The 72,089-nt window shown below is 37.8% G+C and overlaps 1 protein-coding gene and 1 long non-coding RNA gene across 3 annotated transcripts; one reads left to right on the top strand and one right to left on the bottom strand.

The window, feature by feature from the left end:
• Positions 1-12,060: 12,060 nt before the first annotated feature.
• LOC119619622 (uncharacterized) lies at positions 12,061-41,726 on the bottom strand. 2 transcript variants are annotated; one of them, XR_005236119.2, is made up of 4 exons: positions 41,641-41,726; positions 37,758-37,926; positions 34,820-34,950; positions 12,061-12,199 (listed from the first exon to the last, which is right to left on the bottom strand). It is a non-coding gene; the product is annotated as an uncharacterized lncRNA (long non-coding RNA). The 2 variants fall into 2 exon arrangements; XR_012091136.1 differs by lacking the exon at positions 12,061-12,199 and adding an exon at positions 14,433-14,548.
• An 11,997-nt stretch (positions 41,727-53,723) lies between these two features.
• On the top strand, positions 53,724-56,995 carry RGS2 (regulator of G protein signaling 2). Its single transcript, XM_007989127.3, has 5 exons — positions 53,724-53,879; positions 54,876-54,977; positions 55,080-55,141; positions 55,708-55,874; positions 56,130-56,995. Exons 1-5 carry the CDS (start codon positions 53,770-53,772, stop codon positions 56,322-56,324), a joined length of 636 nt encoding a protein of 211 aa, XP_007987318.2. The 5' UTR covers positions 53,724-53,769; the 3' UTR covers positions 56,325-56,995.
• Positions 56,996-72,089: the final 15,094 nt, after the last annotated feature.

Here is a 72,089-nt window from a genome sequence, read left to right as displayed (position 1 = left end):
GTTTTTGGACAGGTAAAATGAGGCAATTGTAAAGAGAGTTTATAGACTTTAAAAGGCCATGCTGTAACAGGCGAGTCATAACAGGCTTTAATCCTTTTAAAGCGTGCTGCGGGGTGGGATACTGGCGTTGAGTGGGGTAAGGGTGATTAAGTTTTAATGGGATGGTAAGGGGTGCATCATTTGTTGCCAAGGAGGGAGTAGAGGTATCCTATACTTGTGGATTAAGGTGGGGAGATACAGGACAGGATGCAAAGGAGGCTTTGAACTGGGGGAAAAGGCAGTGATGAGGTGTGGCTGTAGCCCAGGAATAGTCAGGGAAGCAGCTAATTTAGTTTAAATATCTCGACCTAATAAGGGAGCTAGGCAGGTGGGGATAACTGAAAAGCAGTGTGTAAAAGAATATTGTCCAAGTTGGCACCAGAGTTGGGGAGTTTTAAGAGGTGTAGAAGCCTGGCCGTCAATACCCACAATAGTTATGGAGGCAAGGAAACAGGCCCTTGAAAAGAAGGTAATGTGGAGTTGGCAGCCTCCGTATCGATTAAGAAGGGTAGGGACTTACCCTCCACTGTAAGAGTTACCTAAAGCATCTGTGATGGTCCAGGAGGCTTCCGAGGCAATGGGGCAGCGTCAGTCTTCAGCCACTAAGCCGAGAAGATCTGCGAAGGAGTCAGAGAGTCTTGGGCCAGAGTTCCAGGGGCTCTGGGAGTGGCTGCCAGGTGAGTTGGACAGTCTGATTTCCAGTGGGGTCCTGCACAGATGGGACACGGCTTAGGAGGAATCCCGGGCTGCAGGCATTCCTTGGCCCAGTGGCCAGATTTTCGGCACTTGCAGCAAGCTCCTGGGGGACGCGGTTCTGGAGGAACACCTGGCCACTGCGGTTCAGGCATTTGGATGTTCTTGTGTGCTGGAGATGTGGCTGGGGTTTCTCTCACAGTGGAGGCAAGTAATTGCAACTCAGAAATACGGTGTCTCTACTCTATTATTGTACACCTTGAAGGCAAGGTTAATTGAGTCCTATTGTGGGGTTTGAGGGCCGCAATCTAATTTTTGGAGCTTTTTCTAATGCCAGGAGGGGACTGGGTAATAAAATGCATATTGAAAGTAAGACGGCCTTCAGGCCCCTCTGGGTCTAGGGCAGTAAAGTGTCTAATGGTTGTCGCTAAGCGGGCCATGAACTGGGCTGGGTTCTTTACCTTGGGTAGTTTCTTTAAGTTTGTCATAATTAACAGCTTTGTAAGCTGCCTTTTTAAGCCCTTCAACTAGGCAGGAAACCAAGTAATTTCGCCTAGCTATACCTGGGGAATCGGCCAGATAGTTCTACTGGAGATCTTCTCGGGAAACTACTCTAATGCCTTCCTGGAGGTCTGGCTCATGAAGCCGGTGGTTATCAGCGTGAGATTGGGCTAGAGAAAAAACTCTTTCCCGTTCATCTGTGGAGAGGGTAGAAGTTAGGATGACATTTAAGTCACTCCAGGTTAAATTGTAGGACAGAGTTAGATACTGGAATTCCTGTATATATTTAGTGGGGTCTGATGAGAAAGAGCCTAAACACTGGCTGATTTGGGAGAGGTCTGATAGAGAAAAAGGCAAATATACCTTGACTATGCCTTCAGCTCCAGCCACCTCTTTAAGAGGAAATTGCTGGGCAGGTGGGGGAGTGCTAGTCACGGAATGAAACTGTAAGCCAGACCAGGTGTGAGGAGGGGAGATGATAGAAAGATTTATAGGGTTAGGGAGCACAGGCTGAGGAAGAATTGGGACCTGGCTTGGCCTGGCGAGGAGCAGCCTGGGGAGAAGGGGAGAGGTCAGATGAGTCCCTAGAAAAGAAGGATTCAAAGGACTCAGAGCTTGGGGTGGAGACTGAAGGAACAGACAGGAGAGAAAGAAGAAAGATTTGGGATGAGTCTCACTGGGAGCAGAGACTAGGGAGGGACCAATGTGTGAAAGAATGCCTGGACATCAGGCACTTCAGACCATTTGCCCATTTTTTGACAAAAATTATCTAGATCTTGTAGGACAGACAAATTGAAACTGCCATTCTCTGGCCACTTAGAACTACTGTCGAGTCTGTACTGGGGCCAAGCAGTATTGCAGAAGAAAATAAACGCTTAGATTTTAGGTCAGGCGAGAATTGAAGAGGTTTTAAGTTCCTGAGAACACAAGCTAAGGGAGAAGAAGAAGGAATGGAGGGTGGAAGGTTACCCATAGTGAAGGAGGCAAGTTTAAAGAGAAGGGTAGAGGCATGGAGAAGGGGGTGGGGAGCAGCCCTAGGCTGCAACGTGGGTGAGCAGCCAAAGCAGGTGTCCCCGCAATTGACTTGCGACCAAGGGAACATGGGTGAATGATCAAGGCAGGCGCCCCCATGGAGATCACACACCAATGGAACGTGGGTGAATAATCAGAGAGGCGTCCCTGCAGTGATTAAACACCAAGGGAAGGCTGCCTTCCTGAGTCCGTGACTGACGCCTGAGTTTTGGGTCCACAGATAAAACATGTCTCCTTTATCTCTACTAGAAAATGAAAGAAATTGAAATTAAGAAAAGGGAGAGATTGAAGTGTGGCACCAAGATTGAAAGGAGAAAGAGGTTGAGGGATAGTGAGAGAGGTTGGAGAAGAGAGTGCAGTTGATCTGCACCATCTTATCTGCTTCTTACTGTATAGGTGGCTGACAAAGAGAAGGGAAGATGGAGCCGCCGTCTTGAACATGTCTAGCCCTTAGTTTCTGCCTGGCATTCACCTGTGAAAGCTCCCAGCTTGCTTGCCTTATGTCTACAGCCTGACTTTACATGCTGCTCTTTGTTAGAAAATGATTTTGAGCTGCTTTTCATTAAAAAGGAAAGCCTTATCGAGGACTCCCATACCCTTACTATCTGCCTAAGTGATTTCTTCTTAACTCCTATATCAACACTAGGTACCACTGAACTTAAGAAAGTTTATATACATTTTTATTATTTTCAATTGCTTGGAAATCTCTGCATAGTTACCATCTTCTTCCTGCTTCCTTTGTCCTGGCTGTAGTAATGCATATTGCTGCAAACCTCTTTAACATCTATTCAGCTAAGTAGAGCTTGGTCTGGCACCTGTAGTACTCTTGAGACTTGAGGCTGCTCTGCTGTAGGGCTGAGGTCAGAGTCTGAATGCTGGGCAGGCTACCAGGAACCGTTTTGTCTGCCTTTTCAGAAAACAAGCATTGACTTTCTGAGCCCACTTGAATTTCAATATAGACTTGTAATAGAAAACCCTTTTTGCCCAAGGGTTGTGTCCTAAATCGTACCTCAGGTCTTTTCTTCTCGTATTCTCACAAGAGAAAAAGAATAAAACCTAAGTAAGCTGGAAGGCTCCCCTGGTGACAAAGCTTTAGCTTTCTCTTCTCCCTTTAATTTTGAAATTAGAATCTATTTTGAAAACAAGTTTGTGCCGAAAGCTAAAGATTATGTTTTGCTCTAATACTGAGATTTGTAGTAACATTTTGATGACTAGTATTAATGACTTTCTTTTCATAAAAAAACAAGTCCTAATTCACCCTACACAATTTAAAACAATGATTTACATATAGTAAAACAAATTTTAAGGAGACATATGCAATTATTTCTTCACAGAATGTTAACATTTTAAACCTAGTCAGTTTGTATGAGAAGCCTCTCTCAAGCACTTTCTTTTGAGCAAGATAAATGTGCCTTTATAGAAAAACTTCTATAAAGTTTTCTATAAACTTTATAGAAAAACTTCTCCATTGGAAGCTTTAACAATATTTTCCAAATGGTTTTCCTAATCATCAGTTTAATTTTATGGACTGGCCTTTTATGGGACATTGCCAGACACGGTTAGAGTTTTCACCAAATTACACTGAATTCGTCTTAAAGCTGAAGTCAGGGAGTCAATAATCTTTTTTCTTTTACTAGACTCTCTCTTCTGGAAAAGTTTCAGATGCATAGCAAAATTGCATCGAAGGTACAGAGATTTCCCATATACACCCTACCTCCACAGCCTCCCCCTTCATTTGGTACAAGTGATGAACCTACATTGACACATCATTACCACTCGGAGTCCATAGCTAACATTAGGGCTTATTCTTGGTGTTGTACATTCTGTGAGTTTAAATACATGCATAATGACATGTATTTGAAGTTTTACAGCTTCATACAGAATATTTTCACTGCCCTAAGAATCCTCTGTGCCCTGCCTAGTCTTTCCTGCTTCACCCCTAAACCTTAGCAATCACTGATCTTTTTACTGTCTCCGTATATTTGTCTTTTCCAGAATGTTATATTGTAGTTGGAATCATACAGTGTGTAGCCTTTTCAGATTAGCTTCCTTCACTTAGTAATACGAATTTAAGTTTTCTCCATGTCTTTTCATGGCTGGACAGTTCTTTTCATTTTAGCAATGAATAATATTCCATTGTCCGGATGTAGCACAGCTTATTTATCCATTCACCTACTGAATGACATCTTGCTTGCTTCCAAGTTTTGGCAATTATGAAAAGAGGTACCACAAACACTCATGTGCAGATTTTCGTGTGGATACACATTTTCAGCTTTTTGGGGTAAATACCAAGGAGCGATGATTGTGGGTTTTATGGTAAGAGTATGTTTAGTTTTGTAGGAAACTGTCCAACTCATAATAGAAAACCCTTTTCCAAAGTGACTATACCATTTTGCAGCAATGAATAAGAGTTCCTGTTTCTCCACATCCTCTCCAGCATTTGGTGTTGTCAGTGTTCTGGATTTCAGCCACTGTAACAGGTGTGTAAAGGTAACTCATTGTTGTTCTAATTTGAATTCCCCGATGACATATGATGTGGAGCATCTTTTCACATGCTTACTTGCCATCTGTATATCTTCTTTAGTGAGGTATCTGTTAAGGTCTTTGGACCATTCATTAGTTGGGTTGTTAGTTTTCTTGTTGTTGAGTTTTAAGGGTTCTCTGTGTTTTGGATAACAGTCTTTTATGAGATATATCTTTTGCAAATATTTTCTCCCAGCCTGTGGCTTGTCTTTTCATTCCCTTGATATTGTCTCTCACAGAGAAGAGGCTTTTCATTTTAATGAATTTCAGTTTTATCAATTCTTTCTTTCATGGATCATGTCTTTGGTGTTATAGATAAGAAGTCATCACCATATCCAAGGTCATCTAGATTTTCTCCTACATTATATTCTAGGAGTTTATAGTTTTGCATTTTACATTTAGGTCTGTAATCCATTTTGATTTCATGTTTGTGTAAGGTATGTGTCTAGACTCACTTGTTTAATGTGGCTGTCCAGTTGCTTGCTCACCATTTGTTGAAAAGCCTGTCTTTGCTCCATCATATTGCCTTTGCTCCTGTGTGAAAGATCGGTTGGTTTTATTTACGTACGTCTATTTCTAGGATCTCCATCTGCTGCATTGATCTATTTGCCTGTTCTTTTGTCACTATCACACTGTCTTGATTATTGTATCTTTACAGTAAATCTTAAAGTCAGGTAGTGTGAGACTTTGAACTTTCTTCTTCTCCCTCAATATTGTGTTCATATTCTGGGTCTTTTGCCTCTCTAAATAAACTTTAGAATAACTTGCTGGGATTGTGATTTAAAGTGAATTGAATTTATGTATCAAAGTTAGGGAGAACTGACATGTTGATGGTATTAAGTCTTCCTATCCAAGAACAAGGAATGGTGTTCCATTTATTTAGTTCCTCTTTGATTTTTTTCATCATATTTTTAGTTTTCTTCATATAGATTTTGTGCTTTTTTTTATATTTAGATATATACCTAAGTATTTTTTAGATGCTATTTTAAATGATATTGCATTTTTATTTCAACCTCCACTTACTAATTGCTGGTAAGTAGGAAAGCAGTTAATTTTCATATATTAACATTGTATCCCACAACCTTGCTGTAATCCTTTGTTAGTTCCAGGAGGATTTTTGTTGATTCTTTTGAATTTTCCTCATAGACAATCATATCATCTTCAAACAAATAGTTTTATTTCTTCCTTCCCAGTAAGTATACTTTTATTTCCTTTTCTTTTCTAATTTCATTAGTTAGCATTTCTAGTATGATGCCGAAAAGGAGTGTTAAGAGGGGACATCCTTGTTTAGTTCCTGGTCTTAGTGGTCAGCCTTTTAGTTTCTCACTATTAAGTATGATTTTAGTTGTAGAGTTTTTTGTAAATATTCTTTATGTATCAAATTGAGGAAGTTCCCCTCGATTTCTAATTTAATTGCCAGTTTTTATCACGAAAGGGTGTTGGATTTCATCAAGTGCTTTTTTGGCATCTATTGATATTATTATGTCATTTTTCTTCTTTGGCTTGCTGATGTGATGAATTACATAAACTGATTTTTAAATGCTGAACCAGTTTTTCATACCTTGAATAAATCCCACTGGATCATGGTATATAATTCTTTTTATACATTGTTGGATTTGACTTGCTAATATTTTGTTGAGCCAGTGATTTTTCTGCATATATATATTAGTTTCATCAAAGGGGAACTTTTAAGATAATTTAAATTCACTTATTTCCTAACATGCAGCATATTCAAATATCTATGAAAAGCTATTTACATCATTTTTTATTTTCTCTCAGCTACTGATTTTTTGAATAGGAAATAATATGAGTTATTCATGAATTAAAAATTAATATTAGGTAATATTTACTGAGTCCTTACTATGCCATGCACTATGCTAAATTAAATCATTTAATCCTTAAAAAAATACTATAGGTATGCATTACTATCACTAGACCTTGTTCTACAGATGAGGAAATTGACGCTCAGAGAGGTTAAGTAACTCACCCAAGGTTATATACAGCCAGTCATTTGCATCCAGGCAATATAGTCCCAGAGAGTCTACATTTAACTCTATGATTTACAGTTCAACAAAATCATCCACCACTCATTCGCAACTCAACAAGATAGTTTCCTGACAGATAAATCAAATAACAAATTTGAAAGGCACAAAGTATCCATGTGTTGCTTTCATCTTTTCATCAGCATTTCAAATTATTTCCTGGATGACCCTCATGTACCAGGCACTGTTTTAGCGACTGACAAGATTCCTGTGCTAACTTCTTTCTAGTAGCACCAGGAAACAGAATGGTCAGGAAAGATTTCTTTGAGGAAATAGCATTTGAGCTGAGGAAAAAAAAATATCTTTGGAAGACTATTGGAAGAAACTAGCTATGCAAAGAGGAGAGAGATTAGGATTTGTGCAAAGGAAATATAGTTATGAAGTCCTTGAGACAGGAATGCACTTAATTTGTACAAAATATTGAAAGAAAAAAAAATAAAAGATGACCTGTATGGCTAAAATCTAGTAAACGACGCATATGTGGGACACGCTGAAGTTAGCAGGCAGAAAAGCAAGCTCAGACATGGCCACGTGGGCAAAGTACAGATTTTATTCTAAGCACAATGGGAAACCACTGGAGGGCAATAAACAAACAGGGTGACATGGACCACTCTGCCTTGTTTGTGGCTTGTAGCAGAGCCACAAGTAGAAGCACAGAGATCAGTTAGGAGTTTATGGTAATCTAAGTGGAGTGGTTTGAGTCATGGTAACATAAGTGAGAATGAAAGGAAGGAAGAGTTTTTGAGAAATAATTTGAATGCATATTGACAGGTGTTTTGGCTAAAGCAACTGAATGAATGGTAGTAACATTTGCTGAGATTGAGGAGCTTCAAAACGAGACGGGAGAGGAGGCGGGAAGGCTGGAGGATGAGGAAAACAGATGAAAGAGTTCTGTTTTGGATGTGTTTAGTTGGAAATGTTTAATTCATATCCAAATAGAAATTATTTACATCAAGTATTTCTTAGTCTTTGACCTTGAAGACAAGGCCTGGTGCCCACTGCAATGCATGAGCTCTAACTATATTTCTAGTTCTAGTACAGATCAAACGTATACTTTAACACAAGTGATAAAATTGATAGAAATTTAGTCTCAGTAGAGCATTGCTGTTTCAAGACTTATAATTATTTGAAAGCTCTTTAGATGATGTGGAAGGCTGAAATGTTTACATAAATTAAAAGAACTAATCCTCTGTGCATTCTAAGCACTACCTGGAGAGGGCCTTTAGAGCTGCCCAGCAACGATATCGTATTTTCCTAATTATTCACTCTCCTACTCTCCTAACTGCTTTTCTCTTTTCAATTTTTTTTTTTTTTTTTCCCTGAGACAGAGTCTTGCTCTGTCGCCCAGGCTGGAGCACAGTGGTGCAATCTCAGCTCACTGCAACCTCCATCTCCTAGGTTCAAGCAATTCTCCTGCCTCAGCCTCCCAAATAGCTGGGATTACAGGCATGTGCCACCACACCTGGCTAATTTTTGTATTTTTAGTAGAGACGAGGTTTCACCATGTTGGCCAGGCTGGTCTAGAACTCCTGACCTCATGATCTGCCTGCCTCGGCCTCCCAAAGGTCTGGGATTGCAGGCGTGAGCCACTGCACCCAGCCCTCTTTTCAAATTTCTAACAGCTCTTTCTCACTCTTACTCTTAGATGATTCTCTTAAAAGAGAATGTCCCCCACCACAACAATCCACCTAATTCTGTCTGTGCCCACATTGCCTTCTTTCTCTCCAGTTAAAAATCTAGAAATGTCTCTATTCCTAGCAGAACTAAATGAGATCCCCCTCCTGTGTGGCTGCCCAAGGACTTTTCCCAGCATTTCTCCATTTCCTGTCCTCTATCACTGATCCTTCCTTTCATGCTGGATATGTATATCCTATCATACTAGAATTGTAGATCACAACATTAAAAGCATGCTGTCTGGAGCCATACTGCCTGGATGCAAAAACCTTTGAAATGTTTTTATCCGCTCCCCAATATTGCTATTTTTCACAGCCAAAAACAAAACAAAAAAGTTGCCTGCCCCTTTTACTGCCGGCAACAGCCCCATTTCTTTGCTCTGTTTGCAGCAAACTCCTAAAATGTATATTCAACATCTCCAATTCTTTTTCCTTTCACCTCTCATTGTCTTAAATACACTCCAAATTTTGTCCCTACCACTTCTTTATAGATTCCTCTTTTGGTCTCCAATGTCTTATCCTCAGAATGCTTCTTTTCTACCTGCACTCAGTCTCTTAGTGATGGCTTTGATTACTATCCATATGCTGTCAACTCCCAAATATTTATCTCTCTCCCAACCTCTTTCTAAACTTATCCAGCTGCCTACTTAACCTCTTCATTTGGCTGTCTTCTAGACATCTTACATCTAATATAGCCAACACTGAGCACCAACCCCAAACATTTCCAAGCCTCAGACAATTACCTCTATGAATGGCAACTTTATCCTTCCAGTTGCTCAAGTCAAAAAACTGGTATCATTCTTGATATCTATGTCTGTCTTACACACAACACTCAACCCACTCTTGTCTTTCTCTGATAGCTGAGGCCTAGAGAAGCTAACTGACTTGCCCACAATTCCTCAGCTAGCAAGTTACTGCCAAGATTCGTTCCAGTGGTAAAGTTCTCTCCAGTGCTAAAGTCTGTGCCAACTAGTGAGCAGCTCACCTTCAGTCTAGGTTGGACGCTAGCCTAAAAATGAGTCATCCAGCCAATCATAAAAATAGAAAAGAAATAGGTATAGTGTTTATATATTCCAAAGAGTCTCTGAAATGACTGAATCGTAACTAAACTAATATATGGCCTCTCATATATTACATTTGCACAGCTGGTAAAAGAAATATGTTCCGCAATTTGTGAACACACTGACAGGACAATTTATCAAAGATTTAGTAGGGGCTTCTTTTCCTTCCTGACTTCAGATAAAATTGTCAGGCACAAAACCTTCTGTATCACATTGTCTAGACTTCAGATGAACAGATTTCCCAGAGCTCTTACCAGAAGTGACTGTCAAAGATATCCTCTGATCTTTCTTACTCTGCCCATCTGTTTTCACTTGACTTTCCAAATTTGGCAATTGTCAGCAGATTTATGAAGTTGTGGGAAGACACCAATGGCCCATCTCATCTTCCCTCCCTCTGTAATTCTCAAATGCAAGCAATATCAGCTTGTCTCAAAGATGTTATCTGTCCAAATTGTTTTGATTCTTTGCCCTCAGTGTTTTTGTTACACATATTTTACATGATGTCAGAACATAACATTCAGAAAAGAAACAGCTTAGGGAATCCACAAAGTTCACTGAGCATAAACATGGTTTATTAGCATCATACTAGGTCAGTTCCTTTAAAAGAGGCTACCTAGAATATTTAGTGGCCTCTCTAAAGTTTTTTTTTTTTTTTTTTTTTTTTTTTTGCAGCATTTTGTTTTAAAATTCCAGTGTTTAGCTTCATGATCCTTTGGGCTTTTAAAGAATAGTTGCCTTCATCTTTTAAGGATTGCAGTGGTATACTGGGAGAATATATTTTGAGAACAGTCATTTTCATGGCTCAGAATCCTTCTTATGTGGTGTTACAAAGAGTGGTGATATTTTTGTTATGATTTTTAGTAATTCTAACAATGTCTTCATTCCCTTACTAAAAGAATCTGCCATCTCCATTCTTTCCTCACCATGTTTCGAATTTGCTCATTCACCCTTAGAAACAATACTTCTCTGTTAAAGTCACAATGTGTGACAGTGAGGTTTCAAGAGTTCTGGTTAGGCATTTTGTAGAATGGCCTTCATTTTGCATTTGCCTCACAATTTCTTATTATTACACTGAGGTTATGAATTTCTACAAAGAACCCCACTAGGTGAAACATCTTTCTCATTGCATCATGTCAGAGGACAGATGATATTAATGTGATTTATCTCTGATTTTAACTTTGATCACTTGGTTAAGGCCGTATCTGTCAGGCTTTATTCTTATGCTTTTCCCATATTAAATAACAATTGCAAAGCTTACCTATGCTAGACAGTGCCTCCTGAGTATGTTCTGTCTGATGATTTACATTCACTTCACACGAGTACCTACCTGTGGCTATCAGTCTTCTCCATGAGCTTGAATGTGCCTGCCTCCTCCTCAAAGCTACATGTACGTTACTTCAACATTATTTTAAGGGGAAAGAAAAAGTGGTTCTTTTACAAAGTTTGTGTGAATTGTCATCAATATTTGACACACACGTCTGCCCAGCAGCCTCAAGCTAGACAGCATGTGTGTGGGAAGGAGCATGGCATATAGTTGGAAGTACTTTGTGTTGGCAAGTTATATTGATGCTACTGAATCTAAACATTGAGACCTGGACCAACAAACTAAGAACCATTCCATGCAATTCCCAGTGCAGATAGCTGCTGCATATTAATTATTGAGCATTTACAGCACCCCTAATTAGAAAGTTCTGTGACTTTTTATAGCTAGTACTTGGCCAGGTGGTGGTAACACTTAATGTTATAAGGGATCTTGTAACCAAAGTGAAAAGTCCCAAATCCAGGGAGTCTCCCACTTTGAACAAGCCTTCTCAGAGACTAATAAGGATATAGAAATCAATAAATTTCATGCCCAATGTTTAGCTTAGTTAGTAATGCCTTAGAAGTTATCCTTTCTTTCACCCAGTGAAGAAAATTACTACTCCTTAGTATTTTTTCTACATAAAGAAGTTGAGTTATGATTTGATTTTTATATGTTGTCTACAAATTAACATATGATCATGAGGATGGGCATGGTGGCTCATACCTGTAATACCAATCCTTTGGGAGGCCAAAGCAGGCCAATCACTTGAGACCAGGAGTTTGAGACCAGCCTGGCCAATGTGATGAAACCCTGTCTCTGCCAAAAAATACTAAAATTAGTCGGGCGTGGTGGTGCGTGCCTGTAGCCCCAGCTACTTGGGAGACTGAGATGGCAGAATCACTTGAACTTGGGAGGTGGAGCCTGCAGTGAGCTGAGATTGTGCCACTGCAATCCAGCTTGGGCAACAAAGACTCTATCTCGAAAGAAAATTTATATATATATATATATATATATAGTCATGAGAACAGGCACAAAAAATCATATTTGTAGATAACAATTATCCTTCCATTTGACTTTTCATTTAGGAAATTTATCCTTGTGCTATTAGCATAAATGATAGTTTTTCTAATAAGAAGAAATTAATTTTTGAGGTTTTATTATAAGAGGAATTATTACCTTTTCTTTCTAGAATTGGAGATTCCAGCTACTATTATGGAAGCATGGTTGCAGTGGGTTTCCAGTGACTTATGGTTCAACACAGAAATGATACTGTTGTAATCGGTTTAGAGTTTCTCTTCTTGCAGAAGGCGCTGTCACTGCCGTATGGTGCTGCTGTGAAAACAGGAAGATTATATGCTGACCTTATTCACTGCAATAGTGATATCTCTTCTGATCAGATGGTAGCTTCTCAGAGTGTACAGGGAAAAGCAAAGTCTCAGGTCCCAGGGTTAGTCTCAGCTATGTTTGTCCCAAGTTACTGTAGCTGTGGCCTCCCAGTGTTACAGCTTTTTATTTTATATTTAAAGTCTTGGTCATTAATCCCAAGGTATGTACACAATGCTATAGTGGCTGAGTCAGACTTATACAATGCCTAGAGCCAACCCTGCCCCAGCAGAGGCTGTCACCAGTTCAAACTCCTGAATTCCTCATCTCTCATTTCGGTGATGAGAGATATTCTAACAATGTTGAACATCAAAATAAAAAGTAGTTGGGGTCTTAAGCTCTGTGTAAATTCGAACTGACCTTTCTCCAATAGATTTTGTGTCCCATATTCTAAAGGATGTGGTGTTGGGATGACTTTTATCAAAGTCTAAACTTTTTGTTACACCATGAAATTAATTTAGACTTTCTATTTTATTTTCTAAAATACTTTTCTTTAAGAATTTTCCTTATTTTGCTGTATGTTATAAAATGAAATCTTCATAGTCATCAGTCTATAGATTAAGCAAAACTTTCTCCCTTTTTCTTCATTATCCTTAGACATTATGTTTACCATGTTCAATTTAAAACACCATAAGGAAAACTACCTCAGTGTATAATGGACTGAAGTGAAAAATATACTACAGAGAAATTCTCAAAGACCATCTCAGAAATTTAAGGAAAAATGGAAAAGGAGATTGTAGGGGGAGGGGGATTGGGTTGTCATGTGTTTAAAGGTACAGAACAAGGAAGGTGAGAGGCAGTTAATGGTCTCTGTGTGGCCTCCAGTAGGGTCACAGAACAATGGCAGTTCTGCTGGGATGGTTCAGAGGAAGTTCTTTGCCTGGCCTCAAGTTTTAGTGTCAACAGCGCATGAAAACAAGCCTCGGGAGAGGAACAAATGACCGAGATGCTTCTAGTAAGGACCTTAATGAGGATGGAAGAGAAGACAAAAAAGGGAAGCTATGAGACTTGAAATATGATGCACCATTCCACAGTTTTGAATGTGGTCCTGTGGGAGAATAAAGATTGTTGTTTATTTACATTAATTTGACAGTCACAGATTATTTAAGAGTTCTGATTGCCTACATGCTTAATATTTGATAAACACACCCTGAGATACTTGGGCTAATTCACCTTCTTAATCCAAGTTTGTGGTAAAAGTTTATCCTGTATTTTAGATATCCTTAATAACTGAGAAAGACTGATTATGGCAAGACGTATTATTCAGTGCAACTAATGATCAAGGAGTTTAAGAAGAGTGTGCTAATAGAGGTTCTTTACATTAACTTGTAGCAGTAGCTTTAAGGAATTGGTAAAGTGACTTCTTTCACAAATAGGAAAGGAAAGGACAGCACCTAAAGGTCTAAATGTCATTTGTTCATTTGAGAACAATATACAAAAAGTATCAGAAATCAGTTTCTTTGCATTAAGAAGTATATGTGATAAGGTGAAAGTATCAGATTTGCATATTAAAAGCAATGGCACTCAGTGTCAAAAAGGACTGTGTATAAGGCAGAATCTTATCAATTACAATAAATAGAATGAAAAAAAAATGTAAGCATAACTCCAGGTGGCATCAAAATCTACTAGACTAAGTCTATAAGTGCAAATGTGTATGTTAATTGCTAATATGTCTCACTTAGCTGAATGAGCCGGTATGTTCAGAATCCAAGTCATTCAGCTCTGCACTACTTCAGTGAAGCTGAAGTGGTTGCAGTGGAAGCACACACTTAGGTCTCCCAGGACAACCAAAAACACATGCACTTGCCCATCATCTCGATGTATTCCTAAAGAAATATAAACCCTATTTAAAACAGCTCTTAGGTCTAATAAAAATCTATGATATATATATCCAGATATATGTAAGGCTACATTTTTCAGCCCAGCACCTTTTCCCAACATAAATTCCTAAAGATTTTAACTGCATTCCTTTTTCAGCATAGAAGAGTTATGTTGTTAACTACTGGCATGGGAAGAGTGATTTTTCAGGAGGGAGTAGGGAGTGATAGTGCAAGGTGAAAGAAGGCATATTAGAATTACCAAGGGAGAATTTTCAAACTACCTCACATCCCCACTTCCTGACTTTGGGAGTCTGATGTGTGCCTCAGGAGTCTTAGGACCTAGTGGGGTGTGCAGAGGGGGATGCAGCTTGTTGGAGCCTCTGTGATCCAGTTCTGTTCCCACACATTCCCTCATGTAGAATTCCCGAAGTGAAGGAAAAAACACTTCTTCTCTGAAATATTTTTTAAAGGCGGACTCCTGAGGGAACAAATAAAACAAAGTAATCAGCGGAACAGTCTCAGTGTTCCTGACTGAGATTGAACCAAATGTTCCTGAGCATTCTTCTTCACACCTTTATTATCTTAGGAAAAAAACAAGCTGTTCCAACTTTCTCACTTGACTGTCACATTCTAGGTAACAGAATGTCTCAGAATGCTCAATGGTACTGGAGGGATTATGCTGAATGCCTCTTACTGAGGGCTTCATCAAGTATTAATGCAAATAAAAAATTTAATATTATTATCTAAATATAATGCCCTAAATCTCACCCCCAGGGTTTCTCTTCTTCAGATAATTTTACTTATTCATGGAAATAAGTTAATACATGCCTATGGCACACTTTATAGTATCAACCTTTGTCAGAAATATTTAATTAATTGTATTTCATTCAATTGTGTAATTTGACTCCCAGGCCTCAGTATTGATTCAACCTCCAAAATATTTTGAATTATACCTTTCCTCAAGAAACAATAGAGGAAGTAACTTAAGTTTCTATCAACACAGTGGAGAAAATGTGGTACATATACACAGTGGAGTATTACTCAGCCATAATAGCAGAATGAGATCCTGTCATCTGCAACAACATGGATGGAAATGGAGGACAATGTGTTAAGTGAAAGAAGTCAGGTGCTGAAGACAACGTTCACGTGTCCTCATTCATTTGTGGGAACTAAAAATGAAAACAATTTAACTCATGGAGATAGAGAGTAGAATGATGGTTACCAGAGGCTGGGGAGGGTAGTGGGGGATGGTGTGGAAGGAAAGAGTGGATTGTTAATGGGACAAAAATACAGTTAGAGAGAATAAATAAGATCTACTATTTAAAGGCTGAGCATGGTGGCTCACACTTGTGATTCCAGTGCTTTGGAAAGCCAAGGAGGGAGGATCAATTGAGGTCAGGAGTTTGATACCTATGCCTAGGCAACATAGCAAGTCACATATCTACAAAACAAACTTTAAAAATTAGCCAGGAGTGGTGACATGTGCCTGTAGTCCCAGCTACTCAGGAGGCTGTGGCAGGAGGATTTTTCGAGCCCAGGACCTAGAGGGTGCAGTAAGCCATATTCCTGCCACTGCCCTCTAGCCTGAGTGACAGAGCAAGACCCTTTCTCTGAAAAAATTAAAAATCAATCAATCCATCAATAAACCTAGTATTTGATTGCACAATAGGGTGACTAAAGTTGAAAGTAACTTATTGTACATTTTAAGATGCTAAAAGAATACAACTAGATTGTTCACAACACAGAAAAGGTCAAATGCTTGAGGTAATGGATATCCCATTAACCCTTATGTGATGATTACACATTACATACCACTATCAAAATATCTCATGTACTTCATAAATATTTATACCTACTATGTATCCATAAAAATAATAATTTTTTGTAAAGATACAATAGCGCCCAGGCTGCCGTCTAGAGTGAATCATAGATACAGGATCTAGGAAACGACCTAACTATAAATAAATATATACACACACATAAATACTAATCTTTTTAGATATAAAGAAATATGTAACATATAAATAGAGGCATCAATTTACATAAAACAAATTAGAATAGAAATGTTTATATATACAACAATAGAGGGCTGTATGCCATTCTGTAATGATATTTTGCCATATAGGAAGGAATCAAAGAACACTATTCAATAAATAATGCAGGCACGCATGCACAGACGCGCACACACACACTCACACAAGGTCCCTACCTTAAACCATACACAAAAGTAAATTCCAGGTAGATTTTTAAACTAAATATAAAAACATCAAATTTTACAGACTTTAGAAGAAAATATTTTAAAATTCCTTGATAACTTCAAGGTAAAAAATATTTTCTTAAATAAGACCCAAAAATCTACAACTGTAAAATTTTATTTTACATTCAATTACTTAAAATATTAAGTCAATATTAAAATAATAAAATGATAAGGCTCAGAGTAGAAGAAATAATTTATAACTCATAAAGCTGACAAAGACAGTACAGAATATATAAAGAACATCTATAAAATCAGTATGAAAAAAGACAACACAAAGGATATAAAGTTTCACTCATGCAGCATGAATAAGTTCTGGCGATCTAATGTAAAGCATGCTAACTATAGTTAACAATACTATATTGTGTACTTGAAATTTGTTAAGAAGGTAATCTTGTGTCTTCATCAAAAAAAGGGGGTAACTCTGAAGTGACAGGTATGTTAATCAGCTTGATTGTGATGATCATTTCATAATGTATACTTAACCAAAACATTAAGCTGTATACCTTAAATATATAGAAATATTTTTATCAATTATACCTAAATAAAGCTTTTTAAAAAGACAAAAAACAAAATGTAAAAATGAGAAAATGACCAGATCTTTCATAGAAACAAAAACCTAAATTGGTAACAAATGTATGAAAACATGTTCAACTTTGCGAATATTTATGTAAAGATGTATTAAAGCTACAGTAACATACCATTTAAAACCCATAAGGTTAAGGGAAAAATTAAGAAGACTGATAATACCAAGTGTCTGTGAAAATGTAGAGGAATGGGAACTCTAACAAACTACTGATGGGAGTTTAAGTTGACACAAGCACTTTGGAAAAGTTTGGAAGTGTGTGATGTACTCACTATAATTAGGGGAGTTAGAGATCACCTCTAACCATCTTTAAGCTCTTACGTGGGCCCTTCAGCTGAATCTATAAACCAAATTGACACCGGGCAGATTAACAAAACAAAAGCATATACATTTTATTAGTTTTGCATGTACATGGGGACTTCACAAAAGAGTAAAGTCCAAAGAAGTGGCAAAAAAAAAAAAAAAAAAAAAAAAAAAAAAAGATGCTTCTATACTTTTTAGACAAATCATGATAAATTTGAGAAGAAATGACAGGACAAAGAAAATCTGACTAGGGACAGTAAGTATATGAAGGCTCATTGTAGCCCCCAGTTCCCAGTCTCTGGTGATGAGGGTTATTTTCTAGCCCTGGTACTGGGAAGGTACTCCTCTCAGAGGAGTCTTTATGGCTTGCTGCCTGCAGGAAGAGATAGGTCCGCTAGACCTTTCTGAAACTATCATTTCTGCCATGTTTTCAATTCAACGTAGTCAATATATCAACCCAGCATATTTCGGGATGGTATATCATTCAGTCCTTCACATACAACCACAAAATTCCACTCAGTATGTATCTTAGAGCAGTGGTTCTAGGATATATGTGTGGCCTGAAGAACCCTAGAGGCTCCCTAAGATTCTTCTTTCAGGGAATCTACAAGATCAAAACTATTTGCATAATACTAAGATATTTTTTGCTTTTCCACATTCATTGCTTCACAAGTGTACAATGAAGTTTTGCAGATGCTACCTGCTACACACACATACACACACACACACACACACACATGCTAAACACCGTCTCTTAGGGGGAAGGAGGTGAAATGGCTTATCAGAGAGGGCCACATAGAACTGATTATCTTGTAACCCTGAGTAGATGTAAAATGTTCATCATCAGCTTTACAAAATTCTATTTTCTGGATCACATATTAAAGAGATAAAGTCTCCTATTGTGTATTTATATAAATAAACTATATTTACCAGCCTTACATTCTTTTATTTAACCAACAATCCTGATAGTAATCATAAATTCTCCTATGATAGCCTGTGGCTTTTTTACATGAGAAAAATGAAAGGACTTCCTCTGCTGAGGTAAGGTACCTCGGTGGAGAGAAAAGCACAAAAGCCATGGATGAAAAGAATCTAGATTTTTACAACCATGCCTATTGCTCATCCACTGGCCTGAGCAATTTACACATCTGTGAACCTCCTCCATTCCTTATTTGTAAAATGGAGATAACATTTCTTAGATAGGATTATAAGTATGAGGGGTACCTAATGTGAAAGGATTTTTTTAAAATTAAGGAATAGCCTTTGGAGGTAGATTTATTCATCTCTTTGGATTCCATGTTAGTCAGCATAATCCTCATTTCCATTCTCTGTAAATATTCGTAACTCCCTTATAGTGGCCCAGGGAGGGTTCATAGTGGGAGTCATCCTTCTCAGGTGAAGCCAATAAAGGCTATATTACCTAAAGAGAATCTTAAAACAATAATAAAACCAACTAAAAGTCCAAATGCTGTTTATTATTACCACATGCTGCTGATTCTAAATATTGCCAAGGCTGAAAAACTTTGCTCCGTGGCAGACCACCCCTACTGCCCACACTTCCGTTACGCCACTGCTCTTATACACCTTCTTCTCTCTGTAGGACTCAGCAAAAATACTGGCCTTTTTTTTTTTTTTTTTTTTTTTTTTTTCTGAGACAGAGTCTCACTCTGTTGCCCAGGCTGCAGGCTGGAATGCAATGGTGCGATTTCAGCTCACTGCAAGCTCTGCCTCCTGGGTTCAAGCACGTCTCCTGCCTCAGCCTCCCAAGTAGTTGGGATTACAGGTGCCCACCACCACGCCTGGCTCATTTTTGTATTTTTAGTAGAGACAGGGTTTCACCATGTTGACCAGACTGGTCTCAAACTCCTGATCCCTGGTGATCCACCCACCTTGGCCTCCCAAAGTGCTGGTATTATAGGCGTGAGCCACGGCGCCCAGCCCTGGCCCTATTTAAATACAGCATCTTGCATATTCTGCATCTAACTCAGAAATGAAGAAAACACACAATAAAGCTAAAAAATTCCATTGTTACATTCATAATCTCAAATCTTAAATGGACATTCAACACTGGTGGGCATTGCACTACACTTTTCTGGTATATTTGTTCCCCTACTATCCAAATTACTATTTCACGCATTTTTCTTCCTTCTCAAATACAGGACACTCCTGACCATCCCTCTCATTATTTGCTAATGACCTCATACCTCATTAAGCAAGAAGAAAGAATGCAATGGGAACGCCCTCATTTTCCTACCATTAAATACACCTTTCCTACTAGTAAATTCTACCTTTTCTCCTCCTCTCCCAATAGATAAGGTATTCCTGCTCATAGATGACTGTCCCCTTGTGCTCTGGATCCCCTATGACTTTTTCAAGGACTTGATATATATAATTACTGCCTGTCAATTGGATTATTATGCATAATGGAAGAATGGATGGATAAATAGATGAATGGATAGATGGATGGAGAAAGAGATGTTCCCTTGTTCACACCTCCTTTGCAGCTACAACCTAATTTCTCTGCTTCCTTTCCAAGAGAAACATCCAAAGTGATGTCTAAAGTCATTTTCTCCATTTTCTCACTTCCTATTCTCTCTTCAATTTGATCTAACTGGACTTTGTCCCCACCATTCCACAGAAATTGTTCTAAGCAAGATCATCAATAATCTCCATCACATCCAATCCAATGTCACTTCTCTGCCCTTAAGCCCTCAGCAGCACACAGCTACTGTAATACTCCCTTCCCTTTGAAGCATTTTCTTCTTTTGTAGCATTACATTGTTCTGGTGTTCTTGCCTAACTAATTGCTCGTTGAGTTCATTCTTCAAATCTTTAGATACAACCTTTATATTCATTCTCAAAAATCTATTTTTACAGCTCCAGCCTCTCCCTTGAATTCTCTGTCTAAAAATGGCATTCATTTCTATTTTAACATGTCCAAAACAGAATTTTTGCTTCCCCACCATATATGTTCTTCCACCATCTTCCCTTCATCAGCAAATGACACAATAGCTCACCCAGTTGCTCAAGCTGGAAACCTAATGGTTACCTTTTTTCTCACACCCCAAATTAATCTCATCAGCAGCCCCAAAATGTATCTTAGATCTAACCATTTCTTTCCATTCTTTATCATGGTAGTCTAAGCCATTATCATCTTTACCTTGGGCTGCTGAAATTTCCTTCTATTTGCCCATCCATCATTCTTTTACCAAAAATGCTATATTCTACATGAAAGCAAGAATCAGTTAGCTTTCATGTAGAATATATAACTTTATAAGCAAGCTGATTTGCTTACAAAATGCAAATTAGATCATGTTGCTTCCCTGGTGAACATCTTCCCATTACTTTCCATTATACCTAGAATAAAATCCAAAACCATTACCATGGCCTAGAAGCCCCTGCACTATCTGGCTCATCTCCACCTCTGTGATCTCATCTCCTGCTGCTGTAGTCATTGCTCAACACATTTTTGCAATATTGACCCTCTTTTTCTTTCCTGGATATGACAGGACCCCTTTCCTTAGAGTGAGTTTACATCCTAGTTTCCCTGAGTGGTCCAGGTTTATGCCTATTGTTCTGATGTCCTATTCACTTTTGCATTTGCACTTGAGCATTTGTCTCAGGCTCATCTTTTGTTTTAAAACCAAGGCTTATTCATAGTTGCATTAAAATAAGCCAGAATGGGTTTGGTAGATCTTCCATTTGTACTTCCAGTGGCTACCCTGCTGTTGTCTAATAGTGTGTGAAACGTGCAGCAAACTGAGTTCTCACTCTAACAAACTGATTAAATCTGAAAGGTGACGATCAATAAGCATTCTCTTTTTTCAGATGCTTTCAAAGGAAAAGTAACAATCAAGTTAGACTCTTCCTAAAGTAATGCACTGGGACAGAAGAGGGCAGGAAGAGTCAAGTGTTCCAGGTCTCTGGGGGTGGTCGGAGATGTAGTAAATCTCTCTATCTCTGGTATACTAGCCAGTGGGGCAAGATGTTGGAAAATATCCTGTGGCTTACTGGACTTGTCTGAATGTTGGAGTCTCCTTTAGCAGTGCTTTTAGGGTGAGATTGTGTTCCTGTTTGTAGAAATCTAGTAAGAAACATCTGGTTCTAAACACAGACTGTGGCTGATGACTTTTCACCCTGATGCAGCCCTCTGAGGAACTACTGTGTGGATTGACTGCAATCTCAGTGAAAGGACGTTTGCTCTAGTCTGCCCAGACTCACCTGGGTTTCAGATGTAACACCAAGAGCAGTAACATTTGCAATAGCAACTCAGAATGATGCCATTCAGCCAATTCTCTCAATTTTCTGGAGATAGAAACTTGGGACAGTCTTATTAGACTAAGTAAATAACCCTGGGGGTCCAAAGGGAAATCTGGAGATAGGAGAAGAAAAGGAAAAAAAAAAAAAAAATAGGCTGCTGCAGATTGTGAGATATAGATGGAGTCATATTCATTTTATATAAAATACTATAAGCATTTTTTTAAAACTCTAATCTGAATCATTTCACTCATATGCAGATCTCCGAAACACATAATAAATCTGAACACATTCAATGCTAGTGAGAGAATTTCTACAAAGCACTTGATGCCCGGTAGATGCTGAGTAAACAGTAGCCAATTTCACTGAGTACCTAGGTGGTACCCAGTATAAAGAAAGTCCTAGAAGTTCACAAGAAATTACAAACCCTGTTTTGTGCACTCTTGAAGTTGACATTCCACTTTGATTGTAACTTAAATACATACAAATTTGAATAGCAACAAAAACCAGAATGTGATTAAGTCTAAAAGTAAATATCCCAACACTAAATGCTGCAGGTATTAGAGGGAAAAAAGGCATTATTTTGAGCTGGGTAATACCTTTTTATATAAACATTATTGAGCTCATGATTGCAATAAGCTATACAAATCTCAATCATCAAAAAATTAATGTTAACAACATGCCTAAAAGGAAGTATGTAAGTACTAAGAAGTTTAATGTTTTAATCTATTTTTATTTTCCTCTTAAGAATAAATAATTTACTGTTAGAAGTTCAATTAAAGAACATGCTGAGAAAGAGTAGGACCTTAGAAAAAAATAAGATTGCCATTCACGGAGGCCCACATACCACATGTACCTCAGAAAATTGCTCACTATCTGGGGTCGCTGGCACACAACCATGTAGGACCAGAAACTGGATCTCACCAATATCTCAGAGTGATAAAACTCAGGAATGCTAATTCATACAAAACAAACCTATATGACAATAATGCTAATGGATTACTTCACACAGATAAATGTAATTGTCAGTCGAATAGGGGCATTGGCCTAAATAGTACAATCTTTTTTTGGACACATGCTTCACGGAAACAAAATTTTCAAAGAAGCTTGGTAAACCTAGGCTCAGAATGGGAAGCAGATGCAGTTAATTTTATTATTTGAATGTTTGATAATAGCAAGTCTAATGGGCTTATGGGTCCATCTCCTTAATAAGGAAGAAGACATGCAATAATGCCATAACTCATGTTGAACTCCTAGAATGTAGCATGGCTCACAGTAAGCATTCAATAATATTTGCTGAAGGAATGAAAGTTCCCCCTGAACACTGCCTGGATAGGTATTGCCAAAGTTTATCTTTTAAAAACATTTTAAATTCATTATTCTAATCAGGACAATTTTCATGATATATTAATACCTTCAATCCCTTATAGTCAAGACTCACTAATTTCAAAGCCAGTTGGTCTTTTTAAAGCAAAGTTTCTCAAACTTAGCACTATTGACATTTTCTACTAAATAATTCTTTGTTATGGCAGGCTGTCTTGTGCCTTGTAGAATGTTTAACTGCATCACTGGCCTGTATGCCCCAATGCCAGTAGCACATACCTACCCTCTCCTGTGTGTCCTGTTAACATTTACCTTTGAAATGCATGATTGTATTTTGTTTCATGATTTTGACATAGTTCACTTCAATAAGACTAAATGAAAATAGGATTGGCTTGGGTAGAGTAGAAGGAGGAATTTGAGAAGGAAGAATGAGTAAGAACATGTAAGTCAATAAAAATATCTTCAGGCATTGCCAAATATCTTCTACGGACAAAATCCACCTTGTTGAGAACCAGTTCTTTAAAGTGATATCTCTGCTCTGATCTTTCAAGTACTAATTTCAGAACTCAACCATCAAAGACAAAGTCCATGAGTTCTTACAGTCATCACTGTTCTTTCTCCTAAGCTCCACTTTAACCCTTATTGTCAAACATTATTGTCAATGTTACCAGATAGATGCTATATTACCAGTAGTAGTCTCAAGGGAAAGAGAAAATAAAATAATTAGGAAAAAGTGCAAGTTTCTCACTTCCAGTCACCCCCACTCAAATACCACCAAGAGTCCTTGGACATACAGTGAAGGCAGGTAGTTATTTTGTGAGTGTGTCTTACCAGCACACTTGGTGACCTTTCATCCGGAGGATAAGCAGCAGCAAAGGAAAGCAAGCAGAAACCAAATTTCGAAAAGAAGCAACATAAAGAATTTTGACTGTATGGCCATTCCTTCATTACAAAGATTGATATGATCAATGGGTTTTCTTTAACACCCATCATGCTTCTCTTACTTACACCACACTCTTCTCCCCAACCCCTTTTCCCATTTAGCATTTTTTTTGAAACAGAGTCTTGCTCTTTTGCCCAAGCTGGGGTGCAGTGGCCTGAACTCGGCTTACTATGGCCTCCGTTTCCCATTCAAGCAATTCTTCTGCCTCAGCCTCCGAGTAGCTGGGATTACAGACATACATCACCATGCCCAGCTAATTTTTTCTATTTTTAGTACAGATGGGGTTTCATTATGTTGGTCAGTCTTCTCTTGAACTCCTGACCTCAAGTGATCTGCCCACCTCGGCCTCCCAAAGTGCTGGGCTTCCAGGCGTAAGCCACCATGCCCGGCCCATTTAATCTTTTTGGTTTTATTGCAGTGAACTATATTTCTTTTCCTTTAGTCTTATTGCAGTGAACTATGTCAAACCCAAGAAACAAAACATAATCATGCATTGCAAAGGTAAATGTTAACAGGAAACACATGGTGCATTTTTCATAGAATTGGTCCTTCTGCCTGAGTCTTTGAGCTGCTCTCTGTGAAAGTATTTAGAAACTTATCTGACCTTGCAACTCTTTTATGATCATAAATTCATTTATTTCTTATTTTTATATTTTATTTTTTCATAAGTTATTGGGGTACAGTGGTATCTGGTGACATGAGTAAGTTCTTTAGTGGTGATTTGTGTGCATATATATACACACACACACACACACATATATATATATATATCTCACACTCTTTTTATCCACTTGTTGATTGATGGACATTTGGTTTGGTTCCATGATTTTGCAATTGTAAATTGTGCTGCTATAAACACGCATGTGCAAGTATCTTTTTCGGAAAATGACTTCTTTTCCTCTGGGTAGAAACCGAGTAGTGGGATTGCTGGATCAAACAGTAGTTCTCCTTTAGGTCTTTAAGGAATCTCCACACTGTTTTTCATAGTTGTTGTACTAGTTTACATTCTCACCAGCAGTATAGCATTCCCTGATCATCGCATCCACACCAACATCTACTGTTTTTTGATTTTTTGATTATGGCCATTCTTGTAGGAGTTAGGTGGTATCGCATCATGGTTTTGATTTGCATTTCCCTGATCATTAGTGACGTTGAGCATTTATTCATGTTTGTTAGCCATTTGTATATCTTCTTTTGAAAATTCTCTATTCATGTCCTTTGCCCACTTTTCGATGGAATTGATTGTTTTTTTCCTTACTGATTGTTTGAGTTCATTGTGGATTCTGGATATTAGTCCTCTGTCAGATGTATAGATTGTGCAGATTTTCTCCCACTCTGTGGGCTGTCTGTTTACTCTGCAGACTGTTCCTTGTGCAATGCAAACGCTCTTTAATTTAATTAAGTCCCAACTATTTATCTTTGTTTTTATTGTATTTGCTTTTGGTTCTTGGTCATGAAATCCTTGCTAAGCCAATGTCTAGAAGGGTTTTTCCAACATTTTCTTCTAGAATTTTTACAGTTTCAGATCTTAGTTTTAAGTCCTTAATCCATCTTGAGTTGAGATTTGCATAAGGTGAGAGATGAGGATCCAGTTTCATTCTCCTACATGTGGCTAACCAATTATCCCAGCACCATTTGTTGAATAGGGTGTGCTTTCCCCACTTTATGTTTTTGTTTGCCTTGTCAAAGATCAGTTGGCTTAAGTATTGGGCTTATTTCTGGGTTCTCTATTCTGTTCCATTGGTCTATGTGCCTATTTTTATACCAGTACCATGCTGTTTTGGTGACCACGGCTTTATAGTATAGTTTGAAATCCAATAGTGTGATGCCTCCACATTTATTCTTTTTGCTTAGTCTTGCTTTGGCTATGTGGGTTCTTTTTTGGTTCCATAGGGATTTTAGAATTGTTTTTTCTAATTCTGTGAATAATGATGGTGGTGGAGATTGCATTAAAATGAATTTGTAGATTGCTTTTGGCAGTATAGCCATTTTCACAATATTGATTCTACCCATCCATGAGAATGGGATGTGTTTCTATTTGTTTGTGTCATCTATGATTTCTTTCAGCAGTGTTTTGTAGTTTTCCTTGTAGAGGTCGTTTGCCTCCTTGGTTAGGTATATTCCTAAGTAATTTTATTTTATTTTATTTTATTTATTTTATTTTTATTTTATTTTATTTTTCAGCTATTGTAAAAGGGGTTGAGTTCTTGATTTGATTCTCTGCTTGGTCACTGTTGGTGTATAGAAGAGCTACTGATTCTTATACATTAATTTTGTATCTGGAAACTTTGCTGAATTCTTTTATCAGTTCTAGGAGCTTTTGGAGGAGTCTTTAGGGTTTTCTAGTATACAATCATATCATCAGCAAACAATAACAGTTTGACTTCCTTTTTACTGATTTGGATGCCGTTTATTTCTTTCTCTTGTCTGATTGCTCTGACTAGGACTTCCAGTACAATGTTGAAGATGAGTGGTGAGAGAACTGGAACTGTCTTGTTCCAGTTCTCAGAGGGAATCTTTCAACTTTTCCCCATTCATTATTATGTTGGTTGTGAGTATGTCATAGATGGCTTTTATTACATTGAGGTATGTCCCTTGTATGCTTATTTTGCTGAGAGTTTTAATCATAAAGGGATGCTGGATTTTGTCAAATGCTTCTTCTGCATCTATTGAGATGATCATGTGATTTTTGCTTTTAATTCTGTTTATGTAGTGTATCACATTTATTGACTCCCATATGTTAAGCTATCCCTGCATCCCTGATATAAAACCCACTTGATCTTGGTGGATTATCTTTTTGATATGTTGTTGGATTCACTTAGCTAGTATTTTGTTAAGGATTTTAGCATCTATGTTCATCAAGGATATTGGTCTGTAATTTTCTATTTTGGTTATGTCTTTTCCTGGTTTTGGTATTAGGGTGATGCTGGCTTCATAGAATGAGTTAGGGAGGGTTCCTTCTTTCTGTATCTTGTGGAATAGTCTCAAAAGGATTGGCACCAATTCTTCTTTCAATGTCTGGTAGAATTCTGCTGTGAATCCATCTAACCCTGGACTTTTTTTGTTGGTAATTTTTAAATTACCATTTCAATCTCACAGCTTGTTATTAGTCTGTTCAGGGTATCTAATTCTTCCTGATTTAAGCTAGGAGGGTTGTATTTTTCCAGGAATTTATCCATCTCTTCTAGGTTTACTAGTTTATCTGCATAAACGTGTTCATAGTAGCCTTGAATGATCTTTTCAGTGGTGCCAGTTGTAATATCTCATGTTGCATTTCTTAATGAGGTTATTTGAATTTTCTGTCTTCTTTTCTTGGTTAATCTTGCTAAGGGTCTATTAATTTTCTCTTTTCAAAGAACCAGCTTTTTGTTTCATTTCTCTTTTGTATTTTTTTGTTATTGTTGTTTCCATTTCATTTAGTTCTGCTCTGATCTTGGTCATCTCCTTTCTTCTGCTGGGTTTGTGTTTGGTTTGTTGTTTCCCTAGTTCCTTGAGATGTGACCTTAGAATGTCATTTATGCTCTTTCAGTTTTTTTGATGTAGGTCTTTAGGGCTATGAACTTTCCTCTTAGCACCACCTTTACTGTATCCCAGAGGTTTTTGATATGTTGTGTCATTATTGTCATTCAGTTTGAATAATTTTTAAATTTCCATCTTGACTTCGTTTTTGACCCAAGGATCATTCAGGAGCAGATTATTTAATGTCCATGTATTTGCATGATTTTGAAGGGTCCTTTTGGAGTTGATTGCCAGTTTTATTCCACTGTGGTCTAAGAAAGTGCTTGATATAATTTCAATTTTCTTAAATTTATTGGGGCTCAGTTTATGGCCTATCATATGGTCTATCTTGGAGAAAGTTCCATGTGCTGTTGAATAGAATGTATATTCTGCAGTTGTTGGATGAAATGTTCTGTATATATCTATAAAGTTCATTTGTTTAAATTCATTGTTTCTTTGATGACTTGCAGACTTGACAACCCGTCAAGTGGAGCACTTAGGCTCCAATGTTAGTACTGAGATGTGAGGTACCGTTGCATTCATTGTACTGTCTATTGCCTGTGTACTTTGGTTTTTCTGTAGTTTGTTTTTGCTTTTTAACTTGTTTTTGTTTTATAGGTCCTGTGCGATTTATGCTTTAAAGAGGTTCTGTTTTGGTGCGTTTCCAAAATTTGTTTCAAGATTTAGAGCTCCTTACCAGTTCTTGTAGTGGTGGTTTGGTAGTGGCAAATTATCTCAGCATTTGTTTATCTGAAAAAAACTGTATCTTTCCTTCATATATGTTGCTTAGTTTCGCTGGATACAAAATTCTTGGCTAATAATTGTTTTGTTTGAGGAAGCTGAAGATAGGGCCCCAATCCCTTCTAGCTTGTAGGGTTTCTGCTGAGAAATCTGCTGTTAATCTGATAGATTTTCCTTTATAGGTTGCCTGGTGCTTATGTCTCACAGCTCTTAAGATTCTTTCCTTCATCTTAACTGTGGATAACCTGATGACAATGTGCCTAGGTGATGATCTTTTTGTGATGAATTTCCCAGATGTTGTTTGTGCTTCTTGTATTTGGATGTCTAGGTCTCTAGCAAGGCTGGGAAAGTTTTTTTGATTATTCCCCCAAATATGTTTTCCAAACCTTTAGATTTATCTTCTTCTTCAGAAACACCGATTATTCTTAAGTTTGGTCATTTAACATAATCCCAGACTTCTTGGAGGCTTTGTTCATATTTTCTTATTATTTTTTCTTTGTCTTTGTTGGATTGGGTTAATTCAAAGACCTTGTCTTCAAGCTCTGAATTTATATCTTCTACTTGTTCAATTCTATTGCTGAGACTTTCCAGAGCATTTTGTATTTCTATAAGTATGTCCAGTGTCTCCTGAAGTTTTGGTTGTTTTATTCTTTAACCTATCTATTTCCTTGAATATTTCTTGTATTATTTTTTGGATTTCCTTACATTGGGCTTCACCTTTCTCTGGTGCCGCCCTGATTAGCTTAATAACTAACCTCCTGAATTATTTTTCAGGTAAATCAGGGATTTCTTGTTGGTTTGGATCCACTGCTGATGAACTGGTTTGATTTGGGGGGGTAGGGGGTGGTGGGTGTTAAAGAGCCTTGTTTTGTTATATTGCCAGAGTTGGTTTTCTGGTTCCTTCTCATTTGGGTAGGCTCTGTCAGTGGGAAGGTCTAGGGTTGAAGGCTGTTGTTCAGATTCTTTTGTCCCACAGGGCGTTCCCTTGATGTAGTGTTCTCCCCCTTTTCCTATGGATGTGGCTTCCTGAGAGCCAAGCTGTAGTGATTGTTACCTCTCTTCTGGGTCTAGCCATCCAGCAAGTCTACCTGCTCCAGGCTGGTACTGGGAAGGGATTGTCTGCACAGAGTCCTATGATGTGAACCATCTGTGGGTCTCTCAGCCATGGATACCAGCACCTTCAGCTTCACCAGTGGGCATGTGTGTTCAGGAGAAGAGGATCTCCCTTTCCCACTTCCGCAGTTGGGGCATTCACAGTATTTGGGGTGTCTGCGCGTACTGCAAGAGCAGTCCGTTCCTTGAGAGGGTCTGTGGGTCCTCTCAGGATTGCTGGTTTGTTCTTGCAGTTAATCTGGAGCTAAAATTCATGATGTGAGCCTCTGCACGCTGCTCTGTCTGTCCAAGTCAGAGCTGCAATCTCCACACCTTCATTTAAATTCAGAAGCTACGCGTCTTCCAACTAGTCTTATCGTGTGTAGACTTGGCCCGCCCGTTCAGGATGTTCCACACTCCGCACCTGGTGTACAAAATGTGTGGCATGTACACGCATGTATTTTAGCAGGATACATAGCTAATAAGCACTGCTAGTCTAGAATATGAATCCGTATGTGTAGTATGAATACAAAGTTAACTGGTAACAGTGAAAAAAAAGAGTTTTTAAAGAGAGGATTTTTGACCAATTGACCCTAAAAACAAATTTATGAAACAACTATAATATGAAAAATATGTATAACTTTTAGGAATTTAAAAAGGCCATAAATTCATATAATCACATTTTTAAAAAATAAAATATCACATATATTAAATACACGAGAAGACAGAAATTAATATTTGTGGGACATCCAGCATATGCCTTGGCACCATGTGCAATAAAGATTATTTTACAGTTGAGGGAACATGGACCCAGACTAAGTAAATTATTGCCTCAGATAGCAAAGATAGTAAATAATACAATAAGAATGTAAACCTCACTTTTTTCCCCAATCTTACGGCACCTCCCACTTAAACAAACTGCATGATTTTTTCTTTGATGTCATAAATACTGTTACACCTAAATTGCTGATATAGCAAACACGATTTTATATATTTAAAAATAAAATATAAACCTTAAAGGTAAATATTCTCAATGTTTTTCAGTTGGTTAAATTTTGTTAAATATAAGATTTTGGTGGTCTTAACAAAAAATTATGTGCAAGAGTGATAAAAGTTGAAAACTTAGCCAGAAATTCTATTTAATCTATGTTAGGAGGATTTAGCTATATAAAGTTAAATAAATCAAATATATGACCAAAACTTAATATTTTGATAAAATAAATGATAAATGAAATATTATGTATAAGATATTAATACAGTTGAGTCATGTTTGAGTCCTATTCAGTGGAATGAAATGTTTTGTTGCATGTGTTCTGCTTGACAAAATGCCTACTTAAATCCCAAGCAAACTCTCTGCCTGTCAGTCAGTCTCAGAAAGTCTCAAGTAATTTCTGTTTTAAATTCAGACATGGTATTTCCACAGCCTTTCTTTATATCTTAGAATTAAATACAACTGCCTTCAGAGTCATTTTTTTCTTTATCCTCAATGTTTTCTTAATTTGTCCTCAAATGACCAGTCAGGAAAATCAGAAAGTTTAATGTGCCAAGAGTCACAAAAATGTCATTCCGATAAGCACTCATGGCAAGGACATGTGTCTAAAAAAAGCCTTGATTTATTTCAGGAGCTTGTTAAAAGGGGTTCATAAGCTAAATTTTTCAGTCAATAAACTCGGTTTCAATATGATATGGGTAATAGGACAACATTAGTCCAAATTTCAGGAATTTTCCACCTCAAATAATTGCCTATAATAAAACTATGAGTTATAATTATTACCATAATCAACCATTCTACAGAAACCACTCTTCTCTGAATACATGCATGTAAAGAAAAATAAAGAGCATGAGTCAGAAATGCAGAGACTCACAGTTTTTTTATTATTGTTCTCTCCATAGCACCCCAGAGAAAAAAAGTCCTGGAGTCTGAACTATGATTAAATGTAATATACTGCATGCCAGTGATTTTGAACATAAGATGCAATTAGTGTGTGATAAGCTACCAATCACCCCAAGGGTCAGTGTTCTCCAGCTGGTGTTATTTTGTTTTGTTTTTAACTTTTTAAAAAGTATTACTATTAAATGCTTAGGACAAAGTATTATTTTTCCCAATAAGAGCAGTGTAAAAACTGTTCTGACCTATGTGATTTACCATAATTAATAAGCCAATTTTAACGAAGAAAAAATTAAAATAAAACCGATTGCTGAAGCAAGATGAGAAAATCTGACAAGATTCTAACAGCTGCCCTGGGTAAAAGACACAGCTAATTAGTCTGGGTAAATCCCCTGTTGTTAATTATTTTAATAATTACCTGATGATAAACACATAACTAAATTAATAATTTTTAAATTATTTAAAAATTTTAAATTAATAATTAAAAATTAATAAACAATTAATTCTAATTAATTTCCCAACTGATTTTCCTCATGTGTCTACATTGTTTAATATTCTACAATTTCTTCACTTACAAAGTAGATATGATATTGATCTTGCTGATTCAGAGAAAAGAATTTAAAGCATGTATTCTGCAACTATAATATGCAAAATAATTGAAAATTAACTTTCTTAAATAGTGTATTAAGCACATGGTTGGTATTTAACAATTATTAGGTATCTTTCTTCTTTTCTTCATTATCGTCTTATTCTCCTTCTTTATTATGGGGAGTGGAAAAAGCACTGAATCAGGAATTGAGGGAATTATTCTAGTGTTGGACTGTCACTGCTAGACATCAGAACAACCTCAGTATCCTCACCATAAAAACAGAGTAATGCCATTTCCCTTTTCTACATCATATAGCTTTGTGACCATGAATGAGATAATAAATGTAAGAAAATTCTCAAGTCGTAATATCCTATATAAAAGTAAGGTGTTATTAGCAGGACTTTAGAGTGAAAGCTAAAGAGATTATTTGGGCCTATTAATAATTTGTCACAGCCTTTATCGTTTACAAGTCTTAGATGACTTTCAGTTTCTAAGGGCTCCAAGTAGCTATTCATGTTTCTCTAACCCCATGAACATATATCACTCAAAAATCACCAAGGGCCTAATTCTTATTTCATAAAAAGGTTGGGGACCCGAAAAAGATAAAAGTCTGGCCTATGTTAATGCCTACATTCAATCATATAATACTGAACACACCAAAGATTTCTAAAATGTATTTCAGAAGAGCAAAATAGCAAAATCAGTTTTCAAGTAGCACAATTAACATAGTCCTTGAGAGTGAGAGACAGACTGTGTCGAACAGTGGGTAGAATAATGATGTCTTCTGTTTATACTTATTCCTGTGAAGTCTTAGTGCCGACATTCTTATTCCAGTTCTCTGAGTTACCAACAAAGGAGGTAAAGCTATGAGCAAACCTTCCATTTAGATAGCATATTCAAAAAACGTAGAAATTAAATAGGCCATGCCAGGAGCCTGTGTATTATTTGTCCCTTTTTTTGAGATGTAAAATGAGTGCCACAACCAAAGTATCTTTCCAAATGATTAAAGACAATTCCTTGAGAGTAAGTAGCCATGCATTATGTAACCTTGCCACTAAGTTAGTGGCAACTGATTGAACCAGAGATTTGGGCATTAATTTCAGAAGAGCTATTTGGAAACTGACAGCAGCATAAGGATGTTCTGGAACCAGAGCTGTGTCGAACTGGGGTACTCTAAGCTAAATAGTGATGAGTCAGCCTAAAAGAAGCTTCCTGAAAATTTGAATTTAAGATATAAAAAGGGAATTGATAGGGCACAAGGACAGTTTAACTTGGTATTTAAGAATGTGGTATGTGAAGTCTTAGTGCCCACATTCTAATCCCAGTTCTCTCAGTGACCAACAAAAAACCTTAAAGCAAGTGAGTGAACCTCTCTGGACTTCATTTTCCTCACCTGTAAAATTAGAAAAATAATAGTATAGGAGGTTGTCATTTAAAAAGGGCAATGGATAATTGTTTGGCATCTAAAATAAATCCACTAAAACAGAGTCCAAAAATTTTGAGCAAATGGTCAAAAGTATGATTATGACTTTATCTTAAAAATAGAATTATAAAAATAAGTATCTTAAAATATTACTAATATTTCTATTATAGCTTTCAGTATATACCAAGTATTAGAATGAACAAAGTGTCAAGTCATGGAGTTAGGAGGACAAAACAAAATGCTAGGATAATACAGTTCACGTTGCATTTCACATTTTTAAAAACATATTCCAAGACTTCTAAAATTATTCCAAGACTTTACTACTCAAATCTTTCTTTTTTAGCATGTTTATTATGTTGTGATCCATGTCAATTTTATCTTCTCCAATTGTTAACTGGCCACACTCCCAAATTCTCACTTACCAATGGCTTTTCTGTTGACAACTTCATTAAATTCTACATCTTTTGCAAATTTTACAATTATGCTTTGAATTACATTTACGTTGTATATGAGTGGTTGTTAATCACCAAGACTAATAATAAATGGGGAGGAGCTTTTGGGTGGGAAATATATCGTTTTCTGTTCATTCATGAATATTTTCTTATTGTGATGGCTTTGGGGCTCCCTGCACACTCATTGTGGGGACTAAGGTAATGAATGGTCAGAAAAGAAAGACACCCTGTACCCTGTGAGAATAAAAATGATATTTTGTTTGGCACACAGTAAGCCTCTAATGGTTTCTTATTTTTTAAAATAAATGGCAATAAGCAGAAGCCACTGGCAGAAACAAGGAGAGAAGGAAGGAGTAACGAACTGGTGATGGAACAGGAAGAAATCAACCGAGGGAAGCAAAGAGCTGCTGAGTCACAAGTCTGACAGGCAACTAGAATCAGCCCGGGCTCCCCAGAGCTGCTGCTCATCCTGAACGCTGCCGGCTTGCTCAGAATTTCCTGGCTGTCCTTTCAGACCTCGTGTGCATCGTGACAATACGCCACTCTCACCTAAGGAAATCTAAGGATGTCGCTACCCTGAAATAGCCAAATACTCCGGTTGAATCTATTTATTAAAGCTTAGTCAACCAGATTTGTTTCTAAGGAGACACTGACAAGAAAAAAAAATAAAAAACAGAAAACATTATTTTCCCTGCATAAAAGAGCCCTTTTCTTTTTAGGTCTTCCTGAGTCTCAAAACTGTTCTCTTCCTTGAGTTTCAACAAATCCCAAAGGACACTTTCTTCACCTTTCACATAAAAGAAAACAATTCCTTAATAATATATTAAGTGTATTATTAGCAATTTACAATTCACAAAGCATTGTATATCACATTTACAAATGGAGGGTTTAAATATAACAAACCCTGTATAAATAATGTAGAAGTGTTCATTTTTAATAAGATCCCTAGTTAACTAATCAATCCCTTATTTCACATTTTTCACTACTAAATGAGAATCCAATTCCAGTTTTACCTTTCTAGGAATATTTGTATGTCAACTAAAGTTGTGAGCGTGTGTTTGTTTGGAGACAGGGTCTCGCTCTGTCACCCAGGCTGAAGTCCTATGGCACTATGGCAGCTCACTGCGGCCTCGACCTCATAGGCTTAAATGAACCTCCCACCTCAGCCCCCTGAGTAGCTGGGACTACAGGCACACACCACCACGCCTAGCTAATTTTTGTATTTTTGGAGAGAGAGGGTTTCTTCATGTTGCCCAGGTTAGTTGTGCTTAAAAACTCTTCAGTCACACATACATGAAGAGTCTCTTGGTTTATTTCATAAATTACTAGTATCATCTATAAGTTTTTCATTCACTAATTCAGTATTTTATTCAACAATTACATATTGAGCAGACACTTACCATGTACTCAGTAATACATTAGGGACTGGATCTCAGTAGCTTAACTTTCAGGGCCAGACTTTTGGAGACCATCATGACACAGCCAGGATAGCCATGAGGAGACCTGTTGATGGCAACCCAAGAGGGGCTTCCTATAGAAATATTAAATGCATGTGACTAAATTCTATAGTAGAAAAATTACAGACTTGGAATTCAAATCCCACCTCTGCCACTGCCTTGCTTGCTATTGATTTGGGGCAGTGGTTTCACCTCCCCAAACACCTATAAAATGGGAACAACAGCACCTATCTCTTTGTGGCACAAGGATAGGACATAATGATAATATATGTGAAGTGTCTGGTCAGTGAACATCTAATAAGTGTTCAATAACAAACAACTGCTGTTCTTATGAAAGGGGGTAGCCTTTTTTCTAAGGGAGGTTCTTGGAAATCCCAATATTATGTATTATCAACATTATTATTTTTAGATGGGAAAAACTTAAGCACAGAGAAGCTAAACCATTTATTCATGTAACACATTTTTTAGCACTATGGGGGGTACTAATCTCCACAAACACAGGATTCAGAGGATAGAGTTTGAACCCAGCACACTCACTGTCTCACAGAGGAGACACAGGAAAGTGTTAAGTGCCCCAGAAAGGGAAGAACAGGTTTGTGGGAAAACACAGAGAATTAGCTCATTCAGAATGCAGGGTAGAGTGGGTGGCAAGGAGGCCCCCCAGAGAGGAAGTCCTAGTTGAGCTGGAAAGGAAGCATCCTGACCAAAGCCTGGCCTTGAAACCAAATTGCTGTCTCCAAGACCAGTGAACTTCCTACTATACCAATGCCTCTTTAATTAAATTCAATTAAGTGTTTTCTTAGCACCTGCTCTATGGAAAAGTCTGTCCTAGATGGAAACAAAGGTGAATCATTATAGTTCTTATCTCTTGAAAGCAAAGGCAAATAAGACAGGCATTCAGATAACCAACTCAAAACATAAGAGACAAAGGAGAGTTTCATATTAAAAATCAGGTACTGGGCATCCTACTTCGGCTTTCACCTATTCTCACACTTTCAGTCTAGATGCTAATCGAGACTAGCAGTCTGATTTCTCACAGCCCACGTGATAACGGGTCACTAGCCACAAAGGTGAATTCCACCACGTCACTATCATCCGTGCTGTTCCGGACAAAGCTGAATGGATATTATTCACCACCTTGTCTGTGAATTGTAATACAATTTATTTAATTTAAGATTAACAGAAATTGAAAGGAGCTTCTTTTATCACTTGTAGGTGAATTTTATTTTTCACTGTAAACAATGTTTCTGCTTATTTTACTATGTTTACTGGTGAAACCTACTTGAACATATTTTATTTGAGGTCTCTACAAATTTATCTGTAGTTTTTCTTTTTTTTTTTTTTCTTTTTTTTTTTTTTTGAGACAGGTTCTCATTCTGTCACCCAGGCTGGACTGGAGGGCAGTGGCACAATGTCTGCTCACTGCAACCTCTGCCTCCTGAGTTCAAGCGATTCTCCCACCTCAGCCTTCCAAGTGTCTAGGACTACAGGTGCATGCTGCCATGCCCATCTAATTTTTGTATTTTTGGTAGAGATAGGGTTTCACCATATTGGCCAGGCTGATCTCAAACTCCTGACCACAAGTGATCCTCCTGCCTCAGCCTCCCAAAGTGCTGAGATCATAAGCATGAGCCACCATGCCCGCCCTTTAGTTTTCTTCTGAATGCTTTCTTCCTCAGATTTGGGTATCAGAATTATGCTTGCCTCAAAAAATAATTGGGAAACCTCCTCTCACTCTGAGCTTTAGAGCAATATAAGAATTATCTGGTTCTTAGAAATCCATTTGACCCAGCAATCCTATTACTGGTTATATACCCAAAGGATTACAAATCATCCTACTATAAAGACACATGCACACGTATGTTTATTGCAGCACTATTTACAATAGCAAAGACTTGGAACCAACCCAAATGTCCATCAATGATAGACTGGATAAAGAAAATATAGCACATATACACCGTGGAATACTATGCAGCCATAACAAAGGGTGAGTTCATGTCCTTTGAAGGGACATGGATGAAGCTGGAAGCCATCATTCTCAGCAAACTCACACAGGAACAGAAAACCAAACACCACCTGTTGTCACTCAGAAGTGGGAATTGAACAATGACACAGGGAAGGGAACAACACACACTAGGGCCTGTCAGGGGGTTGGGAGACAAGGGGAGGGAAAGCATTAGGACAAATACCTAATGCATGTGGGGCTTAAAACCTAGATGATGGGTTGATAGGTGCATGTATACCTATGTAACAAACCTGCACATTCTGCACATGTATCCCAGAACTTAAAGCAAAATTTAAAAATAATTTAAAAATTTTAAAAATTATCTGGTTCTTAATGGCTTTATACAGTGCATCTAACAAAATCCACTGAACGCTGTTTTCTCTACTCTCTAACAGCCGCACTCAGTGGTCAGCACAGACTCATCTTTAGAACCCTTCTTAATACAGCACTCCTCAAAACCACGGATTAGTGACTAGCATGGATTAGTTAATTTATTTTCAATCTTTCTGCTCTATTATGAAATTAACTTAAGACTTGGATTATTTTCTGTGTATATCTTTGAACACATCCCATAGATTTTCATATATGATTATTTCACTTTTAATAATTTCTAAATAGCCTTTGAGTTTTATTTTTATTTTATTTTCTCCTCAACTTATTAGTTCTTTATTTAGTACACTATCCATATAAAGTAATACCTAAGGAAATATATGATATGGGTCACTAGTAAAGTTTCCAAAATAATATAATTTAACCCTCACCTCTTGCCCTCAGTACATCCCCGTTTAAACCTCTGTTGCTCCAAAATGAAAACTCTTTCAGGATAAGTTGAAGAAATTACCCACTTACTTGCTTCTGAAGAGGCTCCCTACTTACCTGCTATACAAGTCTGATTAGTTTGGTTTCAGTGTGGTTCCCTGTGTTTCACGCACTCCAGAAGTTCTACATTTCTTATATGTCAATGGCATAAAGTTACCCTTTTCTGTCTTTCCCAGTAGTCATAGAGCAGTTTTCTTTTTTTTACAATTTTTATGATTTCAATGGACTGTAAGAGGGGGAGGCAGAGGAGGAGAGGTAAGTACATAAGCTCCAGATAAAAACCTAAAAGCAGAAATCCACAATGTGTTTTTCTTTTGAGTCCTTATCACTGACTCTACTCTTAAGGTTTTCCTATTTGTTTTCCTCTTCTTGAACCTGGGTACATTGTCTAAACTGATAATTTTTCGTATTATATAACTGCTATGATAGATTTCAACATTTGAATCCAAATAATGCAATAGTACATTATTATAAGTACAGAAATTCAGAGCTTAAATGTAGTAAAAGTATGAAGAAAGTTGTTTTCTATAACTATGAAAGATTTAAAACCATTAGGGAATGTTCTGTCCTCTAAAGTCTGTATTGTGTTAGGTCTCAGTCCATTTGCCTGACAGAAGATACAAAGAGATAACTAACCTATTATATAATGGTTGAAAATGGAAATTCTTTAAAAATCTCAGAAATAAGCTACTTTTATATTAGATTTTATTCATTATTAAATTAATTAAGATGTATAGCTTTATTCAAATATATATTACAAAAGATCATAAAATGAGAATAATAATGTCATCTGATTTTTAAATCCTGTGGAGTATTTTTAAATGTTCTTACTAGAGGAAAGATGAGATCATATACCTGTTAATAATGCTTAAATGAGTAGCCTATATATCACTGCCTTGTCAATTTTCCCCTTGATTTGAATCTCCGTTAAGTAGTTTTGCAAACGTGTTCCATTTACAACAGGTAAGAACCATACTTTTAAAAAAAAGTTCTACCTTAAATTGCAAATAGAAAAAAACTAATGAGAAAAAATAGAAAATTAATTTGTAAGCAATGCAAAATTCAGTGTTAATATGGAAACCTTATAAAGTTACAAACAGAATTTAATTATAGAAATCATGAACATATGAACCTCTGAACCAAGTAACACTGATACAGAGAGCAGACTCCCTGGAAAAGTAATCATTCATTCATACTTCCGTAACCAAGTATCCTAATTTTTCTAAGAAAAAAAGAAACAGTTACTATTTTTTAACTATTTTCTCTTTTCTCCATTTCTCCCTATCTCCCACTTTCCATTTAGCCTTTTAGAAATGCAAAGATAACCTTTTACCTTCCCTTCACCAGACACTCCCTACAGGGCAAGTTGATCTAACTATGTGCTTGGAAGCTCCAGAACAGAACTCTCACCCACCAGTAGGAAGGTTGCCTCGAGAGATAATAGTCTATTTACACCCCAAAGTCCTGCTACAAAACTCTCTCTCACCTGGAGAGTTTGTGGCCACTTTACAACCTATTTCTGCCCATGAAGACAGCAACTTGACTGCCCAGTAGATAAGGCACCAAGCTGGCACATGGAGTCCCCACCTGTTTACTACTACTGCTGTGTGCCATTCATGATAGACCCCCTTTAAAAGCACCCACTTTCTGCTTCAAAGGCAAAGTAGTACCCTTAAGGCAGGAAGCCTGTACTTCTTCCCTGAGCTAGCTTTGGAATAAAAAGTGACCTTCTTCATACCAGACCTCCCTCTTGTTAATTGGACTCTGCAAGCAGTGAGCAACTGAACCTGAGTTTGTAACACTGTCATCCATCCATTCCCTCAGCAATGGCTGAGTATCCTCTATGTATGTGCCAACATACAAAAATAAACACAATAACTACAGTCTAGTCAGAGGTACTGACAAGACACTAGGTAATTGCAATTCATTACGGTAAGTAAATTAATAGTTGCTGTGAGAAATGATAGGTGCTGTGAGAACATGTAGGAGAGGCATCTCACTCAGATGTGTTAGTGGAGGGAGGAAAAGTCTCCAGGAGAGAAAGTTTATTTAAGCAATATCTGAAGGAGTATGAATAATATACAAGTTAGTCAGATGAAGAACGGGATGAATAAGGAAAAGATCCAAGACAGAGGAACAAGGAAGCATGGCATGTAGAAGGAACTAAAACAATCGAACAGGATAATAGCATAGAGAGCAAGGCAGAGGCACTAAAAGATGAGGCTGGGAAGGCATTCAGAAGCCAGATACAAAGACTTTTGTAATTCAAATTAAGGAATTTAGAACTTAAGGGCAATGAAAAGTCATTAGTAGTTTTAAGCAGAAAAGGAACAATAATCAGGTAAGTGTTTTAGTAAAATCATGCTGACTGAAAAATATATAATTTAGAAAAAAAAACAGACAAAGATAAGAAGTCTTGCTTCAGTTCATAAGAGAGATAAGGAGAGAATTAGAAAAGTGGAAATGGTAGTGGAGAGAAGGAGAAGTTCATATTTAAGAGTAAAATTCAGCCTGGACAACATAGTGAGACCCCATCTCTACAATAAATTTTTTTTTAATTAACCAGGTGTGGTGGCATGCACCTGAAGTCCCGGCTACTCCACAGGCTGAGGTGGGAGGATGGCTTGAGCCCAGGACTGCAGTGAGCAGTGACTGTGCCACTGTACTCCAGCCTGGGTGACAGAAGGAGACTCTGTCTCAAAAAATATTTTTTTAATTTAAAAAAAAAATGTAAAAAGAAATAAAACTTTTTTTTACAAAGTTGTAAATTTGTATAATGGGCAGAAATAAGCAGGATAGATTCAATATGGGATTAGGAGAGGCCAGGACTCAAAGGTGACTACTCTCTCCCTCCCGTGTTTTGTCTCAGGTATGGTACCATTCACTGAGATAGAGAACAAAGGCAAAGAAATAGATGTAATGGCAAAGATAGGAAATGCTAAATGCTGTGGGGTTTTTCTTTTGAACTGCCTTTTTGTCATCTAAGTGAATCAGTTAGGACAATGAGCTGTAAGGGTCTGAGATGAGCAGAGATCAGCACAAGGATTCGTCAGTATACAGATCACACGTGAATTTATGGGAATGGATAGTAAATCTGAGAGAGTAAATCTGCAGAACGAAAAGAGAAGACATCTAAGGAACTTCAACAGTTGATGGACAAATAAGATTACATCTCAACATAATAGCCAAACTATCACACACGCCATCTCACTGACAACAAATTGTAGGAATTTTTTAAATTCCACTTATTTGTACCTTCGTCTTCTTTTTTTTTTTTCTTGGAGACGGAAGATTGAAGGGAGACAACCTCTTCCCAAATAGAAAGAAAATCTGATATTTCTACAAACATTCCCTGATTTGGACATAAAAGACCTACGGAGAAAATTTTCCTGACCACCTTAAACTCACAGCTCTGCTAAGCCTTTAAATTCTCATAACCATCATCACTTAACCCTACTCTCTACCCTCCCCCAAAACACATATGCTCACAAACACACTTCCTTATTTTCAAGAACCTGTGTTCTTGACTGCTTCTCTCTTTCAAACCAAAAAGCAGTCTATTAAGGAGGTCTGTTTATGTGCTACATGGCAAAAAGAAACCCTAAATACTTAATTTTTTGTATTAAAAAAATGGGGGGATCAGAAGGATAGAAGGCATGTGGGAAAAACAAGTTATTAAAAAATGAAAAAATAAGAAAAAGTAAATAAATTAAAAAGGGGCTTCACAAAGCATAGACAACTTCCTCCAGACATTCTTTATGTTTTATCAGTCATCTGCCAGCCCAGGAAGGAATCATGGTGTTCCCCAAGAGGCAGGACAGCCAGGAGCTGTGCACCTCAGATATGGAAATGGGAATATAAAAAACAACACGTCATGTTGGCTGAAATTCTGGAGCTCTTACTTGCTGCTGGTATTTCAGGACAAGAAGTAATGACTTACCACCTTTTGGCAAGGTAATAGGTTTTGGAAAGACTTGGTCCATCATTCCTTGCTCTCTTGATATCAGTGTTGATTTATTCTTTCAGGAAAACTCTACAATCAATTTAAAAAAATTAAAAAATTAAACGTACTAGAAAAAGTATCTCAGCCCTTTCAAAGATGAAGTATTCACACCAGCTTGAACCCCACTGATTCAGGATATAGATTCTATTCACATATTTCCTCCTCTTTAAAGAAGAAACTGAGGCCTATAGCTATGAAGAGCTCCCTGGAATCCTGCAGTTACTCAGCACTAGGCCTTGCTGCATCAGCATCTTGGATACCTAAGTTGTCGCTCTGCCCATAGGACAGTATGTGCTGTGGAGGGCCACTCCTCACCTGGTCAACAGAGTGTAGTCATTTCAGAATACATGTGTAGCCATCTCTGGGTTGGTGTTTATTGTGATCTCATCTCTGTCAGCTCAAATATCCCAACTTTTCTTGACAGTGACTGGTGAAGTGAGCCACATAAATAGAAGAAATGGGTGACTATATCAGCTCCTATTCTATATCCTACTTCCAGAAAACCTACAGGCTCCCTGAGGATCATGACTTCATGAAAAGGCAATCAAATGAGATTCTGACATCTCATAGTCAGGGTGAACTTTTGAAAATGTAGATTGGATAACTGCTCCCCAATGGCTCTTTTGTGCATCTGCCGTTACCATGGGCAGAAAAGACTGGGCTTGTAACACAGGTTATAAAACAAGGGTAAGAAATATGTGGGCCAGAGCCAAGGCTGGAGCTGCACTTGCCCATATCAGCTGTCCTCAGCACACATGAGGGAGCTCAGCCAGACCTGCAGAGCCATTCATCCCAGCCTGGCCCTGCCAAAACCAGTGGGCCCCACAAAGGGTTGCAACTTACTTCACCAATTTTACCTTTTAAAATGAAGGAAGAGCTGGGCACAGTGGCTCCCATCTGTAATCCCAGCACTTTCGGAGACTGAGGCAGGAGGACCCTTGAGCTCAGGAGTTCAAGACTAGCCTGGGTGACATAGCAAGACCTTGTCTCTACTAAAACTCAAAAAACTTAGTCAGGTGTGGTGACTTACACCTACGGTCACAGATGCTTGGGAGGCTGAGGAGGGAGGATCACCTGACCATAGGAGGTCGAGGCTGAAGTGAGCCATGATCATGCCACTGCACTCCAGCCTGGGTGACAGAGACAGATATTGTCTCCAAGAAAAAAAAGAAGAAGAAGAAGGAGGAGGAAGAAATAAGTAGAATTTTTAAAATTCCTACTAATTTGTTGTCAATGGGATGGTGTGTGTGATATAGTTTGGATGTGCCCTCCAAATCACCTGTTGCGATATAATCCCCAGTGTTGGAGGCAGGGCCTAGTGGAAGGTATTTTGATCATGGGGGCAGATCCCTCACGGCTTGGTGCTATCCTCACCATAGTGACTTAGTTCTTACAAGATGCAATCGTTTAAAAGTGTGTGGCACCTCCCCTCCTTCCCTCTCCCTCTTGTTCCTGCTTTGACCACGTGACATGCAAGCTCCCACTTTGCCTTCCCCCATAAGTAAAAGTTCCCAAGGCATCCCCATAAGCAGTCGCAGTGCTATGCTTCCTGTACAGCCTGCAGAACCATGAGCCAATTAAACCTCTTATAAATTACCCTAGTCTCAGGTAATTATTTATAGCAACGTAAGAATGGCCTGATAAAGTGACTTTCAGAGACAGGGTCTCACTGTTGCCCAGGCTAAAGTGCAGTGGCACAATGAGAGTTCACTGCAGTCTCAAACCCCTGGGCTCAAGCAATCCTTGCACCTCAGCCTCAGAATAGCTAGTACCGTGGGAAAACACCACTGTGCCCAGCTAAGTTTCATTTGTTTGTTTGTAGAGACAGGGTCTTGCTATGTTGCCCAGTCTGATCTAGAACTCCTGGGCTCAAGTGAGCCTCCCACCTTGGCCTTCCAAAGTACTGGGATGCAGGTGTGAGCCACCAAGCCTGGCCAAGACTGAGTTGTTAAATTCAGTTGAACAAAGCCTGGGTCCCCTACTGCCTAGGGATCAGTCCCTGTGAGGAAAGCTGCATCAGCATCTGATACCCTCAAAGATTATCATTCTGAAAAGTATCTTGAAGGGCTTCTGCATCATCAAACATTTTACCACATGCAAAAAGAGTTTGAGAAAATTGAGTTTTCCTAGCTCATAACTACAGTACAGGCTTCAGTTGTGAAAACTTTCTAAAATTCCAACTTATTTCTTCCTTTGTTTTTCAAGGTATAATTGGTGAAGTAAGTTGAAACCCTTTGTAGAGTCCTTCATAATCTTTTCCCCACTTGTGTTCTGCCCTCTCTGTGAATAGTCAAGGCCAGACAGACATGAAGAGGCTCTGAGAATAAGAAGTTTTTGGTGCTCTGTGGCTAAAAGATCCAGGGCCACAAAATGATAAGTTTATTTAAGAGAAGGAGAAGCCAGGTGCAGGGGTGCAAACCTCCTCCTAGCTACTCAGGAGGCTGAGGTGGGAGGATTGTCTGAGCCCAGTCTAAGGTCATAGTATTCTATGATGGTACTTGTGAATAGCCATTGCACTCCAGCCTGGGCAACATAGCAAGACCCTGTCTCTTTAAAAAAAAATAGAGAAGGAGAAGAATTAGCCAGCAATTTACTGTATTTATTCCTTCTCTCTCACCTCCACTGAAGTCTACCAGGCACTGATTTGGTTCCAGGCAGAATACTCTCTGGTGCTGTATGATGGTCTATGAGACCTAACAAACTGAAGTGCCTCACAACAGCCTAGGGGATCACAGAGAGACTGATCATGGCTGTGATGTTCAGTGTTGCACTGGTTCTAGGGGACACTGTGCCAGCCAGCAGCAGCCCTGCCAGAGGACTTTCAACCAGATCCCGATACCCATGGATTGCTGTGGAAGATGGTGTTATTTATAGTCATGATCAGATTTTTAATAATTAAAGGCCTATCTTATACAAGTAAAGACATAGAACTAGCCACTGATGCTTCTCTTCTTCTAGAGGAAAGACTTTCAAATTTTTTACACATTTAACCTTTTCCAAAAAGAATTTGAAGGCCTTGACTTAACTTTAATGGAATCCATGCTCAGAAACAAACTATGGGAAATAGAAAAACCAGAAGGCATTAAAAAAGAGCTGAAAATCTCCAACTCTTTGCTTGGACTTAGAAAATACATTCTTTTAGAAAAAGACTTAGCAAAGAGTGACCTGAACATTTAGAACAAGTTGAACCTGACATTACAAGAAATATCCAGAACATTCATCAAGCAAAATAATAGACAATGCACTAAAGACATTCAATTTCAAGTAGCTACAAGCAAACAGCCTTCAAAATATATCAGAAGACTGAAGAACAACTTCAGACAGCACTGAGGAGATGTTTCTGATGAAAATTTCTATATTATGAGAAGTAAAAAACTGCTTTCACAAGAAACTAAGGAGGTGTGCAGTGCTCTGACTGTAACAGAAACATAGGCGGTCCTCCGCCTATGCTCGGTGTTGACGTACATTGTTTCTATAAAAAGAACTAACTATGTTAGGATGAAAGGAAGCTATCTGTGCAGACCTGTCTTTAGAACCTTTGAAGATAATAAAATAATATTTGATTCTATGGTGATATTCTCTAGATGAAGCTATGGTGAAAAATGTTTTGGAAAGGCAAAAAAAAAAAAAAAAAAAAAAAAAAAAAAAAGACACAGTACTAGCAGTTCCCAAAGTGGTGAAATCAGTACTAAGAGCAAGTCTGTAGATTCTAGCATTGGGGGCCTTTCATAGTCCAGCCCTGTGGCCAGTCTCAATGTAAATTCCACCAAGAGCTCAGGACAAAGCAACAATAATTCAAATACGTGTGCAGAATTTCAAATAAAATGTGGTGGTGCCATTAAGACACTGAAACTCTCTCAGAGAAAATGTCTTGAAGGGCCGCTAGACCTGATAAATTATATAGATGTTGCCGAGCAAGATGAAAAGTTGCCTCTTGTTCTTCCGGAGGAAAAATTTATAATGGGAGTTTCCAAGTGTGATATAAGTATCAACATCAGATCAGTATGATATATTGTATAGGCATGTTCTATATTTAATCCTCTGGATGGTGTGTTATGACAATGGTCTGAGGGTGGAAAAAATTTTATTGGCTCTGAAGAACACAGATGCAAGCAATGATGAATACAGCCTGTGTGTTCATCAGTGCAACCAGGTGGAACAAACATAAGCAATTTGAAAAGTTCTATCTGCCACTTTTGACTCTGTATTAACATCTGAGTAATGTTGAATCCTGCAATCAAGTGAACGTCAATTTATCTGAAAGTTCAGCTGTGTTCAAAAGAGTTGTTTTCAATCTGCAATGTTGTACTATTACGGAAATATGAAGTGATCCCTTTTCTGGATTTTCTTAAGAAAATGCAATAAATAAAATATTGATTTTTTTATATTAAGATGTTTTATATTAAACAGTGGGGGGAAAAAGAAGCTAAAGAGTGGATAGAAAGATGAGCAAACTTATTAATCAGGAAAATAAAGTTTTAAAAAGCTAGTGAGTATGGAATAAGCTTTAAATAATAAAGTCAAATCCACCATTTGCTAAAGATGACAGATAAGGCTGCCATTGAGGTAGAAGAAAACATGAACAGTGGAATTCTGAAATTAGATATAATGAATGCATCAGAGTACGGGTACTTCTAAAAATAAATCCAAAAGAATTCTGAAAAAATATGAGTAATGTTGCATAGTTAAATACAGCTCATCTAGGCTGGGCTAGGCCAAGTGGCTATCCTGGCTTCAGCTGGGCTTATTTTCAAATTTATTTTAGAAACTCTTAACCAGATGTTCACTGTAAATTAACTGAAGGAGATAAAATAGTTGATGCACTGAAAAATTATAGGTCTCCAAGTGAGAAATCTTCACTACAATCAGAAATGGGGGCAAATGCAGTCAGAAAGGGAGAGACAAAAGCTCCAGTGGCAACTTTAAGTCCTTCCTACAGTGCCCTGAGAAAAAGAAATGTTTTCACCAAATATCTAATGTGGAGATATTTCACTCTGTAAAGATAGTGAAGATGCCTACAAAAAAAGATGAAAAGATTAACATGTAAAGAGCTGTACATTTCCAAAACATTTTTAAGGAAGAACATAAATATTTAGGAAAGTAACTTCATTCAGAAAAATAACTCAAAATGTATCACTAACCTAAATGTAAAATGCAAAACTATAAACTTCTAGAAGAGAATCACCAAGGAGAAAATCTGGATGACCTTGGATATGAAAATGAATATCACATCAAGATACAATCCGTGAAAGAAAGAATTGATAAACTGGACATCATCAAAATATAATAAAAAAAAATCTCTGCTCTGCAAAAGACAACGTCAACGTAATGGAAAAACAAGTCACAGATTGGAAGAAAATATTTGCAAAAGGGATATCTGATTTTAAAAAACCTCTAATCCAAAATACACAAAGAATTCTTAAAACTCAACAATAAGAAAACAATTCAACTAAAAAATGGGCCAAAGAACATACCAGACATCTCAACCAAGATAATAAAGATGGCAAATAAGCATGTGAAAAGATACTCTAAATCATATGTCATTAGAGAAATGCAAAATGAAACAACAATGAGATACCAATACACACCTGTTAAAATGGCCAAAATCCAGAACTGACTACAGCAAATGCCAAAAAGGACATGCAACAGGAATTCCCATTTGTTGCTGGTGGGAATGCAACATAGTACAGTCACTTTGGAAGTGGTTGGTGGTTTCTCATGAAACTAATCATACTCTTACCTTATGATTGAGCAATTATGCCCTTCATTATCTGCCCAAAGGAGTTGAAAACTTGCACCCACACAAAAACCTGCACATGAATGTTTATAGCAACGTTATTCATATTTGTCAAAACTTGGAAGCAACAAAAATGTCCTTCAGTAGGTGAGTGGATAAACTGTGGTACATCTAGACGATGGAATATTACTCAGCACTAAAAAGAAATGAGCTATTAAGCCCTGAAAAGACATGGAGGAAACATAAATGCATATTACTAAGTGAAAGAAGCCAATCTGAAAAGGCTACATATTGTGTGATTCCAACTATAACACTCCGGAAAAGGCAAAACTATGGAGACAGAAAACAGAAAATTGGTGGTTGCTAGGGGTTATGGGGTTATGGGGTAGGGAGGGAGGAATGGGCAGAACACAGAGAATTTTTAGGGCAGAGTGAAAATACTATGATGCTATAATGGTGGATACATGTCATTATAAATTTGTCTAAACCCACAGAACGTACAACACCAAGAACAAACCCTAATGTCAACTATGGACTCTGGGTGGTAATGATGTGTCAATATAAGTTGTCAGATATTAGTAATGGGGTGGTTATGTATGTATGGGAGCAGAAGACATATGCGCTATCTCTGTACCTTCCTCTCAAATGTGCTGTAGTCTGCTCTACAAAAACACTCTTTAAATTAAAAAGTAACCTTACACCACTGACGTGCCCAAAGGAGTATTTGAAAGGGCCCAAGACGACCACCAGGAAACTTCATAAATGAACAGATCCCCAAAAAAGAATGAGGATTCTGCACAGGAGCAAGACAGAAAAATGAGCAAAAGAGTCACCTAGAAGAAACTAGTCCTACTACAAAGTTTAGCTGAAGGCCAGTCCTGAGAACTATGTACTATCATCTACCAAGCTGTCCAGGACATTTCCAGTATTGTTTTCTTTTAAATTCCTACAAAGGAAGAGTACTATAACTACTTGTGCATGAAAGATAAGTAGCCTAAGCACAACAAAGCCAAACAATGTGCCGGAGTTCTAAACAAATTAGGGCAGAGACTAGGAACAAAAACCAAGTATCCCAATTATGGACAACCCCTCCAGCCATCCCACTCTCCTAAGGGTACTTCATGAAAAGAAATGCAAAATTATTCTGTCTTTTGAAACTAGGAACTTTTGAGGGGACTAGTGCCACATGGCAACTGTGTCAAGGCCTACAGACATCTCCTTAAAAGCATTATATTTTTTCTAATTAATTCTGTTGAGATTTTGGAATTTTTGTTTCAAAAATGTGTTTGGGAGAGAGATCCACAAGGTTTTAGGTTATTAGGAAGTAGTCCATGAATAAAAACCTGTGAAAACCAATTCTAAAATGGATTAATGCTCTCTACATAGAAATAGTCATCAGTATACTGAAAAAGAAATACTAACAGATTCCTTATTTATTAGATGAAAAATGGCTTTCCTCAGACTTTTTTTTAAAAAAGGCTTTGTGATTATTATCACATAGATACTAAAAATTTTGTATTTTGTTAACTTACTATCCCCACATTTCAAAAAAGTAGTCGATAGGACACTTGACACTCCAATGGTTTGGCAAAATTTCATGGACAGAAATTTAAATCCCAGTCAAAAGAAACACCAAAAAAGAAATTCCTAGTTTTACCCTCATAGACAATATGCCAACTATGTAACCTATTTTATAAGAAAGCATTTATATCACCTATTCTCCCCTGGTATTCCATGCACAAAAAGAGTGCAGCAGCAGGAACACATTGGAAACAATTCCCTTATTCAGACCTCATACTTACAGTCCTTTACCTTATAGACCTAATAGCTACAACAACCTTTCCAAGGTATTTCAATATGTGTTAGTATTTTTTAGGAAAAAAACAACAACAACAACAACACTTCATGACACTCTTATTGCTGGTTTATGAAGGGCATCTAGATGTTTTTGTAAACAGGGGGCTATTAAATTTAAGCAGGACCTGCCTGCATTGGAAGTATGACATACTCCATGTCATATACTTGGTATAAATTTAAGACAGAACCATGGAATTACACTAACTGGAAGTATCAACACAAGGACTGGTAAAATTATTAACTTAGCTATAATACATGTCAAATAGGTTTAACCTGTGATTTATTTCTGACAAAAACACTCATTTTCTCTCAGCTTCTGGGTATGAACATTACATTCTCAAAAATTAATCATAATTTTTAAATCTCAGATCATATTAGGGGTTAAGGAGTAAAGTACAAAATCTCATGGGGTCATAGTTTCATTCTGTTAAAGAATATTTCACCAACTAAAGTTAAATCGGACAAAATTTTTTTAAAAACACAGGCATTATACTTCTTTAAATATATTCAACAATTAGGGTAAAAAAAGTTTTCATTTTTTCCAATTACTCATCACCACATAGCATTTAACTTCCTGATTCTTTTTCCTTTTTTTTTTTTTAACTAACGCACCTATTTAACATTTCATAAGGTAATCAATAGGTTTACAGCTCTTAGAAATTTGGAAACTAAAATATCTTACTAACTGAAAAAAAGCAAAGCACAGAATAATACACAGAATTATACTTTTGTGTTTTTTAAAGCAAGTATCTTGGTTCCTAAATTCCTTTTTTTTTGTTTATCTTTTTTTTTTTTTTTTTAAGAGGCAGGGTCTCCCTCTGTCACCCAGGCTAGAGGGCAGTGGCACCATCATGGCTCACTGTAGCCTCAAACTCCTTGGGCTCAAGCAATCCTCCCACCTCAACTGCCTGAGTAGATGGGACTACAGGTGCATACCACCACGCCTAGGTAATTTTTTAAAATATATTTTTGTACAGACGGGGTCTAGCTATGCTGCCCAAGCTGGTCTTGAACTCCTGGGCTCCAGCAAGCCTCCTTTCTTGGCCTTCCAAACTGCTGCGATTACAGGCGTGAGCCACAGCATCCCGTGGTTTCTACATTTCTAAAGCATAAGTAGGAGAGTTATTTTATATAAATATTTTTAGTTAATAGGAATAGGAATTAATAATTTTTATTAATAAAATTAGCATAGAGTGGGAGCAGAAGGGAGAAGTATGACAGGGGAAATTTTTACTCTTCACAATTTAAGACACGCAAAATATATCATACAAGAACCTAAGATATGTTATGCAAGAAACTTGTATTTTTTGTTTGCCTTCTTCTATAAACTTTTAAAAAATTATAAAAAGTTCATAAACTATCTGGAAAACCTCCACCACTAATCTGTTCAATCAATCTCTCCAGTAGAGGGCATGGTAGGTTCAACACAGAAAATGTATGGTTCGTTTATAAGCCACTCTCAAACTATGGTTTTGCTGCGCAACTTTTACAACCCACTGCATTGTTTCTTCCTCTACCACAGGATGGAAAATATGTGTCATCTTTATGTGGAGCAATTCTATTTACCTAAAAGCCAGTTGCAACAACAAAAAGGGAAGTCATCAAAGATTCCAGCTTTCGTTTTACATATATATACGTAAATATACATGTAATACATATTACACATATGTGTGAAATATATAAGATGTATATATTCATGTTATATATAACATGTATATGTAAATATACATATATTGCCCTGTCTTTTAAAAGACATTAACATGGCAAGTTTTTGAGGAAAAGGTTTCTATAGCAGGTACTGCCTTAACTCTTAAAATTACACAGAGATACAAAAATTGCAAGTTGATTTATATCCAGATTTATTAACCAACCACATAATTTTCAGAGAAAAATTAATTTTCTGCCACCTGACATCAGCCACTGATCTGGGTTTATGAAAAAAGCAAAGAATTATATTAAACACAAAAACATCAAGAATAATCTATATTTAAACCAGTTACTTACACAGGTACATGTATATTCACCTTCATTAATATATTGAGATGATTAAACTTCCTTGGTGTGGAGATCTCTGAAAAGTGTACTTAATTATTATTATTTTAAGAGACAGGGTCTCACTCTATCACTCAAGTTGGAGTGCAATGGCACAATCATAGCTCACTGCAACTTGAATGCTTGAGCCTCGAACTTCTGAGCTCAAGCCTTCCGCCTGCCTCAGCCTCCCAAAGTGCTGGAATTTCCAACATGAACCACAATACCCAGCCTGAAAAGTTTAAATGTTAATCAGTTTCCTTATTTTTCTGATTTATTATCCAGTGAGCATTTATTAAATATCTATAATGAGCTTGATCTTCTACAAATTTGTGTATCTTGTGTATTTGTGTACCTACAAATTTAAACATTTTGATATTTAATAGTACTTACACATTTATAACCTAATTACCTCTGAGTTAATCCTCGTATGATTTTTCCATCTTGAATAGCTATGGTTTGAACATTTCCTTTTTCCACACATATGCAAATCAGTAATAAACTTTTGTACAGTACTTTAGAGCTTAGAAAAGACCTTTCATGTAAGAGTCACATAATATCCTCTGAGGCTGGCAAGAAACTACATGTTACTCTTATTACAGATGAGAAACTGGGACTCAAAGAGGTGTGAAGCTACTGTCCCAACAGTTACTTATCATTTACTGGTTAAGTCTAGGCTCTAATTGAGTCTCCTGACAGAAGTCCAGCTCTCTCTCTCTCTCTCTCTCTCTCTGCGGCCTCTTTGCGAGAACTCCTGGCCTACCAGCGAATTTAACTGTCTATGAGTGAATTCTAACATCTAAGGTTCTAAGTATAAAATATATTGAGGTTTACATTGGTGAGAAAAAGCAAGTGTCTGCGTATTACAGACAGCTGATAAATACGTACTGAGTCATCAGAAAGTGAAAATAGATGTAGGAATATTATGCAAAGTTTAGGAGAGGAAGAGCATATGCTTAAGGAAAAATGGCATTGAGTTAACAAGCATGTTTCAAAATACCTGTTACTGAAATCTACATGATTTTCCTTTCCACAGTAAAGTCCACAACTGTTGTCTTAAATAACTGCAGGTTTTGCCCTTTAAGTCAAACTTGGAGCTCCAACTACTGGCAGCTCACCGTAAGAATATATTAACTATTTCCAATTTTCTTTTAACAAGTCGAATACTATCTAGAGAAAATATCTGCAGCTTGTTTGCAAAGCCGCTTAAACATTTCATTGGCTAGTTCTGGTAATATTGTACGAAATCAACTCATTTTGTGGTTGAGCTAATCTATTTGTTTTTACCAATCAAGTCGTTTTAAAACCTTCAGGAGATGATACTTGAAGAATTAACAAAAAACTTAATGAAGGAAATTGTTAACTCCTCCTCCCCCCTACTTTTTGCCAGTTATTAAAAGTTCTGGTAAATCCTAACTCAAAACAAGAATGACTCATGAGGAAATCCTGACTCCTTGAACTCATGATTCTAGTGCATTACAGCTCTGAAATATCTGTGTCTCCAGCTTTCTCTCCCACCATAAGGAAACCTGTGATTTCCATTTTGGCAGATGTGACCAAGGGCTCCTGAGGAATGACCCTATAGACAGACCCAGCCACGTGCCTAATAGTGATCAAAAATGCAAATCCAATTAAAGCACTGTCTTCTGATAAAGTCACCTTCTCTTGTTCAATCCGTAATGTTATTTCCCAACGTGTTTCAAGACGCCCCAGCAAGCTGCAGAGCAGGTCCCACCCTGCCCCCGGGCAGTCAACGTTTCAGGTTACACCTTCCTTAAATTAAGTGGCAGAGAGAAACGGGGGAGGGTCTCCCCGTAGCCTCAGTTCATTGACCAGGGTGTGTCGAATGAGTCCCTACAGTAGGACAGCAAACAAGAAATGAGGCGCGGGGTCAGGGAACGCGCTCAAAAAAAGAAAAATCCCACTCTTCATTCAAAATCAGGCCACTGAACTCCGGCCTCGCGGCGGGCGACCTCCTCCTGCCAGCGAATCGCCGCTCTGGCCTGGGGCTGGGGAGCCCGTCAGGGTGGGTGGGTGAGGGAGCGACGCAGCCCCCCGCCGGGCCGCAGCCAACTTCGGCTCTCTCCCTCCGCCGTAAGCCCCCGCCTGGCCGCCACGCTTCAGCAAAAGGTCGTGGGCAACGGCCCACACTGAAAAGTCCCTGTCCGGCCCCCAGCTGGCCGCTGCTATGTAGTCCCAGTGCGCAAGAAGCCCGGGCCGCAGACGTCAGCAGCGCCCTGGCTTCCAGACCCTTCGGCGTTAACCGTGACTGCCGCTGGCGGGCGCTGACCCCATCCCAGTGCCCGTTTGCAACCAACCAATCCGCATCCTCTTGAGGCGGGGCCGGAGCCGCGATGCCCCGCCCCCAAGTCGCGGCTTCTTATAAAAGCTGCGACGTTCGCCCAGCAGCAAACAGCCGCGGCCCCGGCGGGAGGACGATAATGCAAAGTGCTATGTTCTTGGCTGTTCAACACGACTGCAGACCTATGGACACTAGCGCTGGCAGCGGCCACAAGAGCGAGGAAAAGCGGGAAAAGATGAAACGGACCCTGTGAGTATGGCTTTCTTCCCTCTCCCGCCACCCCTGCCACACACTGCGAGCTGCAAACGCGGTACTTTGGGCTCGGCTTTGATGTTAGGAAACTAGCCCGAGCCTCTGCAGGGGGAAAAAAAAAACATCGAAAAGGTCGGTTTGTTAAGGTTAAATCTGGGTGATGCTCGGGTAGAGTTTAGGAACCGAGGGAGATAGTTGATATGAGGGCGGTGGTGGATGCGCTAAGAAATTGCGGGTTGGCTTTTTGTCCTCCTGCATTCAAAATGACATCAGAATCCTGCGGCTGAAGCGCGTCCCCAGCATGCATACGTTCCACGATGAGTTCTCATCAGCTTACACAGCTCCTGGAAGGAGATGCTCTTCCTGGTTGTGAATATACTCGTTTAAAATCCATTTTTGTTTTTTAATTATAGAGCAGATCTCACCCAGTCACGAATGTGGAACAAATAATTGTTCTGCAGCGTCTGCTTAAAAGAAGTGTTGTAGGTGGGGAAGGAAGAGCGCAGGGGAATCAGTCACCCACCTCCTTGTACACTGTCTCTGGCATGCTCCAGAACCTCTTGCTCTAAAGAGAGAAGCGTGGGCCGGCTCCAGACAGTTCCACGTCTGTCCTTTTCATTAAAGTGTAAAACCCCTCGGAATTGTAATTAACCTTGCAAACAAACTGATGCCCTTTGTGAGCCAGAAATAGTATCTGCCTTTTGAACTAAATTCATTAACAATTCTTTAAAATACCCTAGTGATTTTAGGTAGCCCTGCCCTTAGTTGTAAAACTAGTAGATACGATCAGATTAATGGATGAAACTGCTCAGTACATGAGGTTTAAATGTTAAGTGGATAAGACTGTTATTTGAAGAGTTCTTGCTTTGCCTTATGCGGTTTGTCTCTAGTTACTGGGTGACTTTATTTGGTAAAAATGCGTTCAGCTGCAGTAGCATATTCAAGTGTTGCTACTTAGTGATTATCTTTTTAAAATTTTTTTGTTTGTTTTAGTTTAAAAGATTGGAAGACCCGTTTGAGCTACTTCTTGCAAAATTCCTCTACTCCTGGGAAACCCAAAACCGGCAAAAAAAGCAAACAACAAGCTTTCATCAAGTAAGTTGAGAATCCTGTACTTGCAAATATTAATAGTTAGTTGCTGAACTGAAAAGGGGAACTCTGATGTGCATAAGCTAACATGCAGAACCTCTCTTGCAGACCTTCTCCTGAGGAAGCACAGCTGTGGTCAGAAGCATTTGACGAGCTGCTAGCCAGCAAATGTAAGTTAACTCTTGAACTTGAGCCATTGCTAATATTGCAAAAGCCTAGAAAGGCTGGGTCCACACAACAAAAGAGCAGCTTGCCTGAGGGGGATTAGACTGCAGTCACTATTGGATAAAGCCTGTTTTTCTCTCCTTTATTTCCCCGGGTTTAACCATGGAAATAAATGCATGTATTTCCTCCAGGTGGGGAAGAAAATCAGCCTAAAAAAATTAAAGTTGCAGTTGCTTATAGTTAAGGTTGAGTCAGTTTTTCCATTGCATACTATGTTTTCAAGAAGCTTAGTTCCCAGGGAATTTACGTCTCCCCTATAAATATTTACTTTGCATTGACAGCAAAGTACTTATATTTTTGCAGCAGAGGGCCAACATAAGCATTTTGCCTACTGGTATCTTCGTCTTTAAAAAGCTAAATTTTGAGAATTACACGTTTAAGCGAAATCTAGAAAATTGCTGTCATTTAGAAATAATTAAAATGTGAGGGAGAAGTACTAGGAGAAACATAAAGAATCATTTGGTCACTCGGTTCTTCACATTCTGCATGCTTTCTTTTCTCCCCCCTTCAGATGGTCTTGCTGCATTCAGGGCTTTTTTAAAGTCGGAATTCTGTGAAGAAAATATTGAATTCTGGCTGGCCTGTGAAGACTTCAAAAAAACCAAATCACCCCAAAAATTGTCCTCAAAAGCAAGGAAAATATATACTGATTTTATAGAAAAGGAAGCTCCAAAAGAGGTAAGGAAACAAGTTCCTAAATTCAGCACAATCTGGACACTTTTAGCACAAAAGTGAAACAAAATAAGAGCAAAGTAGGGCTAGAAGGAGGGGTAAAAAGTTCCCCCCATGTTGTAGCTTTCAGTTATGTTAAAGTTCTTCTGTGACTTAGGTAGTAAAGCTAATCACACATAATTTTTATTTTTTGTTTTCAAATACTAAATTTTAATCTTTAACTCTGAACACCAAATAAACAACTTTTTTGTTTTATTTCAGATAAACATAGATTTTCAAACCAAAACTCTGATTGCCCAGAATATACAAGAAGCTACAAGTGGCTGCTTCACAACTGCCCAGAAAAGGGTATACAGCTTGATGGAGAACAACTCTTATCCTCGTTTCTTGGAGTCAGAATTCTACCAGGACTTGTGTAAAAAGCCTCAAATCACCACAGAGCCTCATGCTACATGAAATGTAAAAGGGAGCCCAGAAATGGAGGACATTTCATTCTTTTTCCTAAGGGGAAAGACTGACCTGCCATAAAGACTGACCTTGAATTCAGCCTGGGTGTTCAGGAAACATCACTCAGAACTATTGATTCAAAGCTGGTTAGTGAATCAGGAAGCCAGTAACTGACTAGGAGAAGCTGGTATCAGAACAGCTTCCCTCACTGTGTACAGAACGCAAGAAGGGAATAGGTGGTCTGAACGTGGTGTCTCACTCTGAAAAGCAGGAATGTAAGACGATGAAAGAGACAATCTAATACTGTTGGTCCAAAAGCATTTAAAATCAATAGATCTGGGATTATGTGGCCTTAGGTAGCTGACTGTACATCTTTCCCTAAATCGATCCATGTTACCACATAGTAGTTTTAGTTTAGGACTCAATAACAGTAAAGTGTTTACTATGTGCAAGGGTATTGGAGTTCTTATGACCACAGATCATCAGTACTGTTGTCTCATGTAATGCTGAAATGGTCCATGTTTGCATTGTTAAAAATGACATGTGAAATAGAATGAGTACTATGGTGTTGAAAACTGCAGTCTCCGTTATGAGTGCCAAAAATCTGTCTTGAAGGCAGCTACACTTTGAAGTGGTCTTTGAATACTTTTAATAAATTTATTTTGATAAATAATATTGAACACTTGGAGTCTAGATGTGATTTTATTTTTGATAACTGGAAATGTGGCAGATAAAGGGAAAACATCTTTATCTGAAGACATTTCAGTTTTTGTGCCTGCCTAGTGAGAACTGACAGTCTTCAGAACTGAGAAATGATAATTGCAGACAGACAATTCTTTTTTTTAAAACCTATACGCATTATGTAGGCCTAAGGAAGTCACACCCTTAGAACCACTGCATTTATGCTTTCTAATCTTAAAAAAAATCAAGCTTCTTGTTAATGAAAATAAACACTGATCTAAAGCCGCCTGTGAGCATCTAAGTACCAGCTAAATACGAGAAGTAAACGTAATGGAGACAAGCACAAAAATTCATATAATTAAGCTTCTCAAATCAAGGAGCCAAATAAGGTCAATGTAGGCCTGTCTTCATTTACTTTTCATTGGTTCCAAGCTCACCCACAGGTACTGGCATGGGCTTCCAAGATACATACCTGAAATTGTTCCTTTCCATGATGTATCAATACAAAAATCTCAGAATTTTCCTGACTTTCATGCCTTCATTTGGCCAATAAATCTGTGTTACTTTAGGTAATGATAGTCAAAAGAAGGGCGCTTTTGTTTCTTAGACTTAAATCCAGAAATATGCTTTTTTCCACTTGAGAGAGGAAGCCCTTGAATCTGTTTTCAAACTGGTGAATTATTAAAAAACACCCCTTCCTCAGCAGGCTGTTTTTTCAATGTCCTTGATTACGGTCTTAATACAAAAGGAGGAGGAACCCTGATTTTAGAGTTGGAAGACCTGACCCAAAGTAATCATTTCTCATAGCTTTGTGACCTTGGGTGTCCCATTATCTTCCCTGACTCTTCATTTTAAACCTTCCTGCCTTTCTAGTTCTATAAATTAGGGATTTTAGAAATCATAAATCACTAAGAACATTTTTTTCTGATTTGCCAAAAGAAAAATTGACCTCCAGTAGTTTACCATTTCCATTGTGATTGCACTAATTTTCACCTTAGCCAGAGTTTCTGGCACCAACAGGCACAAGCTCTATTAGAGAGATTGCCTTGTCTACTCCTGTATCACCGGCAGCCAGAATAATACAAAATAGGTGCTCCATAAATATTGATTGAATAAATGAATCCAAAGAGTCATTGAAACAAATATTTCTTTGGAGAATAAATGTGTCAGGTCTAGCATAATCCTTAATTTGGAAAGATTTTGGCCAACAGAGGAACTCAGGAGTCATGCCATGTATCATCCTATTTGTCACCAAGTCATTCATTTTACTTCAAACCTCTCTACAGCCTACTCTCTGTTACCACTCTGATCAAAGACACCACCATCTGATGATGCCTAGATTACTGCAATAGTCTCATCTCTCACCCACACTTCCCACTCTCCTACACCAATGTGTTCCTGCCTTTTAACTCTAGGGACCCCTTCAAGACAAATCTGATCTTGTCTCTAGTTGCTTATAAACACCTTGACAGGTTTTGCAAACAATTAGGATAAAGACAATATCCCTAACATGGCCTAATACCTGCATGGCTTGACCCCTCCTTTTTTTCCAACCTTGACTCTACCGCATTTCTCCCAGCTCTTTCTGCTAAGCCATACTGTCCTACTTTCCTAGCAGGTGCCATGCCCACTGGCCTCACAGGACCTTAGCACCTAATAGTTCCACTGCATGGAATTCAATTTTAGCTCTTACTCATGCACATATCAATGCAATTGCCACTTCCTTAGGGAAGCTTCCCTGACCTCCTTACCTAGGTCAGATCCCCTTTTAGATGTTCTCATAGCACCGGGTTCTCTAATTTAGAGCACTTAATGGAGTTGTGAGTTCTCATTAATTTGTCTGATTATTTAATAATTCTATGTCTTCCTCTACCAAATGGCGGGAACCACAATTTGAGGACCCTTGGCCTTTTTCTGCTCACCACTGAATTCCAACACCTAGCATAGTGCCTGGTGTACAATGGGAGCTGCATAAATAATTGTTGAATGAATAGATGAATATTAAAAGATCTTGCAAACAAATTTTGATGAAACAAGGATCTACCAATGCACCAAGTAATCTACCAATTACCAAGTAATTAAGGACAAGATTTTTTTAAACCCCACTGGCTCAAATGTCTGAAAATACCTGTAGAACTTTTTTCTTTGGCAAAAATAACTACCTCTTACTTGGCAAAGTCTCTATAACTTTTGACCTTTAATAAAAGAAGAGGCCAGATTGTACTAACAAAAAACAAAAGTGCTGATTTTCAGGGCTGCTAAAAGCAGACTTTATTCAGGTAGTATTTTCCAATGTTCTCTAGTGTGGAACAAACTGAAATAGATTTAAGATTAGAAACCACATTCGTCCACAAATAAATATTACTTAATGTTCCAGTTTCCCAGAGTTCACACACGCAGGATCCACAGTCCACTCATTTTGATAATATTTCATTGTTCATATATTTTCAACCCAAGGATATTTTAAAATATATCAATTTCATACGATCTCACTGAAAAAAAAATAGAAAATTATATGTTATCTGTCATGTGAGCACAGGGAGACAATAAATGAGTTTCAATAAAATTATCTATAGTGGTCACCCAAAATGTCATAGGAAGCAGGTCTTTGGTAGATGTGTTTGTGTTGTGTTGTTGTTTAATCACAGTATTTGATCATGTGTGGTAGTGATTCTCACCTTGTGGGGTTGGACAGTGAAGGGAAACAGTGATTGTGCATTTCTCTGTGTCTTGAGAGGTGTTACGCATGGGAGTGCATTGTGTATTTGGACAATATAAAGACTAGAAGTGTCTGCCCTGTGCCAGCCACTAGACTGTTCCTTTGTTTTCCTATGTCAGCTCAAAATTGCAGCTAAAGGACTTAGCCTGACTTTACAGAGAATATCACCATTATTGAATGTAAGTGTTCACATATATAGACATTCCTTGGGTCTGACTTTGATGCTTTTTGACAACTTTAGGAAACCATTTTGGCCAATGGCAGTGAGCACAAGTGTTTTATCTAATTTCTGACATCTTAGCTAAAGAGCAGCTTGGAGCTGCTTGAGGTAATGAAAACAACCCCAAAGAGCTTCTCCTGTGGCCTAAAGGATAAAAAAAGGAATCAACAGGTGATAGCCTTAAATACTAGTGGTTGGGATATTATTCTGCAGGAATGTGACACCAATCTCAAGTAAAATTTATGGAAATGACTTGGGTAGCAATATAAGCCTGGATTGGAGACAGGGTGATGAGTTAGGAGACTGCAATGATAGCTCACGTGAGAACCAGCCATGTGCCTGAACCAGGATGGTGTCACCAAACAATTCAGTGTAACTTAATAATAAATTATACATCACCTACTCCATGCAGAATACTGATCTAAACCACATAGGGAATAAATATAAAGACCCGTGAGACACATTCCTCATCCTCCAAGAAGTACTAATTAAGTAACTGATGAAATAAATATACCAATTAAAACAGAGTGAGAGCTATGATTGCTGATTAATTATGAAAATAAAAGTGCAGATATCTTTAGCTAGTGAAGTGGCATTTTTGTTGGTATTTAACAAATGCGTTGAATTTAAGAGAGATAAAGGAGAGATTATTCAGGGTGGAGAAACAGTCTAAATCTAAAGAAACGGGAAAAGTAGGATTACCTGTTGCATTGTGCTATGGTATTTTTGTAGGCAGACATTTTTAATGGGGATGTATATTTGAAACCTAGTCCATTGATTCATTTTTTAACAAATATTAAAAGTAAATATATAGATAAATATTTATGAAAGACTTCTCTGGGTAAGACAGGTCTATAAGAGTAGAAGACTAGAAGCTCAAAACACAACTAAAAGCTGCACTTAATTTTTCTTAAAAGTTGATTTTCATAAGATCATCATCACAGTTATTAACCTTTATCAAATTTTTCTTCATGATTTCCCAGGCATCTTTCCCTCCCCTTACTACAGCCAAGTGCTTATTCACCATGGTCATCCTCCTCTCACCTATCTCAATAGGCCTTAGATCCTGTATTCTGCTTCTCATCCCTTCCCTAGAATGCCATTTGAACACTAATTTTCTCACACTACTGTTATGCTCAGAAAAGTACATAAAATCCCTGGAATCTCCCAAATCAAGGGAAATTCCTATGCCTAAGGCAAAAAACTCTCTACCATTTTTGTAAAATTTTGGCCCATCCAATCTTATTTCCCATTGTTGACATGAAACATTTGATAATGGTTTTTCTTATTGCCTCTGAGATATATTATTCTCCTATTATTAAATCAAAAATTTCCCTTTGCCCAAAACCTCTCTCTCTTCCCTTAAGTTGTACTCATTTTTTAAGGCTCAGATCAAGTTTCACCTCCATAAAATAGTTCCATAGGTGCATCAGTCATATCTCCAATTAAATGGTCACTAACTGGACCATTCCGACTTACTTCATTTTCAGAGTGACTAATAAAGTTCCATATATGAGAGATACTCATTGCTTATTGATGATCTTATTAACTTATTGATTGATTGGTTGACTCACAAACTCTTAAGTAAAAATCCATGCAGTGATATAAATAATTTCATTTAAATATACTAAACTCACTTGTAAAAAGTGACTTGAAAAAAGACTTTTTCAGAAGTCTACATCGTTTTCATCTTGGCTCTACATTTTTGCCTTGCAAATTTACAGTAAAACTGAACTATGTGGATCTTGGATAAGATCCTAATGTTAGATTTCCTCAAACCCCAAATTAATCTGATATTTGTATAGTTTTAAAAGTACAATGACCTATAAGAAAGCTTCCTTTAGGAGTGATTCTGTGTGTTTATTAAGCTGGTGTATATCTTAGACATGTACAGATGTCACACCAAAATCAAAATAATGAAAATGAAAAATGGGCCAAAAGGAAGAGTGAGAAGAAACAATTTCCTGCTGTCTATTTGGAGTGAAGAGGGAGTTGATATATATGTATTTTTTTAATGCGTTTGCGACTTCCAGTCTCATAGGCCTATTCCCACCTCCTCCCCAAATTACTCTCCCAGTCTTTAGCTTCAGAAGCAACTACAGGTAATTGACAATGAGTGCATTTGAAACTGCACTGTCAAAAGAACTAAGAAAAGTATGCGGTTTACATGAGCTGTGGTGCAGTCTGACAAAGACCAGATATAAAACTTTTGCTTGAAAAGCAAGTGGTACTTAGTAGACTTTTTCCCTGCTTGCAGGGAAGCTTACAGTATTAAATCTCCACTGGGCACAAACCAACATATTCTCATATAGGGTAATTTTCTTGCGAAAGTGGTCACTGCACATTGTAACATAAATGTCAGGACTTAAAGTTCGACTTCTTTCTAATTCCTTCTACTTCTGTTTTTCAGATTCTAGAGCTTCACAACTCCTATAACAATCTATAAAAGTTCTAGTAATGGCTGGGCACGGTGGCTCACACCTGTAATCCCAGCACTTTGGGAAGCCAAGGCGGTCGGATCACGAGGTCAGGAGATCGAGACCTATTTGGCAAACACGATGAAACCCCGTCTCTACTAAAAAAATTAGCCGGGCGAGGTGGCGGGTGCCTGTAGTCCCAGCTACTCAGGAGGCTGAGGCAGAGGAATGGCATGAACCCGGGAGGCGGGGCTTGCAGTGAGCCCAGATCGCGCCACTACACACCAGCCTGGGTGACAGAGCGAGACTTTGTCTCAGAAAAAAAAAGAAAAAAGAAAAGTTCTAGTAATATGATTAACATTTTAAGAGCAACTAATAATACAACTATTTCAAAAATAATTGTAGTCATCAAACAATTATTTTCAGAAAAACCAGTTACCACTGAAAATGTTAATACTAATGAAGTACTTCTGAACTTTGAGACATTAACCAGAGAATATAAATAATAACTAACTAATATAAATAATAACTAACTAATATAAATAATAACTCAGAAAGAATATGGACCACAAAAGCAGTAAAGTAGTACTATACAATAAAAAAATTTATAATATGATATATTATATATCATTATATATTACATTATAATAATATGATATAAGACTATATGCCGTAGGGCAGGGTGGCTCACGCCTATAATCCCAGCACTTTGGGAGGTCAAGGTGGGTGGATCACCTGAGGTCAGGAAGTCAAGATCAGCCTGGCCAACATGGTGAAATCCCGTGTCTACTAAAAATACAAAACAATTAGCTGGGCATGATGGCACACGCCTGTAATTCCAGCTACTTGGGAGGCTGAGGCAGGAGAATGGCTTGAATCCAGGAGGCAGAGGTTGCAGTGAACTGAGATGGCGCCTCTGCACTCCAGCCTGGGGGACAGAGTGAGACGCCATCTCAAAAAAAAGAGAAAAAAAAGAATATATGTCACATATGTAATGTTAAATATTATAACCAAATTTAAATAATTTAAAAGAAATAAGTAAAATTGATTGGAATAATATATTTTATGTAACCCGGCATATTTATAATATTATCATTTCAACATGTAATCAATATGATAAATTATGAAGGAGACAGTTTAATTTTTTTTCATTTGGTCTTCAAATTCTGGTGCATATTTTACACTTGCAGCCCATGCAGATCCACGTCAGACACATTTCATACTAAACAAGTTTTAGGCAAGGCAGTCCCCAGTCCTGTGTCTTTGATTTGATAAGCTCTCAGTTATGATTGATATGATTTAAAAACCTAAGGTAGACCTCATGTTGACATATTATTTTTGTGTTCTAACTACTTAAAATATAATACACATTTCTTTTTTAACTTGTGCAAAGGCAAACTGTTAACCACTTCCTCACTCAAAATGCGTTCTAAAAAGTAAATATTCAAGATGGGACTGAATAAAAATATCTTAGGGGTAAGAATTAAATACTTTCTCACAGAAAGTTCCATTTTAGAAATAGTATAACTTAATTTAGTTCTATTTGTCCTCTAATGATTATCTGTTCTTTCCCTGCTACCACTCTGCTACCATTATCTAGGCCTTCTGCATATCATACCACTATTACTCTATAGTCTTTTCCCTGTTCTCTTGGAATTAGAGTTGCCTCGGTCCCATTCGCCCTACATATGGAGCAAGACTATTTTTCATAAACACCAATTTTACCATATATTGTTTTCCATTCAAAAAGTTTTATTGTTTTCCTATTTCCAAAGTAGCATGCAGAGTACCGGATTAAAAACCAACAGAATGAGATTCTGGTCAGAATGCCATTAACTTTCTAGCTAACTTGGGAGTCATCACCTCTTATGACCTCAGCTATTTCACTGTAAGAGAGTTGACTGGATTGCTAACATCTCTTCCAGCTCTAAAATCTTGCTTGGCTTTGGATTATTTTCTGCATTCTATCCCTACCCTGACAATTTTAATTTTTTTTCCTCAAACAATCTAACATAAAAATACCACTTTATTCCATCTGCCTTCCTTCCTATTCTCATTAACAAAACTCCTATCATTTCACTCATGTTGACTTTCTGTCTGGATAGGCCTCTACTCCATTTATTCTACCCATAACCTAATATTCCTCAAGACCCAACTCAGCTTCCCATGACACAAATTTCATTCATCTCTGCACCCAATCTTGCATTCAACAAATACTTGCTGAGTGCCTACTCTGTGCAAAGCACTGGGACACCATGCCAAATAAAAAAGAGAGGTTGCCTGCACCCATGGAACCTATATTCTGCTGGGGTCAGTAGATAATGACCAAATGAGCAAATAAACAAATAAGATAATTCTACAGTATGGCAAATGCTGATGAAGGAAATAAACTATGCAGTGAGATAGGGAAGACACTAGCTGGTCTAGAAAGGCACATGTTTGCCTGTGCAGAGGGTTGTTAGAGGCTGCGTGAGTTTGTGTTCACTGACCAATAAATTAAGGTAAAGCCTGCTTCTGCTTTGCAATAATAAATATTTTTTGAATGTAACAGACATAAAAGTTGTTTTAGCTAAGCCATAACTTTCTATTAATTCCAAAATAATTTTTATGTTTAAAAAGAATAATCTTTTCAGCAACTCATTACATCCAGTATTATTAAAGGCCTGAAATATAAATAATCCTTGAGAGGTATCTCTCAAATCACCAGGCCTACCAGGTCTACCCAAATATTTTGCTAACGTTATTATAATATATCAGGTTAATGTTTCTAGATAACCTTTATCCTTCTAATTGTTTTTTTAAAGAGCATATTTCCTTAGGTGCCATCTAACATGCTTCTCTTTCATGCCCTGTCATGTCACTGATGTTTTCATCCACTCTATCCTTCCAGCTCAAAACCTGCCATTACACAGGGATTTTTTCGAAAGCTGTAAATCTCGGCCATTCAAACTTACTGAGTCACAAAACTCCAGAGGTTCCCCCTGAGAATTCCACTCCATTAAATTAATGTGAAGGCAGTCTACCTATGGGGAGTCCATCACCATCTCTTATCTGGATTCTTTTTTTTTTTTCTTTAAATAGAAATTGTCCTTTTTGAATTACCTAGATTCTTGACTACAACTTTTGCCTGAAAGCTCTCCTGCCTCCAAACAGCTGAGTCCATTTCATCCCACCAGAAGACTGGAGTGGAAAGAATGTGGAGCTGAAAGGCTGTGAAGACTTCTACTGTCATCTTGATTCCACCAATTGAATTAGTTGCTCAGCCTTTGACACAATACTGAGCTTCTATCGGGACTGTTTTCTTACTTGTTAATTAAGGACAGAACAGGTTGATTATCCCTTACCCAAAATGCTTAGGACCAGAAGTGTTTTAGATTTTTGTATTTCTTTGGATTTTCAAATATTTGCATACACATGATGAAATACATTGGGCAGGGGACCCAAGTAAAACATGAAATTGATTTTTGTTTCATATACACCTTATACTTATAGCCTAAACATAATCGTATGCAATATTTTAATAAGTTTGCTCTTAAAACAAAGTTTGTGTACATGCCATCAGAAAGCAAAGGTTTCACTAACTCAGCCACTCTTGTGGACAATCCGTGGTTGTCTGGCATCACTATCATTCCTGACTCTGAATGTATCTGCTACCAATAAGTAATCATTTTCTAATATTTATTCACATAGCAGTATGTAACAGTAAAAAATACGACATACCATTAATACAATGAAAAAATAATGCACTCTAGGGAACTAAGCAGTGCAGTAGCATCACCAGAATATCTGTATTGGCTGTTAACCGCAGCAACAAACAATGGCAAGCTTTTGGTCTCCACTCATGATGCTTGTTTTTATTAAAAAGTTACTGTGCACTGTATTTTATTTTTCTAGGTGAGAAGAAACTTCAGAAACAGTTGAAGGACCAGGAAGTAGGTCCTCTAGGGAGGAGGAGGCACTCTGCTGGATGGCTTTTTAAAATGTTTCCTCCAGAGTCATCTGCTTCACTAACAAAAGTTTTTATCTTAGACATCTCTCTCTGTTTTTGTAAACTGATGTGATTTGTTCTTTTCTGTCACAAATGCATGCTGCTGTAGTCCTTCAATAAGCCCATCACACATGTTCACCATGTCATCTATGGTCACTTTTCTGCGGTGTTAACAGCATCGTCATTGTTGTGCGCCCGCATTTTGACAGCAACCTATCCTATGAGGTCAGGTGTAGAATTGTTTACCTGTAGCATCATATCAGCACTCATAATGTGTTGGATTTAGGAGTGTTTTTTATTTCACATTTTCAGATTATGGATCCTAACCCTATATCAACTTTATTAACAGTTTTAAGAAATGTAAGAAATATTGCATAAGTTGTACTTAATCACTATGCTGGGCAATTAGTAGACATCCAAATTTGTCTACTCAAAAATCTCATCAGAACATTTAATTTCTCCATCTAGGAAAACCTGTACAGCACCACAAATAACTTACAGAATCAACTCCAAACCTACTAGCAGGCTCTTCTCATTTTGGCTCTCAACTTCCTTTTCTAGCTTTCTGTCATAGTTTCTTAATGATCCTCTTCACCCTCCACTAACTCACTCTGGCCTGCCACCAAGCAGACATCTCACTGTTCCTTGACAGCACCAGGTTCTCGGGTAGCTCCATTCCTTTAGCCCTTTGCATGTACTGTTTTCTTGCCTGAAATGCCCTTTTCTTCTCTGATTGATATTTTTCTTGTTTTTCAAATCTTTGACAAAATTTGACTTCTGCAGAATTTCACAGATGAACCCTAGAGAATGAATACTTCCTTCTTCTGGTTGTCTGCATTATTTTGTTCATACCTCCATGATAGCATTTTTATTGAAATAACATCTATCTCAAAACATTAGTGTTTTCTGTATTTACATTTCCCCTGTCAATCAAATTGTTCCAGAGGAGGACAGGGGCCTCTATATCTTGGTCAGTGTCCACTTGGTTTGTTATTATTTAACATTTAAAATATAGGCTCTAGAAAAGGAGTTCTGGACCTGTCCATAGACCTTTTAGTGGTCTCTGCCTTTGGATAAGAAAAAAACTACACATTATTTTTTCTAACCCCTAATTAAATGTAGCATTTTCTTCCTTTGTGAGTCTAAGAAATAATCCAGGCCAGTCGCAGTGGCTCATGCCTGTAATCCCAGCACTTTGGGAGGCTGAGGCGGGTGTATCACCTGACGTCCGGAGTTCAAGACCAGCCGGACCAACATAGTGAAGCCTGTCTCTAGTAAACACACACACACACACACACACACACACACAAATTAGCCAGGCGTGGTAGTGCGCGCCGGTAGTCCCAGCTACCAGGGAGGCTGAGGCATGAGAATCGCTTGAACCCAGGCGGTGGAGGTTGCAATTAGACGAGATCGCACACTGTACTCCAGCCTGGGTGACAGAGCAAGACTCTGTCTCGAAGGAAGGAAGGAAGGAAGGAAGGAAGGAAGGAAGGGAGGGAGGGAGGGAGGGAGGGAGGGAGGGAGGGAGGGAGGAGCCATAACAGCAGTAGCAGTACATGTGACTGCCACAAACAGAATTTGCAGATCTTTTCACATTACAATTGTTGAAGATTGTTATTTCCAAAATTCAATAGTAACTAGACCTAAAAATAAATCTTGTTTACAGTGTTAATAAAATACAAACAGTATATTACTCTATCATAGTTTTTTAATCAAATGTTTTATTTTGAAATAATTGTAGATTCTCAGGCAGTTGTAAAAAAAAAGAAAACAATAGATCCTGCGTACTCGCTACCCAGTTTTCCCCAGTGATAACATCTTGCAAAAGTATAGTAAAATATCAGAACTAGGATATGGCTACTGATATGGTCAAGATATACAGAACATTTTCATCACCACAAGGATCCCATGTTACACTTTTATAGCCTCATATACTTCCCTCCCATCCCATCCCGTGCTTAAACCCTGGCAACCGCTAATCTCCTCTCCATTTCTGTAATTTTGTCACTTCTCAAATGTTATTGATATGGAATCCCACAGTATGTAACGTTTTGTGATGACCTTTCCACTCAGTACAACTCTCTGGAGATTCATTCAAGATGTTGCATGTATCAGTGATTTGTTCCTTTCACTGCTGACTAGTATTCCATAGTGTCACTGTACTACAGGTTGTTTAACCCATTGAAAAACATCTGGACTGCCTCGGTTTTGGCTATTATAAATTAAACTATTATAAACATTCATGTACATGTTGATGTGTCAACATAAGTTTGCACTGCTCTGGAATAACTGCCCGGGAATATAATTGCTAGGTCACATACTAGTTGCATATTTAGTTTTATGAGAAAACCACCAAACATTTTCAGAGTGGCTCGGTACCATTTTACATTCTCACCAGCAATGTACTTATGAGTGATCCCGGTTTTGCCCATCCTCAGAGCAGTTTGTGTTAATGGTGACATGTCTCTTCACATCTTTTTTCCATTTTCTAATTGGATTATTTATTTTACTGTTGAGCCTTGAGTGTTCTTTATATTTTCTACATACAAGTCCTTCATCAGATATGTGGTTTGCATTTTCTGCCCAACCTATAGCTTGTTTCTTTATCCTTTTAACAGAGCAAAAGTTTTTAATTTCGATGAACTCCAATTTATTAATTTTTCCTTGTATGAATCATGCTCCTAATGTCAAGCTTAATAACTCTTTGTCTAGCCCTAGGTCCAAAAGATTTTTGGATGTTTTCCTTTGTCTTTAGTTGTAATCTTTAGTTGTAAAGTGTGATCATGAGGTGTCTTAATGTAGATTTCTATGAGTTTATCCTTTTTGAGATTGACTTGCCTCCTTGATTATGTAGGTTTAGCTCTCTTGCCAACTTTGGAAGTTTTCAGCCATTACATTTTTTGGTTCTTTTCCAGCTCCACTCTCTTTTTTCTTTCCTTTCAGAAGTCTAGTGACACAATTGTTAAGTTTCTTTTTTGCTGTAGTCTCAGAGGTCCCTGAGGCTCTGTATGTTTTTTTTCAGCCCAGTTTCTCTTTTTTTCAGATTGGGTAATTTCTATACTATCTTCAGTGTTACTAACTGCTTCCTCTGTTTCATCTATTCTGATGTTAGGTCCATTCATCAAGTATTTTGATTTAAGTTTTTGTATTTTTCAGTTCCCATTTTCCCATTTAGTTGCTTATATATCTTCTATATCTGTGTTGAGACTTCCTATTTCTTTGCTTACATTTTCTATTTTTTCATTTGTTTTAAGTATGTTTATATTTGTTTATTAAAGTATTTTCATAATGCCTTCTTTGAAATCTTTGTCAGATAACTCTAATATCTTTATGTCAGTGTTGGCATCTACTGATTGTCTTGTTACATTCAACTTGAGATTTTACTGGCTCTTAATATGCCAAGTGATTTTCTATTAAAACTTGAAATTTTTGAATATCTTATGATGAGACCTTGGATCTTATTTAAACTTCTGTTTTAGCTGGCTTCATTTGATGCTACTTCAGCAGAAGGGGGATGCTGCCTTATTTTTTCAGGTGGGATATAAGTCCAGGTTTCTTGTTTAGCCTTTATTGATACCCAATAGGAAGAGATTCTCCTTTTTACTTTTTGACAGGGGTGAAAATTTTAGCTTCCCAGTAGGTTGCCACTGATGGTCATCTGTCTTACAGCTTGACAAGGGTAGAAGATTATACTCCCCACTCAGCCTTTACTGGCTTAGGAGGAGGTGGGCAGTTATTGTTTAAAAGTATCTGTCTTGTTAGGCTTCCCCTTTCCTAGTTCTTTGGCTGAAGAAAAAAGGCTTTTCTTGGGGCACTTTTTTTTCTGTTTTCCTTGGCTATCGTGGATTGCCAATTTTCTGGCTCCAGGTCTGAGATATATAAGGCAAAAAGATAATCTAAGGAACTAACCACCATATCATTCATCGGGACCCAAAGTATCCAGCCAGTCTTCCTACTACCTCTCTACACTTGCTAGAGTTTTTAATATTTGTTTCATACATAATGTGCAGGGTTTTTAGTTGAATTTGGTGGGAGAAAGAGGGAAAGATATGTCTATTCCATCTTCCAAAAAGTAGAAGTCTTCTCTATCACTATTTTTAATAGTTTGATTACTATATTTAAATACAATTAGTTTCTTTTGCAATCCCATAAATTTTGTTTATGCATTTACAAACAATTTTCTGAGAATCACCACATACATGGCCGTCGAGGTCCATGGCATGGAACCACCATGGGCCACTTTAGAGAAAAATCTTAAAAGTTTGAGGCCAGAAAGAAGCAGCACAGAATTCTATTCCAAGATGAAGCAATGGGCACAACTGCCTTCTTTAGAGCACACGTTGGCTCTTCTAACTTCCAGGTACCCTCTCTAACCCCACCAAGGGCCACAGGGAGAAGAGTAACTAGAGCTAGAGTGATGACTTGGAGAGGAGTAGGGAGACATCTATTGTCTTGCAAGCCTGTTGCCTTGGTGGCCCAAGCCTACAAACTCAGAGATCATCACCTGTCACCCTACTTGAGCAGTAAAGCTAACCATTCTTCCATCGCTTTGGGTATGGGCTTTCCATTCCCCAGGATAGTCCCTTCTTAATTTCCACTACATTGGAAATCCCTTTTCAATGGCCCAGAATATTCACAGGCATGCCTTCCACTCTGAAGGGAGGTACAGGTGTTTGTCATCCTGGTGGCAAGTGGTGAAGCAGCAGGGAAAATTCATACACCCATTTTGCATTTAAATGTGTATCTACTCTTTCATTAGATGGTGAATTCCTCAGAGGAAATGAACTGTGTTTCATTTTTTCCTTTTATTCTCAGTGTTTAGCAGAGTATAAAGCACATGGCAGATGCCTAATAAATGCTGCTAAATGAACGAGTAAGTCTATACTGGAGAAAAATGGTATATTTAGGATTTATCAAATACCTCATGTTTGTGTATTTCTATTTTAATTTTAAAAAGCATTCTTAGATTATTTAAAACAAATATTACTAGTTATTTATTGGGCTGTAACATTTTTAGTATCTTCTTACTTATCCACCACTACTACTGCTCTGAGTTTGGACAACGAAATGTATGCACATTTTCTCGATTTCAGAGACCATCTGGCACAGATGTCATGCATGTCACTACCTCACAGATATGTTAATGAGTGACACAAAGTTTCCAGGTCCAATCACAAAAATGCCATTCCCTCCTCCACTTCCTTAACCACATTCTAAAGGCCAAGAGAAACACGTCCTGGGGCAACAGTCTGGAGAGTATAACCCTAGAAATAAGATTGATTCAGATAAACCCCCGAGTGATCTGCCAGTGACTAATGGTAATATCTTTAGTTAGCCAGAGTTCAAAAATACAAAAAGATGAAAATAATCTCATAAATCTTAAACTCATGTAGCCCTACTCCATAGCAAAGTCTTCCTGAAAGCAAATAATGATTTAAAAAATTAACTTATTATGTTAACTAGCTACCCAGATAAGTTCAAGAAGTAGAATGAATATTATTCAGGAATTGAAAGGAAATGACTAAGAGTTAGGAAATGGTTCCAGCATCAAGTATGACAATTTGCAAAGAAGGGTGACATTCCACGCCTCCTATCTGGGTAGGGCTTACAGGACATCCTATGAACTGTCATAAAAGATAAATCTGGGTTTGTCTTACTAAGGCCAATGACAAAGACAGCTTGGCAGTGAAACTGACAGCTAATACTGTGAGTGAGGCCACTGACGACAGTAATGAATGAATAACCT

The sequence above is a fragment of the Chlorocebus sabaeus genome, chromosome 25 (assembly GCF_047675955.1).
Source record: "Chlorocebus sabaeus isolate Y175 chromosome 25, mChlSab1.0.hap1, whole genome shotgun sequence".
NCBI classification, from domain to species: Eukaryota; Metazoa; Chordata; class Mammalia; order Primates; family Cercopithecidae; genus Chlorocebus; species Chlorocebus sabaeus.
This window is presented reverse-complemented; position numbering and strand designations above follow the sequence as displayed.

Coding starts and splice junctions, on each gene's coding strand:
- RGS2 (XM_007989127.3), top strand. CDS start 53,770: ATGCAAAGTGCTATGTTCTTGGCTGTTCAACACGACTGCAGACCTATG. Junction 55,142..55,707: donor CGAGCTGCTAGCCAGCAAAT/GTAAGTTAACTC, acceptor TCCCCCCTTCAG/ATGGTCTTGCTGCATTCAGG. Junction 55,875..56,129: donor AAAAGGAAGCTCCAAAAGAG/GTAAGGAAACAA, acceptor GTTTTATTTCAG/ATAAACATAGATTTTCAAAC.